The sequence below is a fragment of the Orycteropus afer genome, unplaced genomic scaffold (assembly GCF_000298275.1).
Source record: "Orycteropus afer afer isolate SDZICR_OR568_19922 unplaced genomic scaffold, OryAfe1.0 scaffold00059, whole genome shotgun sequence".
NCBI classification, from domain to species: Eukaryota; Metazoa; Chordata; class Mammalia; order Tubulidentata; family Orycteropodidae; genus Orycteropus; species Orycteropus afer.
The window spans coordinates 5,535,790-5,606,654 of record NW_006921646.1 but is presented as its reverse complement, the minus strand read 5'-3'; the positions used below and the strand labels follow the sequence as shown (position 1 = coordinate 5,606,654).

The 70,865-nt window shown below is 47.0% G+C and overlaps 2 protein-coding genes and 1 pseudogene across 2 annotated transcripts in view; 1 reads left to right on the top strand and 2 right to left on the bottom strand.

The window, feature by feature from the left end:
* CPNE5 (copine 5) overlaps positions 1 to 17,914 on the top strand; it is a 114,473-nt gene extending 96,559 nt beyond the window's left edge. The window contains exons 14-22 of the mRNA XM_042780752.1: positions 2,517 to 2,570; positions 6,331 to 6,392; positions 10,521 to 10,567; positions 13,228 to 13,409; positions 14,651 to 14,778; positions 15,015 to 15,117; positions 15,854 to 15,911; positions 16,376 to 16,449; positions 17,696 to 17,914. Coding sequence (XP_042636686.1) covers positions 2,517 to 2,570; positions 6,331 to 6,392; positions 10,521 to 10,567; positions 13,228 to 13,409; positions 14,651 to 14,778; positions 15,015 to 15,117; positions 15,854 to 15,911; positions 16,376 to 16,449; positions 17,696 to 17,914 — 927 coding nt within the window. The remainder of the gene's footprint in view (positions 1 to 2,516; positions 2,571 to 6,330; positions 6,393 to 10,520; positions 10,568 to 13,227; positions 13,410 to 14,650; positions 14,779 to 15,014; positions 15,118 to 15,853; positions 15,912 to 16,375; positions 16,450 to 17,695) is intronic.
* Positions 17,915 to 26,581: 8,667 nt separating this feature from the next.
* LOC103195823 lies at positions 26,582 to 29,243 on the bottom strand (annotated as a pseudogene).
* Positions 29,244 to 35,446: 6,203 nt separating this feature from the next.
* On the bottom strand, positions 35,447 to 66,948 carry RAB44 (RAB44, member RAS oncogene family). Its single transcript, XM_007939455.1, has 13 exons — positions 66,742 to 66,948; positions 56,532 to 56,643; positions 53,803 to 53,977; positions 51,993 to 52,139; positions 51,384 to 51,474; positions 50,851 to 50,946; positions 49,779 to 49,973; positions 46,877 to 48,296; positions 42,494 to 42,575; positions 41,131 to 41,245; positions 39,888 to 39,989; positions 37,560 to 37,636; positions 35,447 to 35,537 (listed from the first exon to the last, which is right to left on the bottom strand). Exons 1-13 carry the CDS (start codon positions 66,946 to 66,948, stop codon positions 35,447 to 35,449), a joined length of 2,910 nt encoding a protein of 969 aa, XP_007937646.1.
* Positions 66,949 to 70,865: the final 3,917 nt, after the last annotated feature.

Here is a 70,865-nt window from a genome sequence, read left to right as displayed (position 1 = left end):
TGAGGGAAGGAACTGACTTCCCTCACCCTTTCTCCATAAGTATTTGCTAAAGGAATGTGTTGGTATTTGTTACCAAGGTGGCACAATGTATGTAGCACTGGCCTGAGAGCAGGAAGCCTGGTTTCTAATCTTGTCACTACCCAGACCAAGTATGTGACCTTAGGCAAATCACTTGGCACTCTGGTGCCTTAGTTTCCTCATCTCCAGGTGTGGATATCAACACCCATTCATGAAGAAGAGAGCTTGACTAATGACGCAGCAGTGTGGCCCCTGCAGAAAGAACGGGACCTGCAGGACCTGCAGGAGAGGGGAAATGAGTTCATCAGAAACCAAGAGGCAACAGAGTGGGTGTGAAAATTGCCTTGTTTTGTTTTCCATGTCAAAAACCAAAAGAGGCTGCTAAGGCTCAGAGGGGAGTACAAATGCAGTTAAGTGTGAAAATCCCAAGGGGCAGTTGTTGTGGTTGTTGCTGGGTGCCTTCAAGTAAAGTGTGACTCATACAGCCTCATGTGTTACAGAGTAGAACTGCCCTGTAGAGGTTTTTTTTTTTTTTTCAAAAATAGAGCCTACATTTATTATTTATTGCTACAAAGATAACCCAAAGAAGAAAAATAACAACAAAAATAATAAAAAACCCCAAACCAAACCAATTGCCCTCGAATCAACTCCAACTCACAGTGATCGCATGTGTCAGAGTAGAATAGTGCTCCGTGGGGTTTCCTTTTTATTTAATAATTTATTTTATTTTTGTTGTTGTTGAGAATATAAACAGCGATGACACACATGAATTCAAACGTCTACATGTACAATCCAGTGACATTCTTTCAGTTGTGCTACCATTCTTACTCTATTTTTCTGAGTTAATCCTCCCCCATTAACAAAAACTCACTGCCCTCTAAGGTTCCCATCTAATTTTTGAGTTGTTATTGTTACTTTGATCCCATTAGAGAGATCTTAAAAGAGCGCAGTGTTCAAGGCACACATTCTTTATTAGTTAAGCATAACTATTATTTGGTTTCAAGAAGGCTTCAGGGCATATGTTAAGGTTGAAAGATTTCTTAGGGCAATCATTTTAGGGGTTCATCCAGCCTCCATGGCTCCAGAAATTCTGTATTCCATAAGAATTTAAAATTCTGTTCTACATTTCTTCCCTTTTGATCAGGAATCTTCTATAGAATCTTTGATCAAAATGTTCAGTAAGGGTAGCTTGGCACCATCCATTTCTTCTGGTCTCATGGCACTGGGGCAATTAGCCACACATTCAATTTCCTCCTCCTATTCCTGACTCTCCTTTGTTCTCTGTTGTTGCAGGCAAGTAGAGACCTTGTTGTGCCTTGGATGGCCGCTTGCCTATAGGGTTTCCTTGACTATGATCTTTACGGAAACAGATCATCAAGTCTTTCTCCCACAGAGTTGCTGGGCGGGTAGTCTCTTCATTAAGCCCAGACTTTCTCAGCCTCTACACTATTGACATTTGGGGCTGAATAATTCTTGGTTGTTGGGGAGTTGTCCTGTGCATTCATTGTATGATATTTAGTGCATCCTTGACCTCTACCCACCAGATGCCACTAGTACCCTTCCCCCAGACAGTCCAAACTGTCTCCAGACATTGCCAGATGTCCCAGAGGTGAGGGGAGGGGCACAAAACCGCCCTAGTTAAGATCACTGAATTAGCTCACCAACAAGTGTTTCTTTCAGCATCAGAATGAGTTTGGAATCCCTGGGTAGTGCTAACAGTTAACACACTTGGCTGCTAACTGAAAGGTTGGAGGTTCAAGTGGACTCAGAGGCACCTCAGAAGAAAGGCCTGGTGATCTACTTCTGAAAGATCAGCCATTGAAAACCCTAAGAGCACAGTTCCACTCTGACACACATGGGGTCACCATGAGTCAGAGTCAACTCAACGGCACCTGGTTTTTACTATGAGCCTAGCCCTGTGATTCATTCTCTGACATGAGGTCTGGTTGGAAGTTAAACCTTACATGTGAAGAATAGTTAGGGAGGTTCTTGCTGCCCTGTAAGGGTCCTGGTGGTCTACAGGGGATCCTTGAAGACCCCAGGACAGATCTCTTGGGCTGGAACTTGAAGGAGGAACAGGGAAGATTGGAATTGGTTGAGGGAAGCAAGAAAGGCATTTCGGGTGAGGGGAGCAGCTTGAGCCAACACACGAAGCAGGCACAGACAGGGCTCCTTTGCGACGTCGAGCCTTCTTTAGCTGCACAGGGTGAAAGGTGTGTTTCGGGGAACAGTGGGAAGAAAGTTTCAATAAATATTATTCCTGGTGTCTGTGGGACACCACGTCTAATCTGGGAACCCAATTGTGTAACTCGAAATGCCGGATTCCCACAAAACCTTGCTAAGCTTGAACCCACCTCTCCTTGCCCCCGCCTGAGGTCTTGGACTTGATAGGGCTGAGCTGAATAATTCACCTAGGGTCAGTGAAGGCCTGGGGGGCTCAGCCTTGACTAGCTGGAAATGTTTCTTCTTACCCTATAACTAACTGGTTTTTCCTGCAGGTGGTAAACCCAAAAAAGAAAATGAAGAAAAAGAAATATGTAAATTCTGGCACAGTGAGTAGCTATGCCCTCCCTGCAGTGGGTGTAGACATACTGTGCCCCAAGACAGGTCTGATGACAGGGAGCCTTGAGTGTCTGTGTGTGGAAGTGTGGAGTGTGGGAACAGGAGGCCTGGAGAGGCTGGGGGTGGGGGTGGAGGGTGGAGCTGCAGCCAAGGCAGGAGATGGTGGAGACAACACAACAGGGCCATGATACAGAATGAGAAGTCACAGAGAGAAACTCCCTCTGGGGACTTCCTGCAGGAAGGAAGAGGAAGAGAAGTAGTGTTAATTGTGCCCCCACTCTGGGAAATTCCCGGTATCAGAGCTTTTCACAGGTTGTTTCCCTGAGAGGCAGATCTTATCATCCTCTCATCATAAAAGAAGAAACCACCATAGGCAAGGAAATGACTCCACCAAGGTCACACAGTGAGAAAGTGATAGAGTGGCAGTCAACAGGTCTCTGGGGCTGGCAGCTGCTGTGGGCTCTATCCTACTTCATTGTAACCATCCTAGGGTGATTCATGGGCCCAGTGGCTTCTGAGAGCTGGTCTTCGGCACATCATATGTTCATTCAATACGTATTTACAGATGTTACCATATGCATGGGGTCCCGATGAGTCAGAATTAACTTGATGGCAACTATGGTGGGGTAGTGCCTAAGACATTTGACTGCTAACCAGAAGGCTGGCAGTTCAAACCCACCAGCCACTCCGTGGAAGGAAGACAGGGCAATCTACTTCTGTAAAGATTTACTGCCCCAGAAACCCAACGGGGTCTCTATGAGTCGGAATTGACTTGATGGTAGTGAGTTTGGTTTTTGAATGAGTAACACCATGTGCCAGGCACTGTCCTGGGTACCAGGGATACAGCTGGGAACAGTATGAGCCCAAATCTGTCCTCATGGTGTTCTTATTCTGGTGGGGCAAAATAGAAAACAAATACACACACACACACACACACACCCATATTTTATGCAAATAACAGGTGCATTATATGTGGGTTTTTTTTTTTTTTTTGCAAGCCACACATCCCTCTTGGTCATTAGTTTCCTATGGCCTATTCACATTGTATGCATGTGCATGCTATTTACTTGGACTTATTACATGCAAAAAATATAGTATATACCTGTAAGTGCCATGGGAAAAAAAAATACAGTAAGGTATTTTTACTTAGGGACTTAGGAAATGCCAGGGGCAACACTAGTATTTTATGTAAGAAGTTAAGGCAACCTTCTCTGAGAAAGTGACATTTGAACAGAGATCCAAAGAAGGTGAGAGGGCAAGTAATGAGGATATGGGGGAAACGGCATTTCAGGTAGAGGGACAGCTTGTGTAAAAGCCTTGAGGTCGGATCTTACAGTGGATTTATAAAACAAGCCAGTGTCTTTGTGGCACAAATGTACCCATGCTTATCCCTTTTGTATCCCTGACCCACTCTAAAAGTCTGTGGCCCCATCAGCGAGTGCAGCCAAGCTTAGTCATTTAAGTCAGGCAGATTGCAATTCCAGACCTAGGAAAAAGTCTTAGTCAGGAGAGCCCTGAGGTTCCTTTGAGGAGCCTCATTTTTTCCATCTGGATAACAGGGCTAACACATCATACCTACCCTGCTTACTGTTCAGGGTGGCTGTGATGGACCCAGAAGAAACGGAGGCCTGTAAACTGTAAAGTGCTCTGTACACTCAAAGCACACTGACCACTGCTTCTCTGATTGTACTTGTTTCACAGACAGGCTGGAAGAAATGGTTCCTTTGTCTAGAGCTGCAGTGCTTCTCAGAGAGATGCTCTCAGCGTTTTGGGCAGGATAATTCTTTGTCTCACAGGTGCACTTTGGCCTCTGCCCACAGCCGCCAGCATAGCCTCAGTCATTGTGAGAACTTCACCCCAACCCCCCAAAACTTGCCCACATATTCGCAATTGCCTCTAGGGGAGGAGCACTTCCCCCAGATGAGAACTCTGTTGTACAGCTAAAAAAAAAAAAAAAAAAGTTTGAAAACCGTTGACCTTGTTCTGCTTTCTTTCTTTAAAGATGAAGAAACTGAGGCCAAGGGAAGGGACATGCTTTGTCTCAAGTCACACAGTGAGTTAAGGACAGAGCAGAACTAGGCCCTTTTCTTTACCCCACATTTCCTAATCATCACCATAAACATCATACAGGGCCCAAGATGCTTGCTAAAATACAGATACCCAGGCCAGTTCTCTGGGGTTCCTTAAGAGGCCCAGGCTGGGGCCCAGAAATCTGTATTTTTTAACTAGTGGATTAGTGTTTCTGGTCCATTACTATGTGCAGGAATCTCCGGGGGATCTTGTTAAAATGTAGAAAGTCTGTGTTTCTGAATTTCAAGCTGATGCTGATGCCACTGGTCTAGGGACCATGCTTTGAGTAGCAAGTCCCTGGGTGAATCCTTATGGTCAGGCAAGTGAGGGAATTGCTTCAGCCCAGGGCCTGGTGTTCAACCCTGCCTGTGGGTTAGACTCACATGGGGAGCTTTAAAAAGACCCAGGGCCAAAACCTACCCTAGAGACTCTGATGTAATTGGTCTGGGGTCCCCACACCAGCTGAGAGATGCTTTAGAAGATCACCAGGGATTCTAATGACCATCAGTCAGGGTGAGGGCCACCCCATTGCTATTGAATCTGAACTACCACACTTGGAAAGAAAAGAGGATTTGTTCATCAGGGTGCTGGACACCATCAGCCCAGTAGGCAGGTGTCCAGCCCAGCACTCACGTTGTTGTTGTTGTGTGCTGTCGAGTCAGCCCCGACTCATAGCAACCCCTCCTTGGGTATCCAAGGCTGTTATCACTATGGAAGTAGATTGCCCAACCTTCCTTCCAAGGAGTGGCTGGTGGGTTTGAACCTCCAGCCTTCTGGTTAGCAGTCAAGCCCCTAAGGCACTACGCTACCAGAGCTCCTTGAGTCTGCCCTAGTTTTTTGGGGGGTATGTGTGGGAGGGGCTGCCAACATACAACAGAACAGTTTCCACTTATGTAGGTAAAAAGACCCCTGCCCTAATCTTGCCTTCTTTAATTGATTTAGGCTGCCAGCCTTTCACTCGTTTCAAAGGTCCTACTGTATTATTGTAATAGCTGCTAGCTAGCTACCTTCCACTTTCCAGAGGTTGGAAGCCAGGCAACCTCTGCTTGGGAGGGGGATCTAGGTGGTCAGTTACCTCCAGAGGAAGAATGGGTTTGAGAAGGTGAAGGTTGAGAGACTCCAAAGGGATACAGTGGGATGAGTAAGGTTTAGCAGACGTGCACAGCAAAGCATGTTTCAGGATTTCCAGCACTGGGAAGTATGGGGCTTGTTAGCACCAGAAGGCTGTTAGGCCTGTGTCAGGAAGATCTCCCTTGCCCTCTGCACCCCATGCCAGGTCCTAGGATGAGAGAGCAGGTACAGTTGGGGGAGCCTTGTGTGTTGGCTTAAGCCCCTGTGTTCTACTGACCAAAAAGGGAACCCTTCTGGGATGCAGCTTGGCATCAAGATCAAGAGTCTGGGCTCTGTAATCAGACAGATCTGGGTTCAAATCTCCACTCCGCCTCATCCTGGCAGTATCCTTGGGCATTATTGCATTACCTCTTTGAGCCTCAGTTTCCTTAGTTGTAAAATGGGGATAATAATAGTACCTCTCCATAGGGTTGTTGTGGGTACTGAATGCAATAATGTATGCAACACTCCACATATTGAATGCTTGGGAAATATCAGTGCATGTGGTTATCACAAACCACCCACCACCTGCATGCTTCCCACTGACCAAACTTCCTCTTATTTTTCAAGGTCACGCTGCTTTCCTTTGCTGTGGAGTCAGAGTGTACATTCCTGGATTACATCAAAGGAGGGTAAGAAGAGATGTGGCCTCAGGGAGAGGTGAGGGGCCCTGCACACCTTTGTGACCAGTTCTGGTCCTCTCTGGCCTGGCCTGTGATGCTAGGCACTGAGTGAACCCCGAGTGTCTGGGCGGAGGCAACTCACTCAGCGCCCTGCATGCCCCTGGATCCTGAGCGGCTGCAGAGGAGCTCCTGAGCCAAGTAGGCTGGCCTGAGTCACATCAGGTCCTCAGACAGAGATGGGACCCAGAAATGTATGGGACTCCATGACAAAGAGAACCAAGGGCTTGAGGAGGTATAGAGAGCACTAGATCAGGAGTCAAGAGGCCCAGGCTCAGGCCCCTCTTGGCCATGGATTTGCTGGATAACTTTGAACAAGTCACCTTCCCTCCCTGGGCATGTATTTCTGTCTCTGTACACAAAGAAGTTGGAATCGGTGAGTTCTCAGGTTCCTTCCAGCTCTGAGCTTCTGACATCTGATTTGTTCTGGGGGCAGTGATTAACCTGCCCAGTGGTATCAGAGTCTGTAAGGGGCACTTGGGACTGGGGAGTGAACCAGGGGATAGTCCTGGGACCTGCAGGTGGTCAAACACAAGTTAAGGAGCAAGAAGAACAAGAGAGTGCAGTGTCCAGGACATGGGAGGAAAGCTTGATTCCAAGGTGAGGGCCCACTCAACATGCTCCCTGCTAGGACAGGTGCCAGGTCAGAGCGTGGGTAGCTGGGAGCCCACAGGTGAACGCAGGTGAATGACTGCACCTGTCTGAAAAGGAGACAAGCAAGGGCAGCTCTCAAAGACTCACCGAGCCAAGCAAGCACCTTGGCTGCCTGGTTCTCCAGAGCAGAGGGAAAAGTCAGGCGCTGGGAAACCATATTCACTTTCCCATGACACCGCTCCCTGTGCCCTGAACATATGCAGCCTCAAGGATGCAAGCTCACCTTCTATCCATTGAGCACACACCCTCCCTCCCCCCCGTGAGCCTTCTCTGACCCTGCCCTTGCTCCTTCCCCATCAAAACTGCCTCACTTCTATCCCATTAAGCAACCACCCCCTTACATTCCTAAAACCCCTTCGCTGTCTATCGAGTCAATTCCAGTTCTGGTGACCCCATACTGAGTAGAACTGAGCTCTCTATACAGCTTCTTGGCTATAATCTTTACAGAGGCAGATTGCCAGGCCTTTCTTCCATGGCATTATTGGGTGAGTTTGAACCACCAGCTTTCAGTTTGCAACTGAGCACAAGTCCCTGGGCCACCCAGGGATGCATGGGGTCACCATGAATTGAAACCAATGCAATGGCAGCGGGTTACATTCTTAGTATGCTGTAATTTTCAAACACTTCTCATCCTATTTATCCTAGTCATTTGCATAGTGCCCCAACTCACAGAACACAGTGGGCAGGGCAGGGACAATTATCTCCATTTTATAGATGGAGAGATGACACAACTTGCTTGAGGCCACACGCCTAGTTGGGGGCAGGGCTCCTTCCACTCCATGTTTGCTGCCTTTCGTTCCATAGTAATTAATAATTCTGGCCCTGCCTGCCTCACTGTTACTGGGTGGGATATGATGAAGAGGAGACTGCCGAGTTAAAGGGCTGGATGCGGTGAGGTGTCATCAAGAAGGGGCCCGCAGAGACCGGCTAACTGTGCAAGGCTGGCGCCGCCGATACTGGGCAAGTTAGAGCCCCAGCACCAGCCCACACCACACCTCTCTTTAAACTCTGCAGAGTCTGAGTGAGAGCTGGCTCCAGGGAGCAGGCGCCCAGTGTGCATGTCTGGGCAGGAAGCGTTGGAGGAGACATTTGTCTAGGGATCCTCTGCTCCCTGGCCTTCCTCACCTGGCCACCTGGACCCCAGGAGGAAGCGTATAATCAGTCGCTTTTGCCCCCATCTCAGAGGAGGAGCTGAGAACTCAGAGCTTTCATTCTGCCCTGCTCTGCCCTTTAGCAGAGAAATGAGGCTGCAGGAAGTAATTTTTCCACACACAAAAAAAGCCTTTTTCTTTAGTACCCAGAGCAGAGGACTAGTTAAGGAGTAGTGCCTGCCTCACCCCTCACCATATATTTGGAAGAGCCAGACTGACGTGCCCCTCAGCTGTCGTACTGGGGACCAGAACCACTCCCCCAAGAGTGGCCCCAGAGCATCTGACCCTCCAAATATCTCTTTCCCTAACAAAGACACAATCTCTATGTTCCACACAGAGAGGTGACAACAAACTTCTATAATAAATAGTTCTCTAACTTTAGGGCTTACTACAAATCAAGGCTTATTTTTCATTCATGGATGGTATGGCAGGGATGTGTGGGGAGACTCTGCTCCATGCAGCCTCTCAGGAATCCAGGCTCCTGCTGTCTTGTGGCTCCTTCCCCTCTAGAGACTAGAGTCCACTGGATGCTCTGTTCCACCAGCAGACAAGAAGAATGGGTGGGAAGGACTTGGGTCTTCTACTAGCCATGCCCTTGACCCTTCCTGGGGGGCTAGGTGCCCATGAATAGCAGCTCAGTTGTGATCAGGTGGAGAGAAGGCTGTGGTTTCTCATAGGGACTGTTTTGCTAAATGCTGGTGAAGTGAGGGCTCCCTCATTTTACATCATCCCTGGCCCCAAGTTGAATCACCAGAACAGTTTCCCCAAGTGTTATGCCAGAACCTCCCCCTTAGAATCTTGGATGAGACTGGGGGTTTGGGGGATGTTTGTTAAAGAAGCCGATTCCAGGCCCCTCCTCAGATCAACTGAATTGGAATCTCTTTTTTGGGGGTGGTGTAGGTGCTAGAACACCTGTTCTACCCATAGTGTGACAACCACAAGACTAGACTTCATCAGGGATTCATGTCCTAGTCAGCTTTGTTTTATCAGCATTGAGCCCCTAAAACAACCAAGCCCCTAGAAAGTTTCAACCCTGAAATCTGAATCCCCTAGACCTAACTTTTTATTATAGAAAATTTCAAAACATGTACAAAAGTGGAGAGAAGGTATAAATGAACTGCCAAGTACCTTTCACCCAGCTTCAGCAAATACTGACTCATGGCCTGTTCCATCAGCTCTCCCCTCCCTGCAGTTATTTTGAAGCAAATCCATGACAACATAGTTCATCCCAAAATACTTTAAGATGTATGTCTAAAATATAAGGACTCTCTCTTTTTAAAAAAACCTAACCACAATCTCTCATTACATCAAAACATTAATAATTCCTTAATACCACATATTTAGCCAGTGTTCAAGTTTCTCCAGTTGTCTTAAAAATTTTTAAATTGGTTTGTTTTCATCAGAACCCAAACAAGGTCTATATTTTGAGATTGGTTGATTTGTTTCTTAATTTTTCTTTCATCTATGGGGTTGCTCAAGCCCCTGAAGGACTTGCTAAACAGATTCTCACTACCTCCACCTTCCACCCCACCCCACTTCAAGGGATTCAGATTCAGTAGATCTAGAGGAGGGCCTGAACAAGTTGCCAGGTGATAGTGATGCTGCTGGTCCATAGGCCATAGGCCACACTTCCCACTGTGCTCCAATAGTTTCCCACAATCTGGATTTTGCTGGCTACATCCCCTGCAGTGTCATTTACCATGTTCTCGTGCCCCTATATTTCCTGCAAACTGGTAGATAGATCTGGAGGTTCATTTGCATTCAGGTTCAGCCTTCCGGCAAGACCACTTCATGAGTAGGGTTTTATTCTTCTTGCAGAAGATGCACAATATCTGTTTGACTCTTTTTTTGTTGTTGTTGTTGAATAAGTTTAACCCTAAATCTGACTCCAAATCTGAGCCTGAAATACAGGCACATGCTTACTCTAACTCTACCTCACTGGCATCAGGTGGGCCCAGGGATCAGGGTTTGAGGAGGAAATACGTACTCATCATCATATGTCCACACAGAATGTAATCATCTTCAGAGACCTTTCATATTGCTAAATTCTTTTGATCCTCACAACAGTCCTTTAGGGGAGGTGTGGCTGACGTTACTATTGCAGTGTTTTGCAGAATTGGAAGCTGGCTCTTGGAGAGAAGAATGACTTAACCAAGGTCACACACCTGGCAAGCAGAGGGGCCGGGACTGCAGCCAGGGTCTGCCACCGCTGCCCAGCGTTTCCTGCAGCCCTGCCTCTCCCAGGGTAACTTCCCCTCTGTTCTTTCTCTTCCAGGACTCAGATCAACTTCACAGTGGCCATTGATTTTACCGCCTCCAATGGTGAGTGAGGACAAGGGCAGAGCAGCATGGGGGACAGGGCTGAGAAAGAGAGGGGTAGGGCTGGAAGGAGCATGCTTTTAAGGGCTATGTCGGTGGCCCTTGCTGAGAGCCAGGTTCTCCATAATCCCTGGCTTCTTCATTACCAAAGAGTGTCACCTGGGCCCAGAGGGCCAAAGATACAAGCAGGCTGGGGATGGTATCCCTAGGTCTGATAGCTGTCACTAACAAATCTGGGCCCCAGGGATACATACTATGAACCACAACCTTGCCCTTAAGGGACATGCACAGGACATACACAGGACAGTGTGTCCTCTGGGCCCATCCAGAGCTCAAGGAAGAGCTGTGTCCATCCCATGCTTCACGCTCTGTGCAGCCCAGCCCACAGGCTGGAGGAGAAGACTGCAGTCAAGACTGAAGTCTGTATTCCTTGGAAAGGATAGCAGCTCACCCAGGGACCCCAATCCTTATGCTTCTGGGGCTGCCCCAGCTTCCTTCCTTCTTCCTTCCTCTGAATTTCTTCATCAGGCTGTGGCCAAGTCACCAGTAGCAACCACAATCCCAAACTTTACAGTAGTATAAACATCTCAACCGTGGATGGTCACTATGAGTCAGTATTGACTCGATGGCAGTGAATAGGAATGCCCATTTTTATGCCAGCCATGTAGATGTTGGTCTCCTACTAAAGTGTGTCAGAAACCCCTCTTGGGGCTCAAGGTCCTGATGTCACAGAATGGGGAGGATTCCTCATAATAACACTTGTTTAATTCCCCTAACAGTCCCATGTGGTAGGAACTATTATCATCCCATTTTGCAGGTGAGGAGACTGAGGCTGAGAGGTTGAGGAACTTATCCAAGATCACACAGCTAGCAAGAGGTGGAGGTGGGATTGGTACCTTGGCAGTCTGGCTCCAGAGTCTATGCTCCTACCATTGTGCTGTCCTGCCTCATTAATAAGCAAATCAGGAAAATATAGACTCTATTAGGGATGAGGAGAAAAGTTAAGGGTTATGGAGAAAAGTAAAGCCAGAAAGAGGGATTGGAACTATTGAGGGAGACTATAACTCTCAATGGGCTGGTTAGGGAAGGTCAGAAGGGAACATTTGAGCAGAGGTAAGGTATGTGGACTTCTGCAAAAAGTGTCTCATGCAGAGGAAACAGCCATTGCAAAGCTCCTGAGGTGAGAGGCTATGAGGCTGGCCCTGAGTGAGTGATGGAGGATGGTAGGTGAGAGGTAACTGGAGATCAGATCACATGGCCTATGGGCCCTTGTAAGGATATTGGGTTGAGATGGGAGCACTTGAGTATTTGAGCAGAGGAGACGCACGACCTGGCTTGGCTGTAACAGGCTTACTCTGGCTGGTGTGTTGAGTATGGACTGTAGGTGCCAGGACGGAAGCAGGGAGCCCAGTTAGGAGGCTGCTGCAGTCCCATAAGCAAGAGGATGTTGACTAGACAGACCAGAGTGGTGGCAGTGGAGAAGGAAGAAGAAGGTGGGATTCTGGGTATACTGGGAAAGTTCAGCAGCCAGGGTTTCCTATTTCCTACAGACTTGAATGTGGCCTAAGAGAGAAAGACATGAGTTAAGGAGAAAGAAATAAAAGTTGGGGAGTCTTGGTGGTTCATATGGTTAAGTGCTAGGATATTAACCAAAAGGTTGGCAGTTCAGACCCATCCAGAGACACCTCAGAAGACAGGCCTGACCATCTTCTTCTGAAAGGTGACAATCATGAAAACTCTACGGAGCACAGTTCTACTCTGGAAAAAAAAAAAAAAATATATATATATATATATATGTATGTATATACATGCAAATAAACAAACCAAACTCACTGCTGTCAAGTAGGTTCCGACTCATAACAACTACTCCATGGGTTTCCAGGGAGCTTTCTCAATGGAAACAGATTGCCCACTCTTCCTTCTGAGGAGTGGTTGGTGGGTTTGAACCGCCAGCCTTCTGGTTAGCAGTCAAATGTCTTAGGCACTATGCCACCAGAGGCCCCTGCATATACATATACCTATATACATAAAACCAAAAAACCAAACTCACTGCCATTGAGTCAATTCCATCTCATAGCAACCCCCATTGGGTTTCCGAGGTGGTAAATCTTTATGGAAGTAGATTGCCCAGTCTTCCTTCCATGGAGTGGCTGATGAGTTTGAACTGCCAAACTTCTGGTTAGTAGTCAGATGCCTTAGACACTATGCCACCAAGAGCTCCTAACATATATACATACATACACACACACACACATATATATACATACATACATATACACACAGTTATATGTGTGTATACACACACACACACACACACATATATGTATGTATATATAGGGAGCTCTGATGGCATAGTGCCTAAGGCATTTGACTGCTAACCAGAAGATTAGCAGTTCAAACCCACCAGCCACTCCTCAGAAGGAAAGGTTGGGCAATCTACTTCCGTAGTGATACTGCCTCGGAAACCCAACGAGGGGTGGCTATGAATTGGATCTGACTCCACGGCAGTGGGTTTGTATATGTGTGTGTGTATACATATATATATATATAATGTATATATATGTATATATGTATTTGGGTGCCCTTGGATTCCCTTCTGCATTCTGAACCTGAGGTGGCTTGTGGGTCCAGGCTTGCAAATGCCCCCATGCCTTGTGCTACAGGGAACCCCTCACAGTCCACATCCCTGCACTACATGAGCCCCTACCAGCTAAACGCGTACGCACTGGCGCTGACTGCCGTCGGGGAGATTATCCAGCACTACGACAGCGACAAGATGTTCCCTGCCCTTGGCTTTGGGGCCAAGCTGCCCCCTGATGGCCGCGTGTCCCACGAGTTCCCACTGGTAAGAGGTCCCAGGAGGAAGGGCTGGCTGGGCTGAGGTGTGGTGACAAGGGAAGGGTGGAGGGTGTTTCCCATCCTCTAGGGGAGCTCTGGTAGCATAGTGGCTAAGGCACTTGACTGCTAACCAGAAGGCTGGCGGTTCAAACCCACCAGCCACTCCTCGGAAGGAAGGTTGGGCAATCTACTTCCATAGTGATACTGCCTCAGAAACCCAAGGAGGGGTCTCTATGAATCGGGTCCGACTCAACGGCACATGACAGGCTTAGGTACTTGAAAGGCAGCCTTCCGGGGGTAAGGCAGCTGGGTGACTGTGTGTAAGGGAGCTTGTGTCGGGGCCTCTAGAGACCCACTCCCCCCCGCCCACCCCCTACCACCCCATGTCTGGACTACCTACAGCTGGCTTCCTTGTTTCTGACAAGATGGAGATGGCTGAACTAACCCTCAAGACCCAAAAAAGAGGATAAGAGGTGTGGGTTGGTGTGAGCAGCTGCAGCAATTCCAGGGACTCCCTGCATTGGTGCTGAGAGGGGTAAAGGCCAGGAGTGCTCTGGAAGGCGGGCTCCTGGGGGTGGGGGTTATATGGGACATGGCATCATTTGGGGATCCCAGGCTCTGTTGAGATACCTCCTTAGGCTGCCTCCGCTCCCTTCCTCCCATGAGCTGGGCACACTCAGTTGATTGCTCAGTCAGTTAGATGTGTGTTTAGAGAGCATTTCTCATATACCTGCAGAGGGCCAGGTGCTGGGCTGGGCACTGGACACACAAAGATGGAGCAGCCATAGGCCCTTCCCTGAGTTGCTCTGACCCATCAGTCAGTCAGTTAGATGTGTGTTTAGAGAGCATTTCTCATATACCTGCAGAGGGCCAGGTGCTGGGCTGGGCACTGGACACACAAAGATGGAGCAGCCATAGGCCCTTCCCTGAGTTGCTCTGACCCATCAGTCACTGTATGGGGTGGTGGACTTGCCCGTGGTTCTCTGAAGGGAGCAGCCAGGCTCTCAGAGGCCCTTTTGAGTGGGCACTGAGAGGGGAGCAAGGAACAGGCTTGGAGCTAGCTCACCCAGAGCATATGCTGCCCTTCAGGGCAGGCCTGGGAGCTCCCTGTCCTGCCTCTGGCTCCTGCCCACCAGAGAAGAATCTAGCAGAGCCCAGGCCTGGCTCCACTCCCACAGACCACTTGGCTGCCTTCCTTCCCACCCTTCTTTCCATCCTGGGCTCAGCCTCCCCATCTTAAACCCCCAGAACGGCAACCAGGAGAACCCCTCCTGCTGCGGTATCGACGGCATCTTGGAGGCCTACCACCGCAGCCTGCGCACTGTGCAGCTCTACGGCCCCACCAACTTTGCACCCGTGGTCACCCATGTGGCCAGGTGAGCACTGCCCCCACTTTTGGCCAGGGTCATGAGACCCCCATCCCAACTGCTCACATGACTGGGAGAAAGCGTATCTCTCCCATCGACTCCCCTTTCAGGGAACCTTGACCCTGAAGAGACAGCCCTCCCACCTGAGGACCTGTCCCCACCAAAATGCTCAAGGTCCTTGAAGGGAGGGCAACATTCCCAGAGGCCTGACCAGACAGGCCTCAGCCCTACTCCCCACCCCCCAGGAATGCGGCGACTGTGCAGGATGGCTCCCAGTACTCAGTGCTGCTCATCATCACAGACGGAGTCATCTCAGACATGGCACAGACCAAGGAAGCCATCGTCAATGTGCGTGAGAGGAGGTTCTGGGGGCCTGCCTCCTCGCTCCTTTAGGGAAGCACTGGGGCGCGGCTTCTTTCCCCTTCCTAACCTCTTTGGGACCCAAAGATCACACTCAACTCCTGGCTGCATGGTCTGGTAGGATTTTCCAAGCGGGGATGGGGAGGAGCACTGGGCTGAGGTGGGACCCTGTTGGGGAGCTGTGCACCTTCCCCTTAGTCCCACTCAGTGGTCCTCTCTCCAGACACTACTAGCCCACCTCAAGGACCATGCTTCCCCAGCCCCCAGCCTGGCCTCCAGGTCAGGGAGATGAGAGGCCCTAAGTAGGACAGGCCCCAAAATGTGGTTTCCCTACCTGGTGGCCTCTCTAAAAAAGAAGCTTCATCTTCACTGCCCCACCCTTCATTCAGACCCACATAAAAGAGGGACCATACATGATGGTGGTGCACTGGGCAGAGAGGGGTGGGGGTGGCTGGTAGAAGCAAACCTGTGACAGACTTCTCCCCTGATCTCTCTCTCTCTCTACCCTGCTTCTTCTTGGGGCCCACCTTGGTTTCCCTTGATCTTTATCTCTGGGCACCCTCTCTCCCCCTTTCTCTGTCTGTCCATCATTCTTTCTCTCATTTCTTTCCTATTCTCTTGCCTCTCTTTTGACCCATCCCTTTCTGTACCTATCTGTGGTCTCTCCCTCTTAACTGGCCCCTCTGCCGGGTCCAACCCTCTCCCCATCCATGCTGTCTCCCAGGCTGCCAAACTCCCCATGTCCATCATCATCATCGGCGTGGGCCAGGCAGAGTTTGACGGTGAGTCCAGCTTCTGCCCTCCCCTCCATTTCCCATCCCTCACATGTTGCCCCAGAGGCTTCATGTCCCTGGGAATGACCCTTCCCAAGAGCAAGAGCTCTCACCTGAGTGTGTATGACTGTCTAGGTGAATGTGCAGGACATGAGGGTGCCTTTGTTTGCTTAGGGAGAGGTGTGTCAGGGTGTGTGCACCACACCCACATCCCTAGGCTGTGGGGAGGAGGCTCCAAGTCACTCCTTCCTCCAACCTTGGGAGCCCTGGGAAGGCAGGAGTACTGGGCTAGAAATCAGAAACCTGCCCGGTTAGGATTCTCCTGTCTCAGGGCTCAGTTTCGTCATCTGTAACTTAGAGGCATGAGTCTATGGTCTTTTTCCTGGATTGGCCTGGGATTGGAGGATAGTCTACTGTCCTACCAACTCAGGGCCCCCACCATTAATCCCCCCATGCCACTGCTCCTTACACAGCCATGGTGGAGCTGGATGGTGATGACGTGAGGATCTCCTCCCGGGGGAAGCTGGCTGAGCGGGACATCGTGCAGGTGAAGCCCAGGCCCTGTCTGCCCCCCAGTGGAAAATGCAAGAGCCCCTATAGCCAGGCTTACTTCACACCTCTTTTGGGGAGGGCTCCTGGAGGGAGGCACTGGGAACCCCAAAGTGGCCTGGCCACCATAGAGGGGAACAAGGGTCAGTCCTTGGGTCACACTTGTCTCTGGGCAGGACTCCTCCTTGCCATCTCACCTAACATTGACTCCTCACCCTAACATTGCTGGAGCTTCCACCACAGTGTTCTGTGGCTCCTTTCCAAGTCCTGCCAGCCTCCCAGGCTCTCTAGCCTCTCCAGGCCTCCCCAGTTTCTGCGGAGCACCTGCAGCCTGATCCCTTGCACCTTAAGTTGTATTCCACCAGGCTGCCCTCACAATAAGATGCCAAACCTCTTGATGGCAGAGGAGGTGTCTTTAGTGTTGTTGCAGCCCTTTTGAGAACGACCATTGCATGATTGATTGGGTCAATATCCTAACATCCCCTCATAGGATGCAAATGTAATAATGAGCAGACATCTTTGTCCTTGGGGAATTCCTGTCCAGCAGAATGTACCCTCAAGAAGCACCTCTCACTGAATCTCATGCTGACTGAGTCCCTAGTGTTTAGGAAATGCAGAATGAGAAAACTGACATCCCCCACACTCCCTTGATTAAAAGAGTAGGAACATTCCAGGAATGAAAACCAAAGTTGAGGAACTGGAAAAGAGCAGAGGCAACATGGAGGAAGGACCAGTATAGAAAGACCTGGAGGCAGGAGTGAACATGAGGTCCTCAGGGAATGAGGGGTGGGAAGGAGGACCCAGGAGGAAGCCAGAGGGGCTTGGCTTTGGATACTGGCCAGATTAGCCCCAGAGAGGAAAGAGGAGAAGCAGAACCAAAGAGGGAGGGCTCTGCTGGAGAAGGTGGAAGAGACCCTGAGGGCAGAGAGTCCCTGAAATCAAGGTATTCAGTCAACAACCTTTCCTGAGCACCTACTAAGTGCCAGGCTTTTGTGCTAGGACTAAAAGATGAGGAATCTTGTTCAGTGGGGTAGTCTTGCATGGAATACGTGTTTAATAAATACCTGTTGAGTGAGTGAATGAATGGTGATTCTGACACAGTCCTTGCCCTCAGGGAATTCATCAGGGGAGGTGGGGGTGAAGGCAGAAGCTGAGGAAGGGTGAGGATAGGACCCCAGGCCTGGAGATTTTCAGGGCTAGGGTAGGAGGGAGACTGGAACTGACTCTGCCTCCCTGCCCCGCAGTTTGTGCCCTTCCGGGACTACGTGGATCGCACAGGCAACCACGTGTTGAGCATGGCGCGCCTAGCCCGCGATGTGCTCGCTGAGATTCCGGACCAGCTGGTGTCCTACATGAAGGCACAGGGCATCCGTCCGCGTCCCCCGCCTGAGCCCCAAGCCCACTCGCCCCCGCAGTCCCCAGCCCACACGCCCCCTGGCTCCCCCCTACACACACATATCTGAGCCTGTCCAAACGCAAGCAGGCGGCTGGGACTTGGGGAAAGCCAGTTATACAGTGGGCAGGGTCCTCAGACCCCATCTCCTGTCCAGCCTAGACCCTGGGACATCTATGTACCTCGGGGAGGGCTTGGGTTGGGGGCTCTAGAAACTCTGCCCTAATTTCCTGATCCACTCCATACCCAAGAGGTTGAGGGCTAGAGGGAAAGAAGGCTCTGCTTCCCTGCTAGACCCTTCGTACCCTGGCTCCTAGTTCTAGCTCAGCCAGGAAGGTGTAAGAGGGATGATGGGGGGTTCTCCCTCAGCCCACCCTGGACAATCCCCTCTGCTCACCTATAGGCGGGCAGGGTGGGCTGGGCCTCCCCCCTGCAATCCTAGCCCTCTTCTCTGGTGTCTAATCCTATCCCAAACCCCCACGCCAGTCTCTATCCTGTGCACTATTCCAATGATCCTCATGAAGCTAATGGGTTTGCAGGAATTCCTGGACATGTGACCCCTCCCGGGCACACTTGTATGCAATAGGAGCCCTGCAGACCCAGATGGAGAGGCTGTGATGGTGGGCTGGTGGCCCATGTGATGGGACAGCCCTATCTGGTGCCTCTCAAGCACAGTATGATGCTGGTCCTAGACACACAGACCCACAGGCCTCTTCCTGGTGTGGGCCCACGGTCCCCTTCCACAGGTGACTCCCAGATGAACAGATGAGCTAGAGGCTTCCCAGGGCTCCTGGTGCCCACCCCTCTGCTGCCCAGCTGGAGGTCTGGGCAAGGAGCAACCCAGTGCTGGTGCTCCCACACTGCCTCTGCTCTCTGAGCAGCCTCTGTCCCATGGGGATAGGAGACAGGAGTCCTGAGTTCAAGTCCTGCCTCTACCCCATCCTTGCTGTGAGAACCCAAGCAAGGCCCTTCTGTCTCCTGGGCCTCAGTTTCCACATGTTATGGTTGGTGAAAAAGTTGGCCAGGTGGTCCCAGCTTTTCCTTCACTTCTGACATCCTAAGAGTTCATTCATCCCATGCCCAGCTCCTCCCATCCCACACCTCACCCATGTGATCTTTCTTTACCCCAGGCCGTCTTGGCCCTAGGATCACCCTGTCCTGTCCTGTCACCTCAGACACACCCTAGTCCTTCAGCCTTGGGCTTTGGTGTCTGAGCCCAAGCCTCTGCCCCTGTTGTGGGAAAGATGGGAACAGGTGAGCTCATCCCTGAGCTCATCCAGCCACCCAGCCTTTACCCACTCAGGGAGCAGGACATGCATGCCATCCCCTCCCTGCTGCATGGGGCTTCTCAGCCCACTGAACCTGACCTTCCCATGCCTGTTAGAGACCAGGCCCCACCCTGTCTGATGCTCGACACTGCTTCCCTTCCAGTCATGCATGAAGGTGGTGTTTCTACTCTGTCTGGTCCTGTGCCCGTCTCTGAGACAGTCTCTGTGTGGAATTTGCCTTAAACTGAAGTAAATTTGGTTCTTTTACTAAAGTCCCGTGTTTTATTTTCTCCTGAGAAAAATAGCACAGGCATTGTTCAACGGAGGCCAAGTTCTCTTTTCTTTCATTTCTTTTACTCAACAAGGATTTACTGAGCAGCTACTCTGTGCTAGGCTCTGTGGTAGGCACTGGAGATGCAGCAGTGAACAAAATACAGGCTAGTCTCCACATGGAGCTTGCAACAACTACACAGATAAAACAGGGAGAAACTCAGTAAGGACATAAGCAAATAGGTAAATAACATAATTTCAGGTGGTGACAAGAGTCACAAAGAAAAACAAGACAGGAGAGTGATGAGGTGATGTGGTATTTTTGTGGTTTTTTTTTTTTTAACATTTTATTATGTTTCAAGTGAACGTTTACATGGCAAATTAATTTCCCATTCAATAATTTATACACAAATTGTTGTGTGATATTGGGTTGCTGTCCCCACAGTGTGTCAGCACTCTCCCCATATCCACTCTGCCTTTCACATTTCCATCCCTTCAGTTTCTCTGCCCCTCCTTGCCTTCTCATCTTTGCTTTTGGGCAAATATTACCATGTGGTCTCGTATAGTTGATTGTTCTAAAGAGCACATTCCTCACAGGTATTATTATTTATTTTATAGGCTGTGGTAGTTAAGTTGTGTGTCAACTTGGCTGGGCCTGGTTTTGAGTGGCTGGGTAGCTGGATGTAGTTATTCCCTACAATGAGACTGGTTATCAACTCCATGGTGGAATCTACTGGAGCAGCTGAGTAGCTGCCTTAGGGATGTGCTCTGCTTCCAGTATGTAAGAAGCATTGAGAAAGATCTCTGCAGCTTTTTGGCATGCTTGGACCCTGCATGTAGCCAAGTCTTCATTCAGCAGCCTTCCATGTTGTCTGCCAATCTTGGAACTGTTAATGGACTTGAATTAGTGGCCTCCTGTGTTACTTGATAATTTTGGGACTGTGTCATTTTACTTGTCAACCTTGGGTTTGTCAGCCTCAGCAGCCAGCTGCTGCCTGAGTTAAGGGAAGCCTCCAACTTCAGTGGGCCAGGAGCAAGAGGCAGAGCTGAAACCTAAGATCAAGGGGCTTTCACCCCAGCCCCTAGAGCTGGGACTTTGAACTCAGTTTCTAGCCTCCTAAACTGTAAGAGAATAAAATTCCTGTTTTTTAAAGCCATACACTTGTGGTATTTTCTGTTAGAGCAGCACTGGAAAACCAAAGCATCTAATCTAAACAGGCCAATCTATTATTTGGCTGAAAGGTGACCTCAAGGAATGGCTTCATTTCTAGGTCAAATACCTCATGGAACTGAGTTACTAGGCTTGAAAGCTAAGAACTATAGTCTTGAGGGACATCTAGGATATAAACCTAGGACAGGGATTGCTGGATCATATGGTATTTCTACCGCTAGCTTTTTGAGGAAGCGCCATACCATTTTCCATAGTGATAGTAACACTTTATAATACTACCAACAGTGTATAAGGGTTCAGTCTCCTCCGAACCTCACCAGTATTTGTTGTTCTCCATTTTTGTTGTTGTTTTCTTAATCAGTGCCAATATAGTTTTGATTTGCATCTCTCTAATGTCTAATGAGGAGCTCTGGTAGCTTAGTGCCTGTTCTGGTTACCTAGTACCACTCTGGCAGGAATATACCACAGATGGGATGGCTTGAACAAACAGGAGTTTATTCTCTTACAGCTCAGGAGGCTAGAAGTCCAAGTTCAAAGTGCCAGGCACTAGGGGCTGGGTGAAAGGCCCTCAACCATAGGGTCCAGCTCTGCCTCCTGCTCCTGGCCCACTGGAGCTAGAGGCATTTCTACACTCAGACAGCTACTAGCTACTGAGGCTGACAAACCCAAGGTTGACAAGTAAAAAGGCACAGTCCCAATGTTACCAAACCACACAGCAGGCCATTAATTTAAGTCCATTGTAAGTCCCAGGGTTGGCAGAGTATGGCAGACTGCTGAACAATGACACAGCTACATGCAGGGTCCAAGCATGCTGTAAGTTAGAGGCTATCCCCAAGGCTTCTCCTTATATACAGGAAGCAGACCACATCCCAAAGGCAGCTTCTCAGCTGCTTGTGGTAGATTCTACCATGGAGTTGATTGCCAGTCTCATCATGGGGAATAACTACCACCAGCTGCCCAGCCACTCAACAGGCCCAGCCAAGTTGACATACAAATTTAACTACCACAATTCCACCCTTTGTCAACTTGGCACCTGTACAGATCTCTCTCACTGGGTGGCTCCAGTCCCCTAGTTCTTCTAAGTGGTGACCTCACCCCCTTGGCATGGAGGGCCCATTCCTCTCCCTCTTGAGTATGACAGCCCTGCCCCCTCACTCTTGGGCAGCGGCTATGGCTCCATCCCACTGGCTCACATGAATGAGCAGCCCCACACTCCAGAGCCAAGTTGGTGAAGGCCTGGCTCTTTGAAACCTGGGGGGCTGTGATCATTCCACCCCCAAAGGCCATGGTCCTACCCTTTCAGGCTGAGGCAGCTCTGCTTCCGTTTCCTTGGTCTCTCTGCTTCTGCCAATTAATGCCAAAGGCAACCCACTCCACTGGAAAACTTCCTGCCCAAAAAGCACTTGGCTTTCTTGCTCTGTGGTCCGGCCAACCTGCTATTCCATTTCATGCCAGTCTCTTCACCAATTAATGCCTGAAGGCAACCCACTCCACCAGGAAGCTGCCTATCCATGGCACCTGGCTTTCTCCTCCATGGGCTGGTAAGCCTGTTTCTGTTTAATGCCAATCTCTGGGCTCAGCTACTGCCATCTTTCATGCTGGTCTCTCTGCCAGTCTCTTGGCTCTGCTCCTGCCATCACTCAGGGTCTCTCTGCCAGGGTCTCGGGTCAAGGATGCACTCCACTCCTGTTTCCACATTTTAGGTATCTGTCAGAGCAGCACCCCACTCTCAGTACCAAATGTATTAGACTGGGTTCTCTAGAGAAGCAAAACCAGTAAAGCTTATATATATATATATAGAGAGAAAGATAAATTTACCTTAGGAAAATGGCTCACACACTTGTAGAAGCTGGCAAGTCCCAAGTTCTTGGATCAAACATCAAGCTGGAGGCTTTTCCCAACTCATGCAGCTGCAGGGGCTGATGAGCTCAAGGTTGGCAGGCAGTATACTGGCTGTTGACTCCAACAAATGACGAATCCAAGATCTTCAGGCCGAATGGTGGATTGTTCACTCACAGACAGTTGTAGGCAGCACAACAGAATTCTGATCCACAGAGAGTGTCTCTTTTCCCAGGATGTCCATAAATATACTGGAAGCAGGCCACACCCCTAGGGAAACTCCCTTTCAACGGATTGGCTGCTCAAAACATATACATCTGATCCCATCATTGGAACAACCTATATAACAATTGCTTAAACCACACAGAATTGTGGTCCAGCCAAGTTGACACACAGCTCCAACCATCACAGTCCCTAAGGCATTTTACTACTAACCAGAAGGCTGGTGGTTCAAACCCACCAGCCATTCCTCAGAAGGAAGGTTGGGCAATCTATTTCCGTAGTGATACCACCTCAGAAACCCAAGGAGAGGTTGCTATGAGTCAGATATGACTCTATGGCAGTGGGATTGGTGGTTTTTGATAATGTCTAATGACCAAGAGTATCTCTTCCTATGTTTGTTAGCTGCCTGAATGTCTTCTATGGTAAAGTGTCTGTTCATGTCCTTTGCCCATTTTTTTTTTAATTGGGTTGTTTGTCTTTTTGTTGTTGAGGTGTTGAAGTTTTCTATATATTTTAGAGATTAAACCTTTGTCAGGTATATCATATTTGTCATTGCCAAAAATTTTTGCCCAGTCAGTAGGTTGTCTTTCTACTCTTTTGGTAAAGTCTTTTGAGGAGCCTAAATATTTAATTTTTAGGAAATCCCAGTTATCTACTTTATATTCTGTTGTTTATACATTTTTAGTTATATTTGATAGTGTTTTTATACCATAAATTAGGGCCCCTATCTTTGTCCCTATGTTAACTTCCAGGAACTTTATAGTTTTAGGTTTAATCTTTAAGTCTCTGATCCATTTTGAGTTAGTTTTTGTATATGATATGAGAAAAGAATCCTGTTTCATTTTTCTGCAAATGGATATCTCGTTTTACCAGCACCATTTGTTAAAGACACTATCTCTTCCTCCATTGAATGGACTTCGACCCTTTGTCAAAGATCAGCTCTCCATAGATGGATAGATTTACTTCTAGGTTCTCAATTCTGTTCCATTGGTGTATGTCATTGTACCACTACCAAGTTGTTTTGACTGCCATGGCTGTACAGTAAGTTCCAAGATCAGGAAGTGTAAGGCCTCCTATTTTGTTTTTCTTCAATAATGCTTTAGCTATTTGGGACCTCCTTCCTTTCTATATTAAGTTGGAGATTAGTTTTTCCATTTTGTTAAAGAATGTTGTTGAGATTTGGATCAATTGCCTTATATCTATAGATCACTTTGGGTAGTACTGACATTTTCACAATATTAAGTCTTCCAACCCATGAGCATGGTATGTTTTTCCATTTATGTAGGTCTCTTGGTTTGTTACAGTAATGTTTTTCAGTTTTCCTTGTATAAGTCTTTATGTCCCTGTTTAGATTAATTCCTAAGTATTTTATCTTTTGGGGGCTATTGTAATTGGTATTGTTTTCTTAATTTCCTTGTTAATGTAAAGGAATCCAACTAATTTTTGTATGTTGATCTTACACTCTGCCATTTTGCTGAACCCTCCTATTCTAATAACTTTCTTGTGGAATCTCTGGGATTTTCTATGTATAGAATACTGTTATCTGCAAATAGGAATAGTTTTACTTCTTACCAAGTTGGATGCCTTTCTTGCCCTATTGGCGGCTAGGACTTCCAGTACAATATTGAACAGGAGTAGTGATAAGGGCATCCTTGTCTCATTCCCATTCTCAAGGGGAATGCTTCAATCTCTCTCCATTGAGAATAATGCTGGTTGTTGGTTTTGTATGTTAAAAAACCAAACCCACTGCTGTCCAATAATTACTACTCATAGCAACTCTTTAGGACAGAGTAGAACTGCCATATGGGGTTTCCAAGGCTGTAAATCTTTATGGAAGCAGACTGCCTCATCTATCTCCTGCAGAGCAACTGATAGGTTTGAACTGCTGACCTTTTGGTTATCAGCTGAATGGTTCAACCACTACACTACACAGAGCTCCCTTGGTTTTGTATATATGGTCTTAATGATGTTGAGGAATTTTCCTTCTATTCTTATTTTGCTCAGAGTTTTTTTTAATCAGGAAAGATGTTGGATTTTATCAAATGCCTTTTCTGCATTGATTGATATGATCATGTAATTCTTTTCCTTTGTTTTATTTATGTGGTGAATTATATCGATTGATTTTCTAATGTTGAACCATCCTTGCATCTCTGTTATGAATCTCACCTGATAGCAATGTGTGTTATTTATATATATACTGTTAAATTCTGTTGGCTAGAGTTTTGTTGAGAATTTTCACATCTGCATTTATGAGGGATATTGGTCTGTAATTTTCTTTTTTTTATGGATGAGGTGATGTTTTAGATGAAGTGGTCAGAAAGGGCCTTTCTGAGGAAGTGATGTTGTTAAGTGTCATTGAGTCAATTCTGAATCAGCAATCCCCTGTGACAGAGAAGAACTGCCCCATAGAGTTTTCTAGACTATAATCTTTACAGAAGCAGATTGTTAGCTCTCTCTCTCCCGTAGAGCCGCTGGGTGGGTTTGAACCACCAACTCTTTGGTTAGCAGCCGAGCACTTAATATTTTAGGTAAGCCATAAGGAAATGAAAGAGTGAGTCATGCTGATGTCTGGGGTAAGAGTGTTCCAAGTAGAGGGAACAGCAAATACAAAGGCCCTGAAGTGGAAACGTGTGCTTGGTGTGTTTGAAGAACAGCAGGGAGCCCAAATGTGTTTGGAGTTGAGAAGGGGAGAATGCAGGAAGGAGATGGGGTCAGAGAGGTGAAGGGGCCAGAACGCATGGTAAGGACTGGGTGGTGTTTTAGTTCTCTGTTGTTGTTGTTGTTGTTGTTGTTATGTGCCATCTAGTGCTGCTATATCAGAAATACTACAAATGGGTAGCTTTAACAAACAGAAATTTGTTTTCTCACAGTTTTGGAGGCTGGAAGTCTGAATTCGGGGTGCCAGCTCTAGGGGAAGACTTTCTCTTTCTGTTGGCTCTGGAGGAAGGTTCTTGTCTCTTTGAGCTTCTGCTCCTGGGTGATCTTCATGTGGCTTGGCATGTGTTTTCCCCCATCTCTGCTCTGCTCACTCTGCTCACTTAATTTCTTGTGTATCTCAAAAGAGATTGACTCAAGATACACCCTACAATCCTCACTAACATAACAAAGACAACCCATTTCCTAATGGAATTATAACCACAGACACGGAGGTTAGGATTTACAATATATATTTTTTGGAGACATAATTCCATCCATACCAGGTGGGCATTCTGAACAAAACAAGGAGCCTTTGAGGAGGTGAGAGAAGCTAGTAACATGATCTAATTATTCTCTGAAGCAAGTGGATCACTTTACTTCATTTGATTCCTCATTCATTCATCCCTCAACAGTTATTTACTGAACACTAGTGCCAGGTTCTGCTCAAGTGTTGGAGACATTGACTTACATGCACAGTTCTGCCCTCAGAGTTCTCCCCCTGCACTGGATCAGGAAACCCCTATAACCCTGGGGCACTGATGCCAAGCCAGTGTGAGGGGCCAGGGTCTGTTGGCACCTAGTGTAGGCCTCCTGGCCCAGCCTGGAGAACTCGCAGACCATGCACTATGATGAGCTACTACTGCTCTGTACAGCCATCACCCCTACCTGGCAGGATTATCATGCAGCCAAACGAAGTTATATGTGGGTATGTGGGTATGCGGGTATGTGTAGATGGCATTTGTGACATGTGCACAGGACAATAAACACCATTTTCTTCTTTGTCCTTCTTTGCATCCCATCCGGGACCATGATCACAGGAAAAGAAAGGATCTTGTCCTTTGTCTGGGCAAGTTTGCTCTCAGATGAGGCTTCCAGGCAGCCAGTCCCATTCTGCGCTTCACAAGCAATTTGGTACTGATTATGTTAAACTTGGGGAACTGTTTACTTCTTACGATTTTATAATAAATTAGAGCTGATTCATGACAGTCCCTATAATTATGCCACTCTGACTTGCATTACGATATGCTTTCTGAGTGGGAAAGGGGTGGGGTCACAGTTCAGAAGGAGGGAAGTTCCCATAACCAGCAGCACAGTTGACCTCACCTTTGGCGCCTGTGGGAAAGTGTTGGGAGGAGAAGCCAGCCCAGCAGGGGAATCAAGGCTCCAAGCCGCTTCCCTGGGGCACCAAGAGCACTTTCACTGTCCCCAACACTATAGCATTTCTCCTATGTTCTTTCCAAAGGAGGTGTTCCACAGACACTAGTTCCCTGGCATAGATGCTGGGAAACTGCCTGCTCTGAGCCCCTCTTGGAGAGTCCCAATGGCCTTTAGGGTATTCAAGGCTCTGAAAAATTCGGCAGCAAAGAGACTGGCTTGATTTGGTTTAATCCAATGTTTCCCAAGATGATTTTTGACCACAGAGTCGGTGGGTGTGTGAGAGAGAGAGTTCAGGTGGTAACACTATTACCAAGAAGAACATGCTGTCTTGAGAATCTGGCAGAAAGAATCTCCTCCAGTTCCCAGGCCAACCCAGGCTGAGGCATGCTCTGAGGGGACCAGAGATAGGGCATGGAGGGTAGGACCTTCTTGGAAGAGATGGGATGGGAAAGATGGAGAGCTCAAGTTGGACTTTGAAAAGAGGGAAGGGGTCTCAAAGGAGCCTCTGTCCCAGCCACCAAGGGAAGAGAAATCACAGAAAACAAAGGAGGGAATCTAGAAATTCACTGGTCCAGACCCATTGCTCTACAGTTGACGCTATTTTTGTACCTTTATTGGGTTGAGAGGTGCGTGAGATGGAGCCTGAGCAGGGTATGTGGAGAAGGGAGAGTTAGCTGAAAGGGTCTCCTGGGCTGTGAGCCCCTCACCCAGGCCATGGCCCTCACCCCTACTCAACCCCCATTCCTTTAGGATTGAGGACAACTCCAGACAGCTATCAACCCTCACATTATTCCTTTACTCTCCTCTCTCAGAAGTGCCTCTACCTCCATTCCCCACCCCCCTGCCCACTTCCCTCAAATGCTCCTGAACCATAAGGCTGAATGGGACCATAAGAATGGGACTGGCTGCCTGGAAGCCTCATCTGAGAGCAAACTTGCCCAGACAATAGTAAGACTCATGCATTTACTAAGTACCAGGTACTCGTCTAAGTACCTAACATGTTAAGTGAATTCATCGTCCTAACAACCCTGTGAAGAAGGACTATTATTATCCCATTTTCAAGATGAGAAAATTGAGGCCCCAAGAGGTTAAGGAGTTTACCCAAAGTTACCAAACTAGAAAGTTATTGTTGTGTGCTGTCAAGTCGATTCTGACTCATAGCAGCTCTCTATGAGAAAGTAGAACTGTTCCCTAAGTTTTCCTAGGCTGTGGAGCCACTGAGGAGATTCAAACTGCCAACCTCTTGCTTAGTAGCTGAGCATTACCCTTACATTACCAGGCCTCCTTAACTAGAAAGAAGTGGAGCTTATAGGTATCTGACCCTTATGGTGGTGTCTAGTTATCTAAAGACACAGCTTCTAGCTGAGCCATTAAGTAGCTATGTGACCTTTACTGAGCCACCTGCTCTTTATGGATTTGTCTTCCCACCGGTAAATGGAGGGCATGGAATCTAATATTATTAAGAGTCTCATATTGTCTTGGAGTCTCAGTCAGCCTTCAAAAAGCCTATCCTCTCAACCCCTGCTGGGCCCCATAGGCCTCCTGGGGCCCTGACATGGCCAGCCTGGACACTCTCCAACCACCATAGTAGCCTCTCCCTGACTCCAGTGATGCTCAGCTGCCAACGGCCTGCAGAAAAGGTTCCTGAGTCCTGCTTGGAGAGGACGAGAGAGGTAGAAGCAGAGGATAGGGCTGACAGCACAATTGGAGTGGGCCAGGAAGGTGCAGAGGGTAGAGGCCATGAAAGTCACTGGCATGGCAGGCAGCCCACACACAGCTGCCACATAGCCCAGCACAGAGCAGGGCCCCCACATCAGTACAAAGACCACCAACACCACCAGGATGAGTCCTGTGTTCTCCTGGTGTTCCCGGATGCTCTCCCTACGGAGGCCGTGGGGCTATGCCCACAGGAGCCAGGCCATGTGGCTGAAGGAGCAGCCCAGCCCCAGCACACAGGGCAGAAAGCACAGGGCTCCCAGCAGAGTGAAGTAGCAGGAGGTCCAAGCAGAGCTCAGGAGCAAGAGGCAGGCCCTGTCCTCGGGGGGACCCACTGCCTCCTCCTCCACTACCACCTGCTGGAATAACCAGTTGGGCAGTGGCACAGTTATGCCCATGACCCACATGAGTAGCAGCTGGGGTCCCCAGCCTGCTGGGAGGGCCACATCAGGCTGGGCCAAGGCCACATGGTGCAGGAGAACGGTGACCACCATGCTGTAGAATGTGTAGAACATGGTGCCTGTGTTGGCGGCCTGGCTGATGGTGCAGACGGCAGGGCCTAGCCACCAGTTATGCTACAGGAAGCTCAACAGCGGCACAGGCACCACGCAGGCCAGAGAGAGCGGGTCAGACAGTGTGATGTTCACCATGAGGCTGTTTGTCAGCAGGTGGGGTGCACCTGGGTCCTGGCCAACCACTAGCAGCATGAGCCCATTGGTCAGCAGCCCCACCAGCAAGATGAGGCTGCAGATCCTGGCAAAGATGAGGCAGAGCAGTTGCTCAGGAGTAGCTGTGAGTGTGGTGGTGACTGTGGCATTGAACTCCAGGCCAGGCTCCATTCTCCTGCTTCAGACACAAGGACGGCATAGAAACCAGCCCAAATACCACCTCCCCTCTTTTCCCATGTAGAAAACAAAAAAAACCTGTTGCCATCAAGTCAATTCTGATTCATGGGAACGTCGTGTGTTAGAGTAGACCTGGGCTCCATAGGGTTGTCTTGGTTGTAATTTTTATGGAAGTAGATTACCAAGCCTTTCTTCCATGATGTCACTTGTTGTTGTTGTTATGTCACTGGGTGGATTCAAATCATTGAATGCAAATCATTTGTGTCATCCAGGGACCTTTTCTTTTCCCATATGATCCTCTCTCATTTCACAGAATTGGGAGCCCTAGTGGCACAATGGTTAAGCACTTGGCTGCTAACCAGAAGGTTGGCAATTTGAACACAACCCACAGTTCTGAGGGAGAAAGACCTGGCAGTTTTCTCCCTTAAAGATTACAGCCAAAGAAGAAACCCTATGGGCAGTTCTACTATGTCACATGGTGTTGCTATGAGTTGAAATTGACTCAATGGCACCTAACAACAACTTTTCACAGGGCTCTGCTTATAGTGGGCCCAGACACATCCACATAGGAGGCCCTTTAGACCTCACAGCAGCCTGACACAATGGGCTCTGGGGACTGTCTGGGTTCAAATCCTGACTCTGCTGTTTAGTAGCACTGTTACCTTGGGAAAATTACTTAATGTTTTCCTACCCAGTGTTCTCAAATATAGGGAAATGAGGAAATAGTAGAAATGAAACAGGTGTCAATAGTAATCATCACTAAACAAACAATAATAACAACAACAACAACAACAAAAACCACTGCCATGGAGTTGATTCTGACTCATAGTGACCCCCATTGGGTTTCCAAGGCTGTAAATCTTTACAGAAACAGACCACCTTATCTTTCTTCTGTGGAGCAGCTGGTGGGTTTGACCTTTTGGTTAAGGCCTAATACCTTAACCACTATACCACCAGAGCTCTTTAATAGTTACTAAGGGGTGAGAGTTAGGTAATTTTCATTTTCTTCCTTATAATTTTTTATTTTCTTAATTTTACAATCTGATAAAAAATCATTAAAAATTAGAGTGAATACTTTTATAATCTGGTAAGTAAATGCTATGGGTATTTAAAACAAAACCCTGTCCTACCTGTTTCACAGGCAGATTTGAGACTCAAATGAAAAAGCAGACGTGAAAAGACTTTGAGAAGGTATAAAGCCTTACACACTGGGGTCACCTGGAGTGCTTGAAAAAACAATGTTGGGGCCCACCCCCACAGGTGTGATTTAATTGGTCTGGGCTTTGGCAGTTTTCCAAGATTCCTAGATGGTTCTAACATGAAGCACTCACTGCCCATTTGCTGACAGGCCCTGAAAACTCACCACTTGTCTGTGAGTTGTATTCTGTGGTTGCTTGGTAGAAGTCGGGGAAAGCCCTCACTCCCACTCCATACCACATGCTGAGCCCCTGATTTAGAGAACTCAAGTTGGGAGATGGGGTTTAGGCATCCTATAGTCAGTCCCGGGAGCTCTGGTAGCATAGTGGCTAAGGCACTTGACTGCTAACCAGAAGGCTGGCGGTTCAAACCCACCAGCCACTCCTCGGAAGGAAGGTTGGGCAATCCTACTTCCGTAGTGATACTGCCTCGGAAACCCAAGGAGGGGTCGCTATGAGTCGGGGCCGACTCGACGGCATATAACAACAACAACAACATAGTCAGTCCCAAGAGCTCTGGTGGCATAATGCCTAAGGAACTTGACCACTAACTAGAAGGCTGGCGGTTCAAACCCACCAGCCACCCCTCGGAAGGAAGGTTGGGCAATCTACTTCCATAGTGATACTGCCTCGGAAACCCAAGGAGGGGTCGCTGTGAGTCGAGTCTGACTTCACAGCAAATAACAACAACATAGTCAGTCCCAAGGAGCTCTGGTGGTGTGATGGTAAAAGCATTCCGCTAGTAACAAAAAGGTTACTGGTTCAAACCAACCAGCTGTTCTATCAGAGAAAGATGAGGATGAAGCAGTCTGTTTCCGTAAAGATTTGCAGTCTTGGAAACCCTGTGAGGGAGTTCTCTGTCCTATAGGGTCACTATGAGTCAGAATCGACTTGATGGCAGTGGGTTTGGTTTTCTTAGAGTCAGTCTAGGAGCTGGAATAAAACATCAACTCTGCAGACCAAGCCAGAACCCCCAAGCATAAGATGGGGAGAGGCAGCCCCCTTAGAGTTTTGCTTACTGGCTCGGTTACTATTTCCTGAGCATTTACACTGGGCTAGACATTGGGGATACAGCAGCAAACAAGACAGACCAGTAGGGTTCTGACTGAGTTTCTGTCGCCTTTCCTTCTACACTGGGGTTGGGAGCTGGAGGGTCTCTCGAGCTGCCCAAAGCCAGGCCTGAGGGCTTCCAAAGCCTCTCTGCAGAGGCCCTCCCTGGGGGCCTTGCTTGGTCTCTCATGTAATTTGCTTGAGAGGAGCCTGGAGAGGGGGCTTCTTTGACTTCTGATGGCAACACCCCTCCAGGGTTTCAAAATGGTTCCTTGGAGTGTAGGAGGGGGAGGAAATGAGGGACCAGCCCAGATGCCTTAACTTCCCCAATGAATCCCATAGTGGCTCCACGCTCCTGGCGTTTATCGTTACCTCTTCATTTCTACCCCTTGCTCCAGACCTTCATGCCAAGGACATTATGGAAGACGACTGGAGAGGAAGAAAGGGGGAGAGTGAAAGGCTTCAGGGCCTTGGCCCCTGCTCCACCTAAGTGTCCACACCTTGCTATAGGAAGCTCCATAACTTAACGGTTAAGTTTGTGATCACTGGAGCCTGGGTTCAAAACCGGCTCCACCACTTACTAGTATATGACTGTGGATAAGTTATTCAGTCCCTTTATGTATCACTTTCCTCTTCTGTAAAATGGGGATAATAACAAATCTAACTTCATAACGTTGATGTGAGGATTAAAGCATTAAGTGCTCAGAACTGTGCCTGGCCCATAGTAGGCTCAGTAAATGAAGGCTATTGTTTTGCCCCAGCTCACTCTCAGTTCCAAAATGCTCTTTGCTAACACCCTTGGCCAACCTGTCTGTGTTCTGTCTCCCTGCCCTCCCCTCCTCAATCCACCCATGAGTCCCGTCAGCCCAGTCCCATCCTCCTTTTCTTAATCAGCCTCAAGCTAAATTATGACCAGAGCCCTTTAGCTGGCATGCCCTGAGAACTCACCACTTGTTTGGAAGTTCACTTTGTAGTCTACCTTGAGTCCTGCCTGCTGCTGTTCTCACAAGCCTTGTGCTTCTTTGAGATTCTTGGCCTCATTTGCTGACTTGTAAACCCCTTGACACTTGGAAGTAGTCTGGTGGCCGCTCCACTGCTGTGCTCCTCCAGAGAAGGCTAAGAGAGAGGGTCTGGGCAACGTGCAGTCCCTTCCACAATCTTGCTTCTAGGGACCTGAGGTGGCTGCCTGGAGGCTGGAGCAGAGTAGAGATGGGAGGGGCAGCCCAAAGCGCCACTCCTACACTGAATCCCAAGGACAGGGACTCTGTCCACCCCTCTGGGCTCCCCTAGGAATCACACCTTACCTACCTGCCTTATTAACTCCCTGGCCCCTGGACAGAGATGTTGATGCCTGCCTGGCCTCCTGGACCTCAGAGAGAGAGTCACTGGCAACAGTAGGCCCTGCCTCTCCCCCTCGCCCAGAGCTGAGCATCACTCACTCCAGCCTTTCTCTCTCTCTTTCTACACACTGCAACCTAGAAGCGGCTGCTTGGAGCAGGGGAGGCTTGTGGGATGGGTCAGAGAATGGAGAAGACATTGGGGTAAGAAAAAAATCAGTGAGGGGCCTAGGAAGAGAGTAGGCTGAGTCACAGGAATCATCCCACAAAAAGTCTAGAGGTTAGGTGGAGTCTGTTAAGAGCATCTCATCCAACTCTTTGTGGCTTCTGATGCTGAGTCTTCTCTACCCCACCTCTCGCCAAGTGTCACCTGGCTTCTGCTTGTATGCCTCTAAGTCACAGAAAGGTCACTGCTACTGCAGCATCCCTTTTAGAGCTGAGAAGAGGGATAGGAGCCAGGAGCTGCAGAGACTGATAAACACACAGGAACAAGGCTTTGTCCTCCATTTCCCACTCTCCTTTCTCCGACATTCTCTCTCTCTTCAACTCTATCTCTTGGATCATCTTCATTTGTCTCACTATGAAACTGGGGTTTCCTTTGCATCAGCTGGAGAATTCACCAGCACACAAAATGATTAAGAAGTACCAAACTCAGCGCTTGCACACAGCAGACACTGCACGGTGAGCATGATGTGGTTAATTGTAATATATGAAGGACAACTTTGGCAGCAAACACAAGTGATGGGAGACAGTTTAGCACTGAGGGTGATTTCCTGAAGGCTCCCAAAGCAAGATCTCAGAGGGCACTGGAAACCCCAGCCCTGGGTTATAATGCACAGCAATGCTTCAGGGGGTGAATTTTGGGGACTGTTCCAGGAACTCCTACAGAGCTCCAAAATGGAGCCTATGAGCCATTCTGACTGAGTTTCCCCAGCCACTCCCCAGGCCTGCCAGTCACATCCCACACATGTGGATCCAGAGGCTGACACTTCAAGGCAAAGGGCTGGATCAGGGAAAGCTGAGCCATCACAGTTGCAGGGGGGAAGGGGTATCCCTGAATTTGACCCCTTCAATGTGGATCACGGTAAAAGGCAGTGGAGTTGGGGCTCAGGGAGATAGGAGACATGGGGACACATCAGAACCTGGTTCTTGCCCTGGGATCAGATTCTTTCAGAAGAAACCTTACACTTGCAGATAAATACAGTTCACAAGACAAGGTTAACACCGCTCTGCCAGGCACAAAGTGGGTAGAGATGGTTCGGTGGTGGAATTCTTGTCCTCCACGTAGGAGAGCTAGGTTCAAATCCTGGCCAATGGACCTCATGCATGGCCACCGCTCGTCCGTTAGTGGAGGCTTGCATGTTGCTAAGAAGCTGGACAGGTTTCAGCTTAGCTGGCGATCTACTTCCAAAAATCCATCCATCACAACAGTCTGACCCTCAGGGCTGGGCATCATTATCATTCCTTTCTGCGTGGGGTTGCGGTGAGTCAGGAGCTCATGCCACAGCAGCTAGCAACAGCCAGGTGCGGAACCAAGGGACTGCTTCAATAAACAGAGCAATTTGTAATTAACAGACGTCTCAGTTATCTTGTGCTGCAGTAACAGAAACCGCAAGTGGTAGCTTTAAGGAACAGAAATTTATTTTTTCATAGTTACGAGGCTACAAGTCCAAATTCAGGGTGCCAGCTCTAAGGGAAGGCTTTCTCTCGGTCGGCTCTTGGAGGGAAGTCCTTGTCTCTTCTGAGGTTCGGCTCCTGGGTGATCTTCATGTGGTTTGTCATCTCTCTTCTCGAATTCTTGGAGCTTGCCTAATCTGCTCTATTTATCTCTTGTAAGAAATTAACTCAAAATACACCCTACACTAATCCCGTCTCATTAACTTAACAGAAAACTCATTCTCAAATGGTACTAGAACCCCAGGCATAGAGGTTAGGATTTACAGCACATATTTTTTTTGGGATACAATTCAGTCCATAACAGCAGACTTCATTAATTCTTTATCAGCACCAAGGCAAGCTCATTTAAAACGTTTTCCTCCCTGGCAACGGTTTTTTTTTTTTTTTTTTTCTGATTATAGAAAGACTACCCAGTCATTCTACTGAGCCAATGGGAGCTCTGGTGGTGTAGTACCTAAGGCATTTGACTGCTAACCAGAAGGCTGGAGGTTCAAACCCACCAGCCAGTCCTCGAAAGTAAGACTGGGCAGTCTACTTCCGTAGAGATATCGCTTCAGAAACCCAAGGAGGGGTCCCTTTGAGTTGAATGGACTTGATGGAAGTTTTTTTTTTTTTTTTTTTAAACCCAGCCATTGTAGAACATCTGAAAATATATAGAAAAAAGAAAATAACACCCCCACACATTTACCCTATAATTTTACCACCCAGAGATATGTGGCCAATATTTTGGTGTATTTTCCTTAAGTCTGTTTTACAGAGTTTTTCTTTCTTTGAAGGTTTTTAACTTCCTTCCCCACCTCATACCCTCGGCCTTATTTACCCACCAAAGTCCTTCTTCAGTGTGCAAAGGGTCCAAGCTGCGGCCAGGCAGGCAGGATAGAAGCTGAGGGCTAAGAAACCCAGGGAGTGGCCCTCCTACCCTGGCAAGCCCGGGTGGTCAGGAGCAGCAGCCAGTTCTCTTTCGTGGCCTCTCAGGGGCCACCTCCACTAACGAGCTCTTCAGGCGGTCATCTTGCATCTTGAGTGACCTGCATGGCAACACTGAAGCTTCAGTCCTCCCTCTCACCTCCCAGGGTCAGTATAGAGGGTCCAACGGGAGGCTTCTCAAGCATGGGTAAGGGATTGAGGGGCTGCTCCCTGAAACTTTCCCTTCCCACCTGCTCTGCCCCTGCCTTGCATTCCTGTGGCACCGGGAAAATGGAACCACAGGAGACATTGGCATTCTATCTCTTTGTTGACACTCTTTCAGGCCTACTGTGTGCCAGGCACTGTGCCAGGGACTCTGGTATGACAAGACGCCAATACATCCCTGCCTTGAGTAGGGAGGATGACAGGTAGGAAAGGAAGCAACTGCACCCTAGGATTGAATGATAGATTGGGGAGCACACAGAGGGACTTCCCAGGGAGGAAGGAGGTGGTGTCTGAGCAGCCTAAGGGACGGACAAGAGTTTGCTGGCAGAAAAGGATGTGTGTTAACAGGCAGAGGGCAAAGGCTCAGTGTCAACAGAGAGGTTGGGGGGACTGGGGAATTAAAAGAAGTCCGTTCATTCATTATTCACAATATATTTACTATGTGCCAGGCCATATATCTCTGTGTGGTCTGCCCTAGACCACAGAACATAAGGGCTGAGTGGTCTGAGAGGAGCCTTAGAGGTAGCAGCAGGAGCCCAGGCCTCGGTGGGCCTCAGAAGCCACATTCGGGAACTTGGGCTTTTATCCTAAAGCGAAGGGAAGTAATTGAGCAGTTTTACCAGGAGGGCATGGTGGTAGGACCAAGTTTGCAGTCTAGCAAGCTCACCCCGGCTACTTTGTCAGAGATGGAGCCTCAAAGCTCATCAGGTCTAACACACCCCACCCTTACTCATTTCATTCATTTATTGAGCACCTACTCTGTGCCAGGTCCTTAGTATGGGGGCATTGAGGATTGGCAGGGGTATAAAACAGGCATGGGCTTGCCCTTTCAGAACTACAGTCTAGTGTAGTGTGAGAGGCAGACAACAAATGATTAAAAAAAAAAAAAAAAACAGAGAAATGCACATATAATTACAATTTGTTGAGGATGCTGTGATGGAGAATAGCAATGGGGGGCAGTGGTCAGAAGGGACTTCTCAGAATTGAAATCTAAAAGGTGTTGTTTTGTGCTATCATAGCAACTCTACAGGACAAAGTAGAACTGCCCGCCCCATAGAGTTTCCAAGGCTATAAATTTTTACGGAAGCAGATGCCACGTATTTCTTCTGTGGAGTGGCTGGTGGGTTCAAACCACTAACCTTTTGGTTAGCAGCTGAGTGCTTAACCATTGAACCACCAGCACTCCTTTCTGAAGGATGGCAGGGAGCCAATTATGAGGGGGGAGAGGACGTTCTTGGCAGAGGATAGAGCAGGAGCTCTGGTAGCATAGCGCCTAAGGCACTTGACTGCTAACCAGGAGGCTGGCGGTTCAAACCCACCAGCCACTCCTCAGAAGGAAGGAAGGAAGGTTGGGCAATCTACTTCCGTAGTGATATTGCCTCGGTAACCCAAGGAGGGGTCACTATGAGTCAGGTCCGACTCGACGGCAGATAACAACAACAACAGAGCAGGTGCAAAGGCTCTGAGGTAGGAAATCCTGTGAAGGAACCAAAGGGTGGCCACCGAAGCTGGTGCTGGGGGAGGGTGTGTGTGTGTAGGGGCTGAGGAGACAGCACTGGAGATGACGTAGGCTATTGGGAGGCATTGGGATTTTATTCTAAATCCAGTGGAAGTCACTAGAAGGTTGAGACCAGGACAGTGACACTTCCTCTCCCAACTCCACTTTACAGATGAAAAAACTGAGGCTCAAAGAGGGGAAGTGACTCACTGGAAGTGATATAGCTCATGAGAATTCTGGAACTGGGGTCAGGAGACTCAGTGCTGTGATCACTCTATTTGTCCAGTATTTGTCTAATAGCCCTGTTATTTAAATACAGTTTCCTTGCCCGTTTCCTCAGAATGAGTCTTGATTTTCCATGAGTCTGGGCTGAAGGCTGCCCTAGAGGATTCTGGGTGGATAGGGATGAGGTGACACTCACCGAGCCAGTTTTACCACAGGCTCCAGGATGTTGTGACCCAGGGCTGCGCTGCACTCTTCAAAGGAGACTCCCAGTTCCTGTAGGCCAGACACACAGGGGGCACAGGTGCCTTGAGGAGATGGACCCAGGTGGCAGCCTTTGGGTCCATCAAACAAAAGCCTGTCCATCCACAGTGCCAGTGCCAACAGGCAGCCCCATTTTGGTGTGGTCCCCAGCTGGGCTCCGGTGCCCACTCCGCTCCATCCAGGCTGATCAAGGTGTCGAGGATGCAACACTAGAAATATTCCTAGTCTTCAGAGTCTCAACTTGGAAAAAAACGTCTTTGGGGACATTTTATAACCATTAGTTATGTTTTCTGATTTCAAAATACTTCATTGGGGGAAACATTGGAAAAGTAGTATAAAAAAAAGTAAAATAATAAAATATAAGCCACTCCTGTTAGCATTTGGGCAATCTATTTCCATTCCGTTCTATATAACCCTTTCACTTGGGAAGAATGGACTAAACATCATCATGCTGTTAGGTAACCAGTTGCCATAGTTTCAACTCTAACTTATGGCAACCCCTTGTGGGTCAAAGGAGAACTGTACTCTCTGTAGGGTTTCAATGGCTACTTTTTAAAAAGTAAAATGCCAGGCCTATCTTCTGAGGCATCTGTAGTTGGACTTGAAACTCCAACCTTTCCATTAGCAGCCAAGTACATTAACCATTTGCGACGCACAGGGACTCCAAATAAGAGCTGGAGGTACTAGGAGTCGAAACTTTGGCCTTGTCCATGCAAAGCACATTTGTTACCACTGAGCTACATCCCCTCACTTGTTGTTATTGTTATGTGCCTTTGAGTCAGACTCCACTCATAGCGACCCCCCCCCCTTGGGTTTCCAAGGCAGTATCACTACGGAAGTAGATTGCCTCATCTTCCTTCTGAGGAGTGGCTGGTGAGTTTGAACCGCCAGCCTTCTGGTTAGCAGTCAAGTGCCTTAGCCATTACGCTACCAGAGTTCCCCATCCCCTCACTACTGTTAGGTTAACCAGAATGAAACTGCTGTTTGAGTAAGCCCCAAACAGTCAAATATCAGCAATTCCATATTGTTCAACCTAACCTATATCCAGCTGTACAGCTGGTTTCTCTGACTACAAGGAGTGCTGGTGGTGCAGTGGTTAAAGCAGTCAGCTACTAACCAAAAAAGTCAGCAGTTCCAACTCACCAGCCATTCCAAGAGAGAAAGACGAGGCAGTCTGCTTCTGTAAAGATTTACAGCCTTGGGAACCCTATAGGGGCAGTTCTACTCTGTCCTATAGGGTTGCTATGAGTTAAAATCAACTCAATGGCAGTGGGTTTGGTTTGGGTCTCTGACTTCACATTTTACTGTAAGCATTTCTTCCACACCCTTAAATATGCTTCCAGGACAGAATTCTGAATGGCAAATAATTAACTCCTCATAAGAACATGCCACAGTTTGACTATCAACTTCAGCCAAATGTTTGTTCTTACAAATAACACTGTAAAGAACATTCTCATATAAGCAAGTTCGATTATGTATTAAACACAGGTATCCATTAGGTTATTCTCTTAGAGATTATTATTTCTGATTCTTCCCTGAGGATAAACTGCTAGAGGAGAAATTACTCAAAGAGGTGAGCTACGACTTTTAAGATGAAAAAATTCCCACAAACCAGGAACCACATGATGACCTTATGATTCTGAGAAGTGAGAGGAGAAACGGGAAGAAAATACAATGTGGAACTATTAAGAAAGATTGTGTCAGAGGTGGGATGTGGAGGAGCTTTTTTTTGTCTCCTTTACTATTCCCAGATTTTCTGTAATGTGGTTGAATTCTGTTCATAATTAAGTAGTATTCACTGTCTAGTGATGGGGCTTTTGATGTCATCTTCCCGGGGAAGAATTTGAGTCTTAAGATAGAATAAATTAGAAGGGAGAATGTTAATTAGAGACCAGAGATAAAATTAAGATTTGATTGGGAACTTTAAATGAAGCTTTTAAAAACCCTTTAACTCTAAACATATTTTTTATGTAGGTTGGGATCTTGTGTGGGAATTTGCTAATTTAAAAATAAGGATCAATGTTATGTCCGTTATTACAGTCTTGTGTTTGGGTCAAGGCTGGTCTCCATGGACTGGGCGGGTGAGGGCAGAGGACCCAGGCTGCTATCTGCTCTGACCTGCTCTTTGGCTGGGGCAGAGTCAGACATGGGCAGAAGAATGTTCCTTCTCAGTTGCCCAGGTTAGGTGACCCTTATTCAGTGCCCTCCAGAGTGGTGGTAGCCCAGTGCATGCTGGGATAAGGGCCAATGCCCAGGTGCTCACCTTGGCCAGTTGTCGTCCAGCCTCAGTGGGCACCTGCCGTTCCTCCTCACAGTCCATCTTGTTTCCCAGGAGAAGGGTGACCACATTGTCAGACCCTGAGTCCTATACACAGAACACATTATCTCAACCACAGGTGCTGAGTACTTATGTCAGGCCTGGGGCAGATTTGATCCTGCCTTCCTGGGAACTAAGAGTGTGTCCCCTCCTTGACACATGCCCAGGGTTAGGGGGCTGCCTCTGCTTGTTCCACCCCTCCACACTCTTTCCATCTTACCACCATCTCCCATTCACAGTGAGTCTGCCTCTCCTCTCTGCCTGCAAACATCTTACCCGCTTTCCAAGGCCAGCCTCAAGGGCAGCTCCCCAGGAAGCCTTTGGGGGTGGCTCCTGCCCATAGCCCTCTCTTCCTGTCTATGCTGAACAGTACAGCATCATACTTGATTACCCAGAATGCCTTGGTTCATTTCTTAATGGTTTTGTGTGTAATAATCACAATAGCTTCTGTTTGCGTCTATGAACAGCTCTGGGTGCTTATAATAAAATAGCTTCTGAGTGGTTGCTACACGCCAGGTGCTATGCTGAAAGCCATTGAATCAGTTAATCCTTACAACTCTGCTCTAAGAGAAATGGGAAGATTAAAGTTCAGAGAGGTTAAGTCCCTTGTCTAAGGTGACAGAGTTAGTAGGCAGGGTAGTTGAGATTCAAACCCAGGTCCTGTCATAACTCAGAGCCCAATTCTTCTCCTCAATCATTACCTTATCCTGCTTTCTTTGCATCTCTTCAACTACACTAGAAACTTCTGGAGAGAAGACAGCATGTCTTCAAACCTCTCTGCTATGCTACTACTAGTACATATGCAGAATTTCAGTGTATAGGTATCAATCAAATACGTGGGGGAATGGGATGCATGAACAGAGGGCTTTATCACTTACAATGACACTAGAATTACATTATTCCCAGATGTTAAGAAGAAGATATGACAAACAGGTATAAGATGGCTATGAGTAGGAAAAAAATGTCCACAGGATAAAGGAAGTAGTTTGGTTTGGGGGCTGTACTGTGTGGTTATAGTTTCTTTGTACGACTGTTCACTGTTCATCCAGCCAGAGGCTCTCAGTGAGTGGTGTCACCGTATGTCTGTTGTGTCATTTGTGATTCTGGGAAAAAGAAGAGGGAGTGGGCAAGACACAAGCTTCCTCCGGACTACAAAAACTGGGCCCACCCCTGGCAGCCATCGGCTCACCTGGAGACAGTCCATCCAGTAGCGCACGTTGGTGAAGCTCTTCTGGTCTGTGATGTCATACATGAGCACCACCCCATCAGCCTTGCGGAGAAGCTGCCGAGTCATGCTGTGGTACCTGCCCATAGAGTTTACATGAGCCCCCCCCCCCCCAGGTGCCCTGATCCCAGGCCCTGGCCTCTCTAGGCCTCAGCCACTCCATCTGCAAAGTGGGGAGAGTGAACCTGTCCTGCCTCTAATTGCTTCCCAAATAGAGTCTGCATATGCATTCCTTTTTACCATGGAGACTTTGTTAAATAGGTAATAAGTTCTCATGGCTCAAATTTCAAAAGGTACCAAAGGGCATCCTTTGATGAAAAGTCTCCTCCTCTTTCCCACAGCCACCCAATCTCCCTTCCCAAAGGCAACCAGTGTACCAGTTTCTTAACTGTCTTTCCAGAGGTATTTTATGTTTCTATATAAACATATGTGTGAGTGTGTATATATAGATAGATACAAATATGTTGTTGTTGTTATGTGCCATTGAGTCGGCCCCGACTCATAGCAACCCTTCCTTGGGTTTCTGAGGTGGTATTACTACAGAAGTAGATTGCCCAACCTTCCTTCCCAGGAGTGGCTGGTGGGTTTGAACTGCCAGCCTTCTGGTTAGCAGTCAAGTGCCTTAGGCACTGAGTGACCAGAGCTCCTAGATACAGATATAGATGCACACATATACACACACAGATGTCTCCCCTTCCATTTCACACAAATACAGTATAAAACATTCATTGCATTCATCAATACTCACTTTCCTGTACTTCGTTATTTCCAGTTAACAAAACATCTTGGAAATATTTCTCCGTTGGTGCATAAAGAGAGTCCCCAGTCTTTTTTATGGTTTCATCATATTCTATTGTATGAATAGACCTTCATGCATTTAGCTAGGCTTCTACTGGTGGATATTTAGGTTGTTTCCAATGTTTCATAATATAAGTGATTTTTCTATGTATGGTCCTTGTCCCTAAGTTATTATAGTCATGTATGACTAGAAATAGAACTACTAGGTCAAAGAATAATACTTTTTAAAATTTTGATCAGTAGTGCTTAGCTGGAAATGGAAGGCCAGAGTTTTCACAAGGACAGGTGATTGGGATGACCTTAACCTGTGCCCTGCCCGGCTGGAGAGGGGGTCCGGCTCATTGCTCTTTCCCGGATGTCCTTCCCTGACACCTTGAATCCTTAGGAGATGGATGTCTCATCTATACTTGGCCTCCTGCCCATGTTGGACTTCTCAAGGTTGGGGCTGCCTTTGGCGCCTTTCCACCCCCAGGCTCAGCCCAGGTCCCCAACACCATTGATGGTGAAGCCTGTCGACTATGCCCCTCACCTCTCCTGGCCAGCCGTGTCCCAGAGCTGCAGTGCAAAGTGCTTGTTGTCCACCAGCAGGGTTTTGACCCGAAAATCCACTCCTAGGACACAGAGGGGGTAAGGCTCACTTCAAGTTACCATCCAGGACTTCCAGCCCAAACCAAACCAGTTGCCGCTGAGTTAACTCATGAGTTTGATTCATGGCAATCCCATGTGTGTCAGAGTAGAACTGTGCTCTATGAGGTTTTTGGTGGCTAAGCTTTCAGAAGTAGGTCACCAGGCCTTTCTTCTGAGGCCCCTCTGGGTGGACTCAAACCCCCAAACTTTTGGTTAGCAGCCTAGTGTATTAACCATTTGCATCACCCAAGACTCCTTTGGGAGCTCTGGTAGCATAGTGCCTAAGGCACTTAAAGGCTGGCAGTTCAAACCCACCAGCCGCTCCTCGGAAGGAAGGTTGGGCAATCTACTTCCGTAGTGATACTGCCTCGGGCAACCCAAGGAGGGGTCACTATGAGTCGGGTCTAACTCGACAGCACATAACAACAACAACAACAACAGCAGACTCCTTTAGCCAAAACATGCCCAGATATATGCCTATCCCCAACACCAGTCATGGTGAGGTGATAGCTGTTGGCTGGTGTGCTTCCTCTCTGCTCTCCAAGTCCTATCCATACTTTAGAGCCCACTTCCTCCAAGAAGCCTTCCCTGACCACTCACCCCACAGAGTTCACTGTGCCTGCTCTGCTCCCATACCCTGACAGTTGGTGCCAAGACAAGGCACCTTGTATTGTTTCCTCTTCAGGCCACCCAGAAAAACTAGTCTCATTATTTTATTTTTATAAGACTCCTTCTTTTATCTCTTAATAGCTGTATGCATCTTCTCCTTTCAACTAGACAGCAATGTAGAGAGGGGAGTGTAAGGAGCACTGACTTCAGGACTCAATCTGGCTGTGAGTCGTCCACCTTCTGCCTATGCAGGCTATGTGACCTTGCAGAAGTCACTTCACCTCTCTGAGCCTTCATTTCCTCATCTGTAAGGTGGCAATTTAAAAAGACCTGAACTTCAGAGTGAGTGAGAGGGTTCAATGAGAAACCTATTTCAAAGATTTGCCCTGGTTTCCAATGGAGGAAAGTAATTTGGGAGGTGGTAATTTTTATTATTTTAAATAATTTTATTTTAAATGACAATTAAAATTTTTTCAATCATCAGAAAATTTATCAACTAAAAGATAAATAATTAAAAATAGTAAAAATTGATCATTTTTATTATTACTATTAAGTCTCATCTTCCTAAACCCCAGTCCCCCAAATTTCAAAGCCCTACCTCTTCCTCTGGTCATATTTCCAGACCTTTTCTGTCCTGGATATATGTAGGTCAGAGTGAAATCCCAGGGAGGCTTGGAATCTTTAGGGTACACCTTGCTGCTAACCCTCACTTCCTCAGGAAACCATGCCTGGATTGAGGGTATCATGGGGAGAGGCTGCTTTGTCCTCATTCCCCACCCTCTTTCATAACGGAGCCCTGAGGCTGAAGAACACATGTAGGTCCCCAGGCCATCTCAGGAAAGATGCACCAATTCCTATTGGCTGTGCCAGACTCAGCCTTCAGCTATTACCACCTTTCTCAATAGCCACCCCCAATAGAACCTGCTGCTGCCCCCTGGTGGTGGTTGATAGCATAGCTACCTCCCTGCCTGCTCTCTAAGGAGGCTGGGAAAAGTGGCAGCTCCTTAGCAAAATGGTGAAGTGGAAGAAGTTTACCCTTAGCATATGCTTCTCTTTGATGCCCTTTTTCCTGAAGTTCTTAGGAAGCCCAGGGTCTGTAGGTAACTCTGAAGTTATCCAATGCCCCTGTGATAATATCCAAACTGCACTGAAATACCCACAGTGATGAAGGACTCACTGCTTCTATCAACTAGCACTAACAATTCTTCCTGGGATTCTATAACTCTCTAGTCTAGGAGTGATGACTCCTACTTTTCCACCTTCTTGCCAATTCCCTTCTTCAATTCACCCATGTGTCTCTATCCTCCCCCAAAACATATTACAGCTTAACCACATAAACTGTTAGGGTTATAACGTTTTCTGAGTGGCACCAGCTGTTTATGATTGGCTGCTAACCCCAAGGCTGGTTTGAATCCACCCAGCAGCACTGTGGAGGTGGAAGAAAGGCCTGGCAATCTGCTCTCATAAAGATTACAGCCAAGAAAACCCTATGAACCTGTTATACTCTGTATCACATGGGGTTACCATGAGTCAGGGTTGACTCAAGGCAACAGGGTTTGTTTTGTTTTTTTGCCATCCCCTTCTTCAATCCACCCACGTGTTCCTGTGCTTTTCTTTAAAATATGTTACAATGTAATCATATAATCTGTTAGGGGTATAATGTTTTCTCTTTTGCAGGGACTCTACTATTTTAAATGAGCAGCCCCAGGAGAAGGCAATGCTGAACCCAAAAGAGAGTAAAACTTCTGGTGTGGGGATATGAGCTTTGAAGGCAGGTTATGCTGGATATGAGCTCTAGCTTTGGAGCCCAGCTAGGGGAAGAAACTTGACCAGGTCTTCAAATCAATTTCCTTATCTTTAAAACGGGTAAATAAGGAAAGATCTCACACACACACACACAAAAAACGCACATTTGGATATAATTCAATTGGCTCTGGTCTTCCACCTGGCCCTGTTCTCAAACACAAGCAGGCTATGGTTCTTGCCTCTGAGAGAAGGGGGAATGAATGGAGAGAGGCGAACTCAGTGGGAAATGTTTGTGACTGGTGAAGCCAGAATGGTCCCCAGTGATATTAAAGCCTGAATGGACAATAGCCACCAGGTGGCACCAAATCACAGCTGGGCCTGGGACAGATTTTTGCTCTGCACCTGGATCTCAAGTTCTCCCAATTGTTAGCAGTGCATGCAGCCTTGCCCCATCTTTTTACAATGTGGGTTTTTTTTTTTTTTTTTCCCTTTCTTTTCTTGATTGAATGTTGTAGAATCTTCTTACCACATAATAATGGGAAGGCTTAATTATAAGGAGTGTTGTTGTAAGGAGTAAGACATGTAGATAAGATGCCTGGTACATTGTAGGCGTTCAGTAAATAGTAGCTAAGATAATTAATAATGGTGGCCCTGCAGACACTGTGACTCTACCCAACATCAGGGAAGGCCTATTATGAGCTCCCCTCCCCAAGGGGACTCCATTTTTAACAAGCATCCCAGGTGCGGATTCTTAGAGCAAAGTTTGAGAACCTGTGCTGGGTCCCTCTTGTGCAAGGGCTGTCATTTATCCACCAGCCTGGCACTGGTCCCCTGTCAGCACATGCCCTGGCTGACACAAGGATGTGAATCCTTCCATCTTTGCCTCTAAATGGGTTTCCCCTTCATCCCCATCAGTTTACTTTTCTGTAGCTCTATACATTCAAGTGCCCATTCAAAAAAACAAAAAAAGAGTTGCCATTGAGTCAATTCTGGCTTGTGGTGACTCTATGTATGTCAGAGTACATCTGGGTTCCATAGAGTTTTCAACAGTTGATTTTTCAGAAGTAGATTCTTCCAAGGTGCATCTGGTGCACTCAAGCCTTCAACATTTCATTAGCAATTGACCTTGTTAACTGTTTGCACCACCCAAGGAGTGGCCATAGATCCAGATATTTCTAGGGAGGAGAGGCTTTGTGCTTTAGGGTATTTCATTTGCAGGAGCCACTGAATTAGACATTATCAAATATTTGCTTAAAATAATAATAACTAATATTTACTGAGCTCTTACTAGGTGCCAGACATTATTCTAAGTGCTTGCTATGTATTAACTAATCCTGACTCTAGTACTGTAGGAAGTCAGTACCATTGCTGCCCCCATGATTTAGATGAGGATTTAGGAGCTCAGAGGGATTAAATAATTTGCCCAAGTTCATACCACTAGAAAATGGCAGAGCTGGAATTTGAACTCAGGCACCTAAGTTCCTAACACCTCACTCTTCAAATACATTCTGTGTAAGATACTCAATTTGTTCAAGATGACTTCCTGCTAGAGCATGGCTCTCTGGCCCGGAGCCAGTCATGAGCAAATCCAGCCACCACGGGCCCTGCAGTGGCTTGCCAGTGGGCCACGTGTGTGGAGACTTGCTTGTTTTTACCATCACCCAGGGCTGGCACCTAAATTGCAGGGTGCTTTGTTGATGTGACACATTATAAGCTAATCAGATCAATGCTGAAAAAGCAAATTACCTGTAATTAGAGATGATTAGTAAAATATACCCATATAAAATAATGTCTCATGTGGGGCCCACGGCCAGGGCAGAACCTGCCTGCGTCCTCAGAGACAGCTTGCTTTGGGCCTGCTGTGGCTTGTTGGCCCAGGCCCCTGGGTCTCCCCTCCCTCTCTGCCGCCATCCCTGGGCGGGACACTTACCCACAGTAGCTGTTAGCCCAGTGGCAAATGAGTCGTGGTGCAGCAGGTGCAGGAAGGAGGTTTTGCCCACATTTGAGTCCCCCAGGAAGATGACATGGAAGACGTAATCAGGGTCAGCCTGAGGCTTGCTGCCCAGGATGTTCCCTGGGAACAAAGACTGCCCAGCCTCCCAGGAGTCCGTTCCTGGGTCTTCAGATCTGTTCTCTGCCCTCGGCTCCCTGGATCGAGCAGGACTTTGCTCTCCTTTTGCCTGAGCATGCATGAGTGGGAGCCCAGATTGAGCTTCCAGCTCTACCACTGTGGGGAGGGTTTGTATGGGCTCCTGGGGCCCTGCTCCATCACCAGGCTGAGCCCCCATGGAGAAAGAGCTGCCTGGGGCTGATCGTTTCCCAGGAATGGGGGCCTCTGCTTCAGACTGAACCTGGAGTGGGCCGTGAGGGGGCGTAGCAGACAAAGCATCTTGCAGATGAGGTTCTGACTGCTCTGAACCCATGTCCTGCCCACCTTGGTCCTCTTGTTTTCCTTCCTCAGCCTGGGGCTCTTCTGCCAGATTCCAGTGGTGGAGGGCAGGCAGACCATCTGGCCTGAGGACCTGGCCATGAGCCCCTCTTTGTGCCCCAGAGTGGCCCTCCTGCTCCTCTGAGCCCAGCTTGCCTGTCTCCAGCCCCTCTTTGGGAGCCACAGACTCCAGACCCTGGGAAGGCTCAGCTGGCCCTTGTATGAAGGTCCCAGCCCCCAAGGAGCCTGACCCTGGCTCAAGGCCTACAATATGTGGGTCCTGAAGAAGGATCTCTCTTTGCTTGGGCAGCTTGATTGAAGCAGGCTCAGACCTAGGGCCTTCGTCATCTGGGTCTGAGGTCTGGAACAGCTCATTGGGCCCACCTGGGGCCTGGGGAGGGGGAGATTCCACATGAGGAGGGAACTTATCCTCCAGAGGGATGAGCATTTTAAGTGTGGCTTCCACCAGGCTCCCTGCCTGCCCAACTGTGGCCCCTGGGAGATCCCAGTGGAAGTGGGTCTCAGAATCAGGCCTTGGCTTGTCCTTGGCTTCCAGGCCAGGAGGCTGCACGGGCTGCTCTGACCTGATGTCCTGCCCATCTGAGTCCCCTTCTTTCTCCTCCTTGGCCCTGGAAGGCCCCCCAGAGGGGCTCCTTAGAACACCATCCAGATCTGAAGCTGGCTCCTGACCAAAGGACAGAGAGCGTGGTTCTGAGATGGAGATCTGCCTGACCACTCGGGGCGTCTCGGGGGCCGAGGAGGCTCTCGGAGTCGGGGGTGGGCTCCAGTAGAGCTGGAGGGCTCTGAGTGGGGGGCTGCTAAAGCCACTCAGGAGCTTGTCCCAGTCATCATTGTCCCCAAACAGCCCAGGCAAGGGTGTCTCCTCAGGGGAGATGGCCTGGGCAGCTGGGGCCTTCTCTTCCTCTGCTCTGGGGGAGCTGAAAAGGATGAGAGGAGGTGATGGTCAGGGGAGGGGCAGGCAGGAGGATGATGTCACACCAACCCCACAAGCATCCCTCACCATCCTTTGTACGTTTCACACCTGGTCCTCCCTCCCAGGCTTTGCTAGGGCAGTCTTCACCTAGCATGCCTTCCTAGTCTTCTCCCTCAGCCAATCCTACTTATCCTTCAAGGACCACATGAAGCTTCACTTCCTCTAGGAAGCTTTCTAACCCATACCCCTCCTCCAAGCTATGATAAGTAAAGCAAGGGCCTTCCAGGGAAGCAGCACCCCAGGAGGCCCTATGTGTGTGTATGTGTGTCCCAGTTATGTGTCATTGGGCATGTGCAGTGCAGTGAATTACTTGTTATGGCTTTTCTAGCCATAGTCTTTGTAACTTGCATCGAAGATCTTGCAATGCAGTGAATTACTTGGTATGGCCACAGTCTTTGTAAACTCCCACTGGATTACTGGGTGGGACCATGCAAATAAGGTGTGTCAAACTCTGGTCAGTTTTGTCACTCTGCTAGGCTTAAAATGAGCCCTCCTAGAGGGAGAGAAGGGATCTTACTGTCATCAAGAGAGAAGAGCAGAGCTGGAGATGAAGTAGGGTGTGTACTTGGACCCGAGATCCCTGCACTGGACTTCCTTGGCAGAGATGCATAGCAGAGAGAGATGCCCCAGCAGAGAGAGATACCCCAGCAGAGAGTGACAGTCACAGTGGAACCAAGAGGCACGTGACAGAGAGGTGGGCTTACCTGGCCCACCGAGTGAAAAAGCTGAGTGCCTTTGCCCAGGAGGCTTGCTGGCGGAGTGGGGTTCACCTAGGTGTACCTATCAGCAGAGCTAAAAGAGCTTTGTAACATTGACCCAACCAGGGCAGAGGCCAGGCCAAGAGGCCAAGGGCCAGAGAGGTGAGCCTAGGGCACAGCAGAGGGGAGACTCTCCTGATTGAAGAATTGTATCCTGAGTGCATTCCTGAAACTGAATTGTACCTTGTTACTTCCCTAATAAATCCCATAATCATGAGTATTATCTGTGAGTTCTGTGTGGCCATTGCAACGAATCATCAAACTCAGCAAAGAAGTAGTGAGTGCCATGGGAGGGGTGGTTGGTGTCAGAATTGGTAAAAGGCTAGAGGCCGGCAGTATGTCTGGCCTCATAGGAATAAACCTTGGGCTGCTGATGGTGATTCTGTCTTCCTCTTGTGAAGTTAGAGGAGGTTAGAAAATTCTGCCTCCATGCCCTTTTTTCAGAATGTAAATTTTCCCTCTCTGTGCCTCCCTTTCCTCATCTGTGAAATGAGCATGAAAATCCCAGCCTGGCAGGGCTTTTGAGAGAATTAAAGGAGGGAGACTGTATGTGCACTGGGTGCTAAGCAGAGCCTCGGAGAACTTAGAACGTTCCTCCCCTCTTCCAGAAAGTCTCTGACCTCTACCCCAGCAGCCCAGGCCTGGTAGCCACTGACCTTGGTTCCTCCTCCTCCACCTGCCAAGATACACGGCCCTTGGCAGCTTCCAGGTGCCCCCTGGTCACCTGCAGCTGTCCCCGCACCTCCTCCAGCTGTCCGGCCAGTTCTCGCTCTACCTCTCGGAGTTGCTGGTTCTCTGAGCTGGCCTCCTGGTGGGTGCTACTAAGGCAGTGGAGCTGGGCCTCCAGCTGCAGGGGGTGGAGGGTGAGGAAGAGAGAACTTGACCAGTTGCCCTCTGGTCAAGGCAAAGCCTCCCAAAGCCACCCTAGAGCATAGACCACCCTCTCCCTTTGAGGCTCCTAGGGACCTAGCTCAAAAAATATAGGTTTGGGGTTGGAAAGGTTACCCCCATCGGCTTAATTAGCTCCATTACCTCCTACCCAGGAGAGAAATGTTCTTTGTAGGGGCAGGGAGGAGAGAGGAAAAGGGCCTCTACACAAGGGCCAACACATAAATGAGACCACGCCCTCTTCTGCTCACAGCCTCCAGGGCTACTCATCTCTGAGCCCCGTAGCAGATCACACAATGCCCAGATGGAGTTCTGACCCCCATTTGTCCGATGACATAACCGAGTCTCAGAGGTTAAGAACGTTTCCAAGGTCACTCAGCCAACAGTGAAGACAGAGTTGAATGTCACCCTGTCACCAAACCTCTGCCATATTAAGACCTCATGTTTGTCCAGTGCTCTCCTGTCTCCAAGTGCTTTCCCATGTATTACTTCATTTGACCTAACAAGCCTCCAAGATGCAGTGGATGCAATTATCCCCATTTTACAGATGGAGAAACTGGGGCCAGGCCAAGCAAAGTGATTTCCTCAAGTTTGCATGACTCTTAAGTGGAACAGCAGGCTTTGAAATCATGCCCCATTTGCATCCACAGCACTTTCTAACCTCATCTAAGAAAAGGGCTCAAGACTCCTTTCTCTCAGAGGCCTATTCTCATATATGAGCCCAACCAGTCCAACGAGGCCTCCAGATCTGCTAATATTTATGGCAGGTCCAAGGATGGTTGTCAAAGTCCGTGAACTCTCTGAAATCAGGCTTCCAAAGAAGCCCTGTGGCTCACCTCCCTCTGGCCCTCAGCCAGCTGCTGCACCTCACGCTCCTTTGTCTCCAGAACTTCTTGCATCTGCAAGCTGAGGGCCAGGCCCCGGGAGTTGCTCTGGGGAGCAGAGAGGCCTCAGCTCCTGCATTGCAGGCTCCATGACCCAGCCAGCTGGGCTGGCCCTCCCCATGCTCACATCTCCACCCAGGCCTGGGGTGCAGGGATCAGGATGTCTTGGCAGGGAGGGTTCTGTGGGCGACTCCCCAGCTCAGGCCTAGATTGTGGCAACAAGGAGAATGAGGCCCAGAGAGGGTTGGGACTGGCTGTGGGGTGCATAGCAAGGCCTCATAGAAATGGGAAGGAGCCCAGGATTGGGACTCACCACCCCATGTCTTTGGGTAACACGTTCTGGTCAGATCTGTGAGGGGACCTACTCCCGGCAGCCTCCTACTGCCCTCACTGTCCAGTCTTGGCCCCATGACTTAGCCAGCACAGGAGTCCAGCACAGGGGGTAAGGGGCAGGGGCAAGGGGCAGCTGCTGGAAGGGAGCGCACCTCGGCTTGCAGCTGCTGTTTCTCCCGGTGGATCTGCTGTTCCATCTCCTGATAGAGCTCCTGGACCTCACGGTGATGGTCAGAGTCACGTCTGTAAGGGATCAAAGATGGTGGGATGGGAGTGGGGGGCACACAGCCCACCAGGCCCTCTGGGGCCAAGCTGCTGGCAGGGTTGGTCTGGACCTGGGTTTGGAGTCCACTCTGCTGCTCACTTCTCCCTGGCAGCAGTCACTGACCCTGTCACCCTGAGAACAGTCATCTTGACCCATATGACTTTGATATCGGTCACCTTGACCCTGTCACATAGTCCCCATTACCCCCTCACTCTGTCCCCGCCTCCCTCTATCACCATCCCTCTGCTCCCATAACTCAAAGCCTCTAGCAGGGCTGTAACCTTTGCCAGCTCCGGGGGTCACCATACATATGCTAATTATGTGAACAGTCTCTTGCATCACAGCTGCCTCCAGCTCATCTCTGCCCCATCCAGTCCCCAGGCCCTGCTGTGCTGGGGGAATTCCATTTGGATTCAACTAAAATATAAAGAACACCTACTAGGTGCCATGCCAGCTAAGGGCACTTTCTGCTCATGCTCTCACCACCTCCACTCACTTCCTCAGGGTCAGCTCCAGAGCCTCCTTGTCAGCTCGCACCTCTTGAAGGCGACTGGTCATCTTGGCCAGAAAGCCCTCCAGGTTGCCTGCCAGGTGGGGCTCCTCCTGCCGCAGCTTCACCCACAGCTGCCAGATCTCTGTTTGCCTACAAGAGAGAGGGAAGCCAGAGGTTAGGTAAGAGATGGGACTGGAGCAAGAGGGACCCACTCCTTGGTTATAATTGTATTGCTCCAGAAGACTTGGGCACCTGGGCTCCAAAAGTCTACTCACACACTATAAGGTGAAAATCAAATGCTACCTCCTCCAGGATCCTTTCCCACATATGTCCTCTCCCTCCTTGAACCCCACAACACTGTGTCTCTCTTTGATTTAATGATTAAACATGGAGTGGTGGGCCTTGGGGGCTTCTAGCTTCCTTCTCCCTTCTCACACACTCTGTAGCTGTGTGACCTTTGGCAAGTCTAATGCCCTCTCTGGGTTCATTTGTCAAATGGGGAAGCTGCTACCTGCCTGGCAAGGTGGCTGGAGAACGAGAGACATGCCTGATGAAAGCACCAGCTTGGGGCCTGGCACCTGGTTGGCATTCGATAAATGCTGCTTTCACACAGACTTAATTAAGTCATGAAGACAAATGCCAGAGGGCTGAGCCAGGTCATGCTGCCAAGTGGGTAAATGGTTCCCACCCCACCTGCCCTGCCAGCCTGCATTCTAAGTCCCACCCCACCGACCCCACAACACTGGGCCACACCCCCCAGGAGCTAGACGTGAGGGATCTTGTCCCCCATCAGTGGGGTGAGCAAGCCAGAGCAAATGGGCAAAGGTGAGTCCCTCACTGACTCTAAGGGACCCTCGTGGGGCCTGGGGTTGTGAGAGGGGCACTTTCAGGCAGCTTCTCTTCTCTGAGCACGAGGGAGCCCTATAAGCCTGAGACAATTTGAAGGAAATGCCTTTCTGTCTTCACAATTACCCAATCCTGGGCATCCAACCCAAAACCAAACTAAACTCATCACCATTAAGTTGATTCTGACTCAGTGCAACCCCCACTAGGCTTCCAAGACTACATATCTTTATGGAAGAAGACTGCCTCATCTTTCTTCCATGGGGCAGCTGGTGGTTTAAACCATGGACCTTTTGGTTAGCAGCCAAATGCCCTAACCACTACACCACCAGGGCTCCTTAACCCTGAGCATCACAGTGCCTGAAGTCACCCCATTGGAGAACCCTCTCTTTGTGTTAAGAAAGGCACCTTCAGGGAGTCTCATGTTTTTAAGAATGGAAGAGCCCTTGGGAGACTGATAGCTCAATTCACTAATCCTGCTGGGGAGTAGTCCTGTAGGGCAGGACACAAGAGAGTATAGGAGTGTGTGGAACTTCCCTTGAGAACTTCCTTCACACGTGGTCTCATTTAATCCCACTACCACCAGGTGTCAACAAGTTGGCTCTGACTCATGGAGACCCCATGTGTGGCAGAGTCCAACTATGCTCCATAGAGTGAGCTCATTTTTCAGAAATAAGTCACCAGACCTTTCTTCCATGGCATTTCTGGGTGGACTCAAACCACCAACCTTTTGGTTATCAGCAGAGCACTTTAAGTGTACCACCCAGGGACTCCCATTTAATCCCACAACACCCCTTATGCTCATTCTGCAGCTGGAAAAGGAACAAAGGCAGAGAGATAAGACCATCTGTTGAAGTTGCACTACTAGCAAGTAGCCAATCCAGGATTTGTACCTTGCTCTACCCAGAAGCCTCCCATCTTGACACTGTGCCTGTGCGAGCCCCTACCCTACAGACACTGCTGTTCTTACTCAGGAAGTAAGTGGCTGGCCCCCAGCTGCTCCATGAAGGCAAGGAATGCCTCCTTCTCCTCGGTGTTGGCCTCCTCCAGTGCTGGGAAGGTGACAGCTGCAGATCTCCGCTTGGGGGGCAGTGGCCTCCTTCTGTGGAGCTTGTGGGTGCTCAGGTCGGAGCCAAAGATGCTCTCTGTGGACAGAGGGAGACAGAGGGAAGCACCCTATACCTTCCATCCTGCCCTGCTCCAGCCCTTGGGAAAAGTAATTATACCTGTGTTGGTCACATTTATACAGGGTCACATTCATTCATTCTTCATATCCACCTTGGGTGTCTACTCAAGATAGACACTATGCCCATTTTACAGATGAGAATCAGAGGCCCAGAGAGGCCAAGAAACTTGCCAAAAGTCACATAGCAGATCCATGGTGGCCAAAAGATCCTTCATTCACTCACTCAAGGAATATTAATTGAGCATCTACTATATTTGGGCACATAGTAATAGTTTTAAGTGCTGGGGACAAAATTGGCACTAATCCCCGCCCTGGTGGAGTTGACATTCTAGTGAGAGTTGAGGAACAAGATCCTTTTTCTAAAAGGAGGTACATTTGCTGAGTGAGCTAAAGGGATGAACAGGTTAATTGCCATCAAGAGACTGGGAGAGGGGCCTACTTTAGATGAGGTGGTGGTCAGGAGGTATCCTTGAGGATGTGATGAGTTGTGGGTAACAAGAAGGAGCAAGTCACATGGGGGTGGAATGAAGTACATTCCAGGCAGAGAGAACAGTACATGCAAAGACCCTGAGTGAGAACCAGGCTGGTATGACAGAAGGAACAAATGGCACTGAGTGAGACCAAGAGGTTGGAAGAGTCCAGACAGTGCAGGCCCTGTAGGCCTTGGAAAAGGGTTTGGATTTTGTTCTATAGCCAATGGAAAGTCCCTGGTATGGTGGACATGACAGGATTTTGATGTGAAAGTGGCCTAGTGGGGTTGTAAGGATAACAGATGTTTCCTCTGCTCCCCAGCCCCCCGTTCTCAATTCCTGATCCCTTCTTCCCGTGTGCCTCACTCTCAGCTTCTCACCCGCCAGAGCTGGAGCAGCTACCTCCTGTGGTTACCCTAATCTGTAAATGCAGGTTTCGGGCTTCCTTGTCTGCTGGCCCCCAAGCTTTTGGAGACTCAACAGACCTGAGGACTCCAGTTGTTTTTTGGGGCATTGAAGGCTGAGCTGTGCTTTATAGGGCCCCTACTGAGGACACCACACCTCAGTTCCCAGATCGAAAGTTCTTCTCCCAGTGAGAACCACGCCTCTTGGCCTTGGTCTCTCTAGGTCCTATCTGGTCTGTCTTGAGAGGTGGGTGCTGGGTGGCCCTGCCCAGTGGTGCTCAGGGCCTAAGGACCCCCTAAAATCAGTACCAGTTGCCATGGAGTCAATTCCAAATCATGGTGATCCCCCAGATGTGTCAAAGTAGAACTGTGCCCCACAGGGTTTTCAATGGCTAATTTTTCAGAAGCAAAACTCTAGGCCTTTCTCCTGATGCATTCCTGGATGGATATGAACCTCTAGCCTTTTGGTTAACAGGAGAAATCATTAACTGTACCCCTAGGGAACTCCCCATTAGTTGGAATGACTGAGGGCACCTGACTTTGGGGGAAGTCCCTACCTTCTAACTATCACTCCCCTGCTGCTCCCTGGGGCTGGAAATTCCCTTAAGCAAAGGCAGGATGTGACCCTCCTCAGGCAGAAACAAGAGCAACAGTCTAAGAATAGGATGTCTTTAACCTTTCACCATAGAGAAGACTTTTGTTAAGGAAAAGACAAGAGAAGTGTCATAAAATAAACCTGGAGCTATATGACTATGAGACCAGAAGAACTAGATGGTGCCCGGCTACCACTGTCAACCACTCGGTGTGGGGTCTATGTAGGAGATCCTGGTTAGAGAGGGAGAAACAATGTGGAACAAAACTCAAAATCATTTGAAAAAAAAAAAGGGAGGGGGGGACCAGGTTTGCTGGTCTGATAGAGCCTGGTAGAACCACTGAGACTATGGCCCCTAGTTGCCCTTGAGGTCTGGAATTGAACCCACACCTGTGGCTTCCAGCCAAACAAAAGAGAGGCATATGAGTTGAACATTTATCTGAGGTAGATACATTCCTTGGAGAGAACAATCATGGGAGAAAGAAGGCTTATTTATGCACAGGGAGACAGCTCAGGGGGCAGGAGCGCATAGAGGGATGGACATTGGGAAGAGGTAACTATTGGGAGGAAGTGGGAGGGGAGCTGTTGCATTGTGGTAAATTGTGGTCAATGTCATGAGACAAAGTGTATGTGAACTACTGTATGGAAAGTGAATTTTCTCTGTAAATTTTCACCCAAGTCCCAATTAAAAATAATAATAATAAAAACTAAAAAAATAAGCCTGGAGGCCTCTCTGGAGAAGGGGCCTCCTCTCAAGGGAGGCCCCAGCTGATAAACAACACTGGCTGGTGGGAATGGAAGAGAGTAGATCTGCTGGGCTGGTAGTCTCAAGGCCCAGTTCTGCCTTCCTAGTCCAGGCTGTTTCCTCATAGCCACAAGAATCGTTATTATCACCCACGCCCTGACCTGCTCTCTGGGATGTGAAGAAGGTCCCTGGCTGTTATTGTTGCCTTTCCTGCCAGCCTAGTCAAGTTCCAGAGTGGGTACACTTTGTGGGACACCTGGCTGTGCAGGAAGTCCCTAGAGGCCCTCCCAGGACAGACATACTGAGCCCAGAGCTGAATTCTTCAAAGGAGAGGTGTCCCTTCCTCTCCACGTCTATCCAATCGAAGATCATCTCCAGCTCCTCTTCTCTGCCCAGGAAGCTGAACTTTGCCACCTGGAAGGAAAGGGTGAATTGAGTGGCTGTGCTCAGTGGGACAGCTTTGGGGTACACTTAAAAAAGGGGGAGGTGTTTTTCTTCAAACTTCCTCACTTCTCCTCTCCCCAGTTTTGGAATTATCTGCATAATCTGACCTGGGGTCTACCCTTGAGACTCCCCAGCATTATCCAGACAGCCCTCTCAGCAGAGCCCTGAACTGGCCACAAACCTTTCCCTTCCCTGATCCAACATCAAAATGTATCTGTTCTGAGTCCCCTCCCTTTAGGATGCTGATAAAGCCCAGTAGCTAATACTCCCCAGAATGTGTTTGTCAGTATCCAAAAGTTACCTGAAATTTGAAAATAAGGGAAAAAGTTGGACAGCACATCCTTTGAACATTATACAGGGCCAAAGGCTACGCAAACATTTTCTAGACAATCTGAGTATACTTAGTTCACCTTATTATTTACTACCAATTAAAGGTCCCAGACTAAATGAAGTCACATGTCAACATAAAGATTTTTGTCCAGGACAGATGGATTTTTTTTTACGTAGCTGAAAAGATATAAGTCCTGTTGGACATTAACTAGCTTTATAAAATCTAACTCAGCAATCTGATTCTAACATCTTTGTGAAATATGCTCTATATGCCTTAGCTTAAAAATTCTCTAAAATCTGAACAATCATGGGAGAAAGAAGGGCTGTGTATGCACAGGGAGACAACTCAGGGGGCAAGAGTGCATGGAGGGATGGACACAGGGAAGAGAGAACTATGGGGAGAAAGTGGGAGGGGAGCTGTTGCATTGTGGTAAATTGTGGTCAATGTCATGAGACAAAGTATATGTGAACTGCTGTATGGAAAGTGAATTTCCCCTGTAAACTTTCACCCAAATCACAATTTAAAAAAATAAAATTCTCTCACGTCTATAATATCTCTCATTGATTAACGACTTAAATAAAATCTTCGATATGTGTTCATTCTCCGTTTGTCTAAGAGTCATGATTTTACCTTTCTGAAAATTATCCTTTGACAGTTTCAGAGGTTCCATTGAGATGCCCCAGTGGATTCACACAACAAAGCCAAGAAAACCTCTGCAGGAGGAGTGTACCTGGTGAGCTCTTCAAGCCCGGAACTAAAACCAAACCCTGTTGCCATAGAATAGATTCAGACTCAAAGTGACCCTGTGTGTCACAACTGCTCCATGGGGTTTTCTTGGCTGTAATCTTTTCTTTGTTTTTGTAATTTTTATTGTGATCTGGTTGAAAGTTTACAGAGCAAATTCATCTTTCATACACCAGTTCATACACATTTTATTTCATGACATTGACTGCACTTCCACACAATGTAACAGCTCTATTTCCATCTCCTCCCTGTAGTTACCTCTTCCCTGTGCCCTTCTTTACTATGCATTCCTGCTTTCTGAGCTATCTCCCTGTTCAAACACTGCCCTTCTATTCTCCCATGATTGATCGTTCTAAGGAGTGTATCTACTTGATGTAAATGTTCACCCTATATGCCTGTCTGTTGTTTGGCTGGAAGCCACAGGAGTGAGTTCAATTCCAGACCTGAAGGCTAACTAGGGGCTATATATAGTCTCAGGGATCTTACCAGGTTCCATCAGAACAGAAACCCTGGTCATTTTTATGAATTTGAATTTTGTTCCACATTGTTCTCCCACTCTATCCAGGATCTCCTGTACTGATCCCTTTCAGAGTGATTGGCAGTGGTAGCCAAGCACCATCTAGTTCTTCTGATCTCATGATCATACAGGCTGAGGTTCACATGGTCCACTAGTCCCTTGGACTAATTATTTCCGTGCATCTTTGGTTTTCTTCATTCTTCTTTGCTCTGGGCAAGGAGAGACCCATGGTTGCATCTAGATAGCTACTTGCAAGCTTTTAAGACCCCAGTATCTACTCACCAAAGTAGGATATAGAATAATTCCAATTGAGCTTGATGTCCCCTGTGACCATTGTCCTGAGTCTTGGCTGTAATCTTTACAAGAGCAGATCACAGGCCTTTCTTTTGTGGTGCCATTGGGTGGGTTCAAACTACCACCCTTTAGGTTAATAGCCAAGAGCAAACTGTTTGCATCACCCAGGGACAGTCTTTAAGTCCAAGCACTCCCTTTCTTGACTCTCAGAGGGAATCCCAAGTGTTACACCACTTCAACTTTGCTGGCTTTCTCTTTCTCTAGGGTTTCTGTTTGTTTGATTCTTTTTATTGATTTTGTTTTTTTGGTTTTGGTTCATACATGACTGAAAAGTTATTCCTCACTGGTGGCAGCAGTGATGAGAAATTTGATTTTATGATCTGACCATTGGTGATCTTTGTGGGAAAGGTGACAGAGAACTAGGGCTTATTGGTCGAGAGACAGCAACTGGTCTGGTTTGCTAATCTTATCTGTTGTGTTTGTTGTTGATCTATTTGTGACTTCAAATCTGTTAAAAATGTCATACTAACTGGGAAGAACAGAAACCCTGGTGGTGCAGTGTTTAAGCACTCAGCTGCTAACTGAAAAGTTAGTGGTTTGAATCCACCAGCTGCACCGTGGGAGAAAGATGGAGCAATCTGCTTCCGTGAAGATTACAACATTGAAAAACCCGTGGGGCGGCTCTACTCTGTCCTATAGGGTCACTATGAATTGCAATCAACGGTACAACAATGAGGAGCTCTGGTAGCATAGTGCCTAAGGCATTTGACTGCTAACCAGAAGGCTTGTGGTTCAAACCCCCTAGCCACTCCTGAAAGGAAGATTGGGCAATCTACTTCCATAGTGATATTGCCTCGGAAACCCAAGGAGGGGTCGCTATGAGTTGAATTGACTTGATGGCAGTGAGTTTTGTTTCTCCTATGGCAACAGTTTTGGTTTGGGTTTGGGAAGGAGAACAGCTCCTTGAGATCTGAACTGGTAGATTTTTGCATTTACTTTTGATTGGTGGTTGAAGTTGTAGAAATGAAGCTGTATGTTCTCTATGAGTTTGTAATTCAGAAAGGCCTTTAACTCTTGTGAGTTTAAAATATTTTTCTACATTAACCAAAAGAAAACAAGCCCACTGCCATCCAGCCTATAGGGCAGAGTAGAACTGCCCCATAGTAAATGTTTCCAAGGCTGCAAATCTTTACGGAAGCAGACTGCTTCATCTTTCTCCCACGGAACCTCTAGTGAGTTTAAACCATCAACCTTTTGGTTAGCAGCTGAATGCCTTAAACACTGTGCCATTAGAGTACTATGTCTCTTAGAGTCTCTGTTTGGTTTATAGAGACAAATAAGTGTTTATAGAAATCCAGTGTTCCCTAAAATCACAGCAAATAAAGAAACTGAACTTCTAATGCTTTAAGTGTGCTAGACATTTAAGAAAAATCTTTCTTACAGAAATTACTAGTTCGGAAAACTTTTAAGGCTTTAAGTTCACGTAATTAAACTGGTTTAATAATTTTGGATTACAAAAATAAATAATTACTATCTATGCTGTCTCTGGGAGCTCTGGTAGCATAGTGCCTAAGGCATTTGACTGCTAACCAGAAGGCTGGTGGTTCAAACCCACCAGCCACTCCTCAGAAGTGAGATGGGGCAATCTACTTCCATAGTGATACTGCCTCGGAAACCCAAGGAGGGGTCGCTATGAATTGAGTCCTACTCGATGGCACACAACAACAACAACAACAACAACCCATCTATTTGGGAGCTCTGGTGGTGTAGTGCCTAAGACATTTGACTGCTAACCAGAAAGCTGGTGGTTCAAACCCACCAGCCACTCCTCAGAAGGGAGATGGGGCAATCTACTTCCGTAGAGATACTGCCTTAGAAACTTAAGGAGGAGTCACTATGAGTTGATTCAGTTCCATGGCAGTGAGTGAGTGAGTTATGCTGTCTCTCGGTATAATGCAAGTATACATTCTATTTTTAAAATAAGATCTGTTTTTGGTAAAGAAACTAGTTAATCTGCTTTTCCTACACTTCTGCTTTTGGTTTACTGCCCAAATAAGCTAATAATATTCTGATAAAATGTTTAAGATTATAAAAATATCCATTTGTGTTCAACTAAATTGAGTCATTATTCTGACAAATACATTTTATATTAACCATAACTGTATTTTATAATTGTGTAACTATAATTTTATAGTCGTTTTAAAAACATCTTTTAAGATTCTTCCAAAAGCAAACCCATGGCCGTTGAGTCAGTTCTGACTCCTAGCCACTCTGTAGGACAGAGTAAAACTGCCCTATAGGGTTTCCAAGGCTGTAAACCTTTACAGAAGACTGCCACATCTTTCTCCCAAAGAACAGCTGGTAGGTTCGAACCACCAACATTTCAGTTAGCAACCTAAGATCAAATATTAAATTTAAAAAAAAAATAAAAGAAAATTTCCAGGACATCTTTCTCTATATTTATTAAATGTTCACCAACATTATAAGAGCACCACGGGAAGAACTGTCCAATGAGTTGAGATGCTCAGCCTTTCTGAGGCTGTTTATCTAGGTAAAATCGCTATCATATAAATATTTCAGCAATCATATGCTTTCTGGGAAGGGCCTGGAAATTTCTCATTGCCTTTGCTATCCATAATATTCTTTCTTATCTTCAAGGGATACACTGATCTAATGCTTATTAATAGTTAGGTACTATATCCCAGAATGCCCTGGTGGCAAAGTGGTTAAAGTACTTGGCTGCTAACCAAAATGTTGGCAGTTCAAACCCACTGTGGCTCCACATGAGAAAGATGTGGTAGTCTGCTTCTGAAAAGATTATAGCTTTGGAAACCCTGTGGGGCAGCTCTACTTTGCCCTATAGAGTCACCATAGTCAGAGTCAACTTGATTTGTGAGTTTGATTTTTGGTTTTTGTACTGTATCCCAATGGAGGTTTTTTCTCTCCTCCATTCTGATATTATTCACTACTGTAATAAGTAACCATAGCCTTTCAGTCCCATTGTTAAACAGGTTTGTGTTTCCTGTACCACCTGAAAGGAGCCCTGGTAGCACAATGGTTAAGCTCTTGATTGCTAGCCCAAAGGTTGGTGGTTGGAACCCACCCAGTGGCTCTGTAGAACAATCTGGCAATCTGCTTCCATGAAGGTTGCAGCCTAGGAAACCCTATGGGGCAGTTCTACTCTGTCACATGGGATGGCTATGCATCAGAAACAACTTGACAGCACCCAACAGCAACATGCTGTTATAAGCTGCAGGTCAGAGTCTGTGTCTTCAACAATAAAGGACAAACTCGAAGCCTGATGGGAAAGGACTGTTCGAGATTTCCTGAATTATTGATGCCTCACTTGGGTATGGACTTCCAAGCTGACATTGCTCAGGCCCCTCTAGACTGAGCTAGTAGACTGACTCAGGATTTCCAGGAGCTTCAAGACCAAACACAGACAGATTGCCCACAATCCAATGAAGCAAGAACTGACTACACGGGACTGAATTAACAGCTAATAAACGCTGTGGTTGGTTGTTTGGCTGTGTTTAGTATAATTTTTTACTGTTTTATTTTATGGGTATATGAGGAAGTCCTTTCTCTGTCTTCTTGAGCTGTCTCTAATCCTCAGTTTATGCTTTTGCTTAAAGTTGTTTATACTTTTGTAAACTGAATTTAAACATTTGAAATGGTCTCTGAACCTCACAGTACACCTCAGAATTCAGAAACTAATACTTTCATGGAGTCTTATTTTTCTATGGCAATATAGTTATCTGCACAGATTTAATATGAATCTGTCTACCTTTTTTGTTGTTGTTGTTACGTGCCATTGAGTCGTCTCCGACTCATAGTGACGCTATGCACAGCAGAACAAAACACTGCCCAGTCCTGAGCCAGCTCCATGATTCTTGCTATATTTGAGCTCATCGCCGCTGCCACCATGTCAATCCATCTCGTTGAGGGCCTTCCTCTCTTTTGTCAACTCTCTGCCTTACCAAGCATGATATCCTTCTCCAGGGAATGGTCCCATCTGACAACATGACCATAGTATGTGAGACAAAGTCTGGCCATTATCACCTCCAAGGAGCATTCTGGCTGCACTTCCTCCAGGACAGAGTTAGTTCTTCTTTTAGCAGTCCATGGTACTTTCACCATTCCTCACCAACACCACAGCTCAAAAGCATCAATTATTCTTCGGCCTTCCTTATTCATTGCCCATCTCTCACATGCATATGAGACGATTGAAAACACTATGGATTGTGTCAGGCACACCTTAATCCTCAAGGAGACATCTTTGCTTTTCAGCACTTAAAAGAGGTTCTTTGCAGCTGATTTGTCCAGCACTATACGTCATCTGATGTCCCGACTGCTGCTTCTATTGGTGTCTACCTTTTTACTGGGATATAATTGGATAAATCAATTGTACAACTAAGTTCCTACTGAGAGTGTCATATTGGAGAATGATTCTTGCTTAATCAGGTATGCCAACCCCACATAATAAGGAACACATGTGGAACCAATGTCTATAAAGTCCTTCTAGGAGGCCAGCTTGGAATAAGTTGATAAAGAAAGTCATTTCCTGGCGGGAGAGGGACTTTAGAAAAATTGGGATCTTAAGAAGAATTTATAGACATTTCAGGTGAAATCTGGTGGAGAAAGTGCCCTAGTCTTAGGATAAAAACCAAAACCAAACACACTGTTGTTGAGTGGGATCCGACTCATAGCGACCCTTCCTTGGGTTTCTGAGGTGGTATCACTATGAAAGTAGATTGCCCAATCTTCCTTTGAAGAGTAGGTGGTGGATTTGAACCACCAGCCTTCTGGTTAGTAGTCAAATGCCTTAGGCACCACGCCACCAGAGCTCCCAGTCTTAGTATAGAGTTAGGATAACCAACTTGTCCCAGTTTGCCCAGGACCCTCCTGGCTTTAGCACTGAAAGTCCTACATCCTGGAAACCCCTTCAGTCCTGGGCAAACCAGGATAGTTGTTCACTCTAGATAGAAGAGCAAATAACAGAGGTTTTAAAAGTCTAACCTAATTTTGTATCTCAAAAGCCATTATCAAGAGTGTGAAAAGACAATCTACAGAATGGGAGAAAGCATATCACATCATACATTGACAAGGCTTTAATTTCCAGAATGTGTAAAGGACTACTACAAATCAACAACAAAAAGACAAAGAAACGAATTTTAAAATGGGCAGAGAACTTGAATAAACATTTCTCCAAGAAGATATACAAATGGCCGATAAGCACATAAAAATATGCTCAACGTCATTAGTTATCAAGAAAGCACAAATTAAAACCATAATAAGATATTACTTCACACCTATGAGATAGTTATTAAAAAATGGAATATAATAAGTGTTGGCAAGGATTGGAGAAATTGGAACCCTTGTCCATTGCCGGTGGGAATATAAAATGGTACAACCGCTATAGAAAGCAGTTTGATGATTTCTTACAATGTTATTACATAAAATTACCATATGATCTAACAGTTCCACTCCTAATTACATACTCAAAAGAATTGAAAACAAGGACTTAAGTAGACTCTTGTACACCAATGTTCACAGCAGCATTATTCACAAAGCCAAAAAGTTGAAGCAACCCAAGTGTCCGTCAACAGATGAATGGATAAACAAAATGTGGTAAACACATACAGTGAAATATTATTCAACCATGAAAAGGAATGAACTTCTGGTACATGCTACAACATGGATGAACCTTAAACACCTGCTAAGTGAAAGAAGCCAGATACAAAAGGACAACTATTTTATGATTCCACCTATATGAAATATCTAGCATAGGCAAATTCATAGAGACAGAAAATAGGTTAGAAGTTAACAGAGGCTGGAGGAGAGGGAAATGGGGTGTTATTGCTTACATGGATGCAGAGTTTCTGTTTGAGATGATGATAAAGTTTTGAAAATAGATGGTGGTGACGGCTGCACAGCATCGTGGTTGAACTTAATGCCACTGAATCATACATGTAAACATGATTAAAATGGGAAATTTTATGTTAGATATATTTTACAAAAAAAAAATTATATTAAAAGAAAAACTCCAATTTAATCCCAAGTTACATAATTCCATATGAAAACTTCTGGACAGAAGCTGAAGTGGCTCAACACTGTAAAAGTGTATTTGCAGAGCAAACTCAAGCCCATATGCTTAATCTGGGCCATATGTTTAATTTCACTGTACTTACAGAAATAATCTAGCCAAACCAAATCAGACCAGCCTTTTCTTTATATCAAGAATAAACTTTGGAGATTATTTATGATGATAGAAAAATTATTTGAAACTTATCAGTAAGGCAGAAGGGTTGTTGTAATGTGTCGTCGAGTCGGATCTGACTCATAGCGACCCCTCCTTGGGTTTTCAAGGCAGTATCACTACGGAAGTAGATTGCCCCATCTTCCTTCTGAGGAGTGGCTGGTGGATTTGAACTGCCAGCCTTCTGGTTAGCAGTCAAGTGGCTTAGCCACTATGCTACCAGAGCTCCCAGGCAGAAGGGTAGAGAGTACACAATTCCAATGTTATACAGAAACCATCCAAGCATTGTCTAGACTGGAGGAATGGACTTAGTTCATCTCATCATTTAATTAAAAGTCCCAGATTTACTGATGTTACTTCATAATTTACAGAGTTTTTGTCTGTGAGAGATTAAAGTAATTCTTGTCTAGTAGAACAGATCACTCCAAAGATTTATGACCTCCTGGGCAGTAATCATTTTTTTTTTCATTGTGGAGAAAATATATATAACAATTTATTTGCTTCTTTAACATTTTTCACATGTCCAATTCAATGACATTAGTATGTTTATTATGCTGTTCAACCATCACCATTGCCCATTTCCAAATTTCCCCATCACCCAGCAGAAGGTTAGTTTGCCCTAAACAGTTAGTTCACCTTCCTCACTCCCTTCTGCCCAGCCCTGATAACCACTCCATAAACTTTGCAGTGAAACCTCTGAGAGCTGGAACTTGAGGGCACTGCCTTGTTTTTCTGGGTCTCCAAAGTTTTCTGCCTTCGAAAGGATGCAGTCTTACCACTTTTCTACCACTTGTTTTAGCTTAATGGAAAATAGTTACATTTTTCTTCTCTGACAGGTTTCCTTGTTACACAGGTTCCAGCTTTTACGGGTTTTACTGTACTAAAACCAAAAAAAAAAAAAAAAAAACCTCAAACCCATTGCCATCAAATGGATTTCAACTCATAGCAACCCTCATTGGGTTTCTAAGGTGGTAGATCTTTATGGAAGTAGATTGCCCCATATTCCTTCCATGGAGCAACTGGTGGGTTTGAACTGCTATTTGGTTAGCAGTCAAATGCCTTAGGCACTGCGCCACCAGAGCTCCTTTTTACTGTACTAGGCATTAACAACTTTTTAAAATTTAGCTCAATAATCTTATCCTAATACTTCTTTGTCAAATTGCCTATAAATATCATAGCTTCTGAAATGGCCTTTGAACAAGTCATAACACCTTACTGGTTCCATCATTCAATTAATTAATTAACTACTTAATAACTTTGATATGTGTTCCCTTCATATTTACTTCAGAGTCATTATTTTACTTTTTTTAAAAATTATATCTTAATGTATATTTAATATTATATTTTAACATATATATAATGTTAATTTATATATCTAACATTAGCACCTTGTTGTGGATTTCACAGATAGGGCCCTGAGGGACAGACTAAATGAAGGGTCAATTTTGATGGTGGGAAGAACAAAGTCTGGAGCACAGAGCCGTGTCAGGAGGAGACAGCAGGTCCATGAGACCCCAGCAGCCTACATAGGCCCCTTCACAGGGAATGAGGAGGGATGAAGGAAAAATTGGTCTTGGTGTTTCAGTGAAGTTGATAGTCATTAACATGGTTTGATTTTCAGGGCTCTGATTGCTCCCCAGATAAACTTCTTTGCTCAATGGGCCTGAAATGTTACTATTAGCAAGTTACTTCTTTGATTCAGTGTCCTTTCCATTGTTAAAATGTGAATGTTTCTGGAATGGTAACACAGAAAGCCTTGTCAGTCATTTACATGTTAGTATAAACAAGTTATTGGCCTTTGTTGAGAGGGGGTTTTATACAAGATAAAGGAGAGAAGGCAGGTAAATCCTGCCTTCCTTGGAATAGGGAGTCTCAGAAGGCTACGTAAGGGGACACAGGGGTGAGATGGGGTCCTGGGCTCACCGCCATGTCCTCGCGAGTAATGAAGCCCCTCTCCTTGGCACCACAGTCTTGGAAGAAGTCCTGTAGTTCTGCAGCTGCTTGAAAGGACCATGCTTCTGGCTCTGAGGCTACAGGGGCATCCTGGGCATCAGCTGCCTCTCGTATTTGCCGCCGGCGGCTGGAGCCCAACTTCCGACTCTTCCGGGACACTCTCTGTCCATTCTCCATGGTGCCTTGGCCCTGAGGACAAAGGAGTGGTGAGGGGGCACTGGACCACTGAACATAGTCATTCCCTTCTTAAAACCCTCCGTAACTCCCCATAAACCCTAGAAAAAAATCCACCTTCATCAGTGAAGCTCTGCCTGATCACCCGCCTCTGGCCTCTGACATCATCTCCTACCCCAGCACACCAACCTCCAGCCCACTCTGCTCCAGGTCTTTGTCCTTTGTGTTCCTTCTGCTTGAAATGCACATGACTCATGCCCTCACCTCCTTCAGGTCTCTGCTCAAATGCCCAAAGCCTTTTCTGATCATTAAATAAAATAGTTCCACTGCAGGAGATGTTCTATTTCTCCCCTGGGGGTGGGGGTGAGGGTGGTTAGGAAGGTAGTCAGGATCTTGCTGTGTGAAGAACCAGAAACTGCTTCCTGGGAGCTCTCTCCTATTGTCCATTCAGCACATTTTCTCACATACTGGCTGCATGAAAACTATGGATTCTGGCCCTCCTGCAAGGAATCTCTCCCCCATTACCTCCTGCCTCTCTCATCCCTCACAGCCCTCCAGCCCTCTCATTCCTCCAGCCCTCCAGTGTTTTTGTCCTTAACACCATTTCTCAATTCCTTCACCACATGCTTTGGTGGTGTAGTGCCTAAGGCATTTGATTGTTAACCAGAAGGTTGGTGCTTCAAACCCACCAGTCACTCAGTGGAAGGAAGACTGGGCAATCTACTTTCATAAAGATTTACCGCCTTGGAAACCCAAAGGGATCACTCAATGGTTGGAATCGACTCAATGACAGTGAGTTTGATTTCGTTTGGTTGTTTTTCACCAAATGCACCAGGGAGTCAGTAGCTCCCTCACAGGGCTCATACCCTGAACGTAGTGGCCTCTGCCTTATCCCTCCATGCCCTAACACCCTTGAGGTTTTCATTTGTTCAAAATGTCAAGTTCCTTCTCACCCTTTGTCCCATGTCTTCCCCAACTCTCACTTCCTTGCTTAGTTAATTCCTCTGCCTCACCTTAGAAGCCACCTCCTTCCTGAAGCCACTTCAAGATGGATCCTGTCACCCCATGATGTCCTAGGCCCCCCCTGTGGATTTCATTGTGCACCTTGGTCCACATTCATCCACAGATCCTTAGTATATGATAGGTGCTCAAGTAGAGGTTGTCAAATTAGGATCCCTTCATTCTTGCTGAAGTCTTAGGTCACTAGATCAGTCAATAAAGATTTCAATGCATATTGATTGGTCCAGGCGAGTCCCCAGGGCAGGGGAAAGACAGGTAGGGTCTGGAGAAAACAAATTCAGTCCATATACAACTGTAGGGGATGGAGAGGTGAGGGGTCAATGTTCCGATAGTCACGGCAAGCTTCTCTGGGCAGGAGGTCTTAAGCCACGCTGTAAAGGAGATGGATAGGATTTAGAAGTAGTGAACAATATGTGTGAAGGAACTAAGGCAGCAGAGAGCAAGGCCTGTGCCCAGGAGAGGAAGGAAATATACTGCTTGAGGCTCTGCTGAACCAAAGGCCACAGACAATCTGAGCAGAGGGCTCAGGGGGCTCTGGTTTAAGGGTGACAGGCTCATTCAGGGGAGATGGAGCCACTGGGCCAGCCCTTCCTTGAGCAAGTTCCCTCCTGCAGGTTGCATAGGACTTAGATGAAGCAATTCCTCACCTCGGGGAGGCCCAGAACCTCAGAGTGAAGTACATTGTTTCTCTGTGTCTGTTTGATCTGTCTGTCTGTCTCTTTCTCAGGGCCTTAAATTTTGTTTCAGATGCAGTTTTTTTTTCTTTTGCATATATTAAAGTTTATTTGCTTAATAAAGGCTGAGATGAAATCACCATGCATATCTATAAGTATCAGTAAGTAGAATTTGAGGTAATTACACGTTTTAGTCAAAACAATTTCTTTGAGGCTCAGCATAAGCCCTACTTCACTATGACAAAGCACAGGATATTGGCTTGAACTAAAGCTAGTTTTGTAGTGTAACATATGGTGTGCTTATTAGAAAAGGCTCGTACTCCCTTCCCAGCTCATTGCATTTTTGATTAAAAACATTTGTCAGGATTTCAGCTTCAAAACTACTAGTACTTGAATTACTAGTATAAAAATGAAATTTCCACAATATCATTATCAGTTATACACCTACATCACTTGCCCCCTTTCTGTAGAACAATATAAACTAAACTGTGAATTGAAAACAGTATTTGCATTGCATTCATTTAAAATAAGAAGCCAATCCATTCTTCTTCATGAATTGTAGACGTCTTGAGTATTATGAGTCAATTAAAAACCCAGGAAGACCAGTACTTTCTGTGAGTTGTGAGGCTGATAAACTTGGCAGGCTTCCAAGGGTAGCTACAGGTGCTTTAAAGCATTTTAGGGCTTTTCTTGGTAAGAATAGTGAACAGTAGTGGATCACAGGAAAGGACAAGACAGACCAGATACAAAATGACATCCGCAAAGTATCATTTTAGTGATACTCAAACCAAAAACAAAAAACAAACTCACTGCCATCAAGTCAGTTCTGACTCACAGCAACCCCTCCTTGGGTTTCCAAGGCAGTATCACCATGGAAGTAGGTTGCCCAGTCTTCCTTCTGAGGAGTGGTGAGTTTGAACCACCAGCCTTTTGGTTAGCAGTCAAATGCTTTAGGTACTATACCACCAAAGCTCCTTTTTAGTGGTACAGGGTGGGGAAATTTCAATGAATATGTGTACTACACTTCTTCCCCATGAATTTCAGATACACTTAAAATGTCGTTTTAAAGAGATAACACCGAAAATATCAAAATAGGTATTAATGCAATATTCTGCATGTGTTCATACATTAAAATGTTTTATACATTAAGAATGCATAATACAGTATGCATTCAAAATGGCTGCACCCTCGGTCACTTTATTATCCAAAATGGCCGCCGCTTGTAAACATTCGAAATGGCTGCACCCTCTGGACAGCGGGCAGTGGAAAGTCAACAGCTCAGGTTGTCTCCTTGCTGTTTCCCTTCCTAGTCATAGACCACTGGCAGTCATCCCTGCAGCCCTTGCTGCTTAAAATTGTGTGTATTTGTACACTAGCATAAAATTTTGAAGGGATAGCAACTCTATAAAGTTGTTTAAATCAATATAACATTTTTTAAGGGAATTATTTGAAATAGAAATACTTTAATAGTCCCATTTTTTTTTTTTTTAAGTAACTTCTTTCTATTCTAAACTGTTACTTAGTGCTGTCATCTTTTTAACAGGTCATTTGAAGATGTTCAAGTTAGAAACTGGAAGTAGGAAATCCAGAGAATTCAAAGTGTTTTGTTTTGTTTAACATGGCAGTTTAATCAAACTGGTTTGATTACATTTAGACACTGATTGCACAGTTATTGATTCCCAGGGTAATACAGGGGTTTTATTGTTTGTTTGTTTTAAGGTTAGGTAAGCTGTCTTCTACTTTAAAACATACTTAATTAAGAATCTTTTATTGTATTATAAATGTATATGTTGACTTAGTTATAATTAGACACTTTATGAAAAATAAAAACTTTTCTTTCTAAGCTGTTCATTCAAAATGAGTTTGAAACTCTTCCCTCTTTTGAAGAAAACATCAATACTGTGATCTTGAAATGATTATTAGAATGTTTCCGTTTATATCTATTTAGATATACTGTACCTGGTTTCTGCTATGTTAGAACAACATTGTTTTGCCTTGCACTGTAATAATATAGGACTAACTTTAAATAAAATAAGGAATCAGTTCATTAAGTATCTTCCTTCCTGGTCCTTTAATCATCTAAGAAGTTAAATTTAACTAAGTAAACTCATTTATCTACTTCCCTGGCTTCCTTAAACTCAGTATAAGCCATCTACTCTGTATTGTACTAAACTCTGTGATGTGTTTTAATGCATTTTATTGAAATATACTTTATGTACAGTGAAA

Bases quoted from the DNA above. Each gene is read 5' to 3' on its own strand.
- RAB44 (XM_007939455.1), bottom strand. From the start codon at position 66,948: ATGGAGAATGGACAGAGAGTGTCCCGGAAGAGTCGGAAGTTGGGCTCC. The intron at 50,947-51,383 runs GTGCGCTCCCTT...TCTGCTCCCCAG, and splicing joins AACAGCAGCTGCAAGCCGAG to AGCAACTCCCGGGGCCTGGC. The intron at 35,538-37,559 runs GTGAGTGTCACC...GTTGCCATGCAG, and splicing joins CCTGTGGTAAAACTGGCTCG to GTCACTCAAGATGCAAGATG.